This window comes from Drosophila subpulchrella, chromosome 2R (genome assembly GCF_014743375.2).
Source record: "Drosophila subpulchrella strain 33 F10 #4 breed RU33 chromosome 2R, RU_Dsub_v1.1 Primary Assembly, whole genome shotgun sequence".
NCBI classification, from domain to species: Eukaryota; Metazoa; Arthropoda; class Insecta; order Diptera; family Drosophilidae; genus Drosophila; species Drosophila subpulchrella.
Window position 1 is genome coordinate 3,245,991 of NC_050611.1, and position 53,644 is coordinate 3,299,634.

Consider the following 53,644-nt stretch of genomic DNA (forward strand, 5'->3'; position numbering starts at 1 on the left):
GGCCCCTTCTTTCTCCAGAAATCCCGAAGGGGAGGAGAAAGGGGAGTATTCCGAGGAGCAGTGGCAGGATGGAGTGGACCAGAGTGGACCGGAGTGGACTGGAGTGGACCGAGTGTACCTGAGTGGATGGGGTAGCAACGTCAATGAGTAGATCAATCAAAAACGCCGTCCGTCGAAGACGAGGCCAACATTAAATGCCAGACAATAATGACCAATCGGAAGAATCTTAAATGCATCATCACGTTTGCCTCAGTATCCGGTGTGTTTGTTGGGTTGTTGGGTCCCCCTTCGATAAGAAAAACAGAATTTCATTTCGCAAAGTTTCATGTTTGGCATTTCATTTAGTCTGACAGACAAACTTCTTTCGGTTAAATTTGGTAAATGACTAAAAAATGGGATTTGTAATTCCTATAATGGGATATTTTTCGAAAGATTATTAAGAACCTTATAATTTTACATGATCTAAATTAAACAGCTATTAAAATGTATTATAGGTATTATAACGAATACACCATCTTAAACTATTTTTAATTTTAAAACAAAAATAATGATATAGGTAGTTTTTAATCTCTATGGTCATAGCAAGGTATAGTCGGCTGTATTGGCCTGGATTTCCACCAAACTTGTCCATCATCAGTTCCCCTTTAGATGGCATCACTTTACGGCCAGAGCGAAGATTATTTGCTGGCCATAAATAGAGGTAATTGGTCATTGCAGCCATATTCCATAACGCAACAGACATTTGCGGTGCTCAATCAATATCGAACGCTTAATCCCCCGCTGGCCCCTCACTTGGAATGGGTTTGTTTGGCTAAATTTAATTAAAATTTCATTGCCGCCCCCTGAACCTTGCCTTGCGCCACCCCTCGTGAGGCCGGGGTGTCCATGAGCTCCTGATGCCATGACGATTAGATTTTATTAAAAAGCCAAATATGCACAATTATTATGCTACGCCAACCACTTGACAGTCCGCAAGCAGGAAATATATGCCAGGGGTGAAAGACTGAGGGCGGGGATGAGGCATCCGGCTCATCTAGGACATGCGCCCACCACCACCACAGTCGTCCTCCTCCTCATCATCATCCACATCATCCGACTATTAACAATGCCTCAGACGCAGTGCTCTCCGCTGTCTGCGGTGGTCCTTTTCCGTTTTCCCCCTGAAACCAACCCCACCCAACGACCGAAATTCTCTTATTTGCTTTTTAATAAAACAGGTGCTCGACCTTCAGCCAGTGGGTTGTGTGTGGGCTGTGTGTTGTGCGTGTGTCACTGCTATCTTTTATCATTTAATTTCGCATTCAAACGTTTCGCACCCTCGGCATCAAAAGGATGTGCAGCGAAAGGATCACGGGGACAGGACACAGAGTCCTGATTCCGCTCCTGCTGCCAAAAGTGCGTGCGGTCTTCACTTCACTCCACTCCACTCGACGTTTGGACGACCCTGCGTTGTCATTTTTCATTTCGCTCACAACCCCGCCCACCAGTCGCATAGCCGAAATTTGTATATGTCGAAAAGTCCAACATTCCTGTCGGAAAACAGAGCATGGGCGGGGGATGGAGATGGAGGTCCTGGACGGGGGGGGAAAAGCCAGGCAGCTTCATCCGGATCCGGCAATTAGGCCAAGCGTAAAGCGTGCTGAAACTATTGAAAAGGACAAGAGAGATATATAGAGTCAGCGCCCGGGCACTGTGAATATTGGGCGTTTCGGGGGAGTTACGGGGCTACGGGGCCTGTGCGTGTATGCCAAATCGTTTTGTGATTGCCGAAAGCTGTCTTCGGACTTTATTGGTTTTTTGGAACGAGATTTCATCAGCACTGCCAGAAAGTTGTGCGTCAAACAGATTGGGAGCAGGATTCCATTTGTCCTGCGACCAATTAATCATTTTAAGCCATCGCTGGGTCTATCGTGTACTTATCGAAATAATCGAAAGTGTAGCGATAAGATATCGTAATTTAAAAAAGAGGGCTTAAATATATTTTACAATTCAATAAGAATTGGTTTTTTAATAAAGTATATTGCGAATACCTTTAAAAACCCATAAAAACAACATTTAAATAACAGTTTTTTAGAATATTTTTATGTAACAGAGTTTCTTGTTCTTATATTTGTAAAGTGGGACTATCGTGTACTTATCGAAACAATCGATAAGTGATAAGATATCGAAATTTAATAAAGAGGGCTTAAATATATTTTACACTTTTTAAGGAATTGGTTTTTGCTTAAAGTAAATAGCGAATACCTATAAATACCAATAAAAACGAAATTTTAAAAAATGTTGTTTTAGAATATTTTGTGTATAACAGAATTGCTTTTTCTTATATTTATAAAAATGTATTTCTTTTGTAATTCATAATCTTATAAAAGTACCTGGCACAGTACAATACTTTTTAAAAAAATTCCTTTTATAATTTTTGAATAAACAATAAAAGAGATAATCCCCATTTGTCAGCTCTACTTTCTCGCAGTGCACACTCGCATTGAATATTGTTTGAGCATTTTTGGACAATCATTCCTATTATCAAAAGTCATTGACACCCTTTTATTTATTTTTACATTTATTGTTTTCCTCGCATCTCCCCCCGATGTCCTTGCGATAATCGCTTACATGCCACTTGTCCTTGTGCGAGGGGATGCTCAAGGAGGCTGGGCCGAGGGGGAAGGCAGGGCGAAGGACGAAGGACGATACAATGCCGTGAAATAAGGATTAATGGTGTACACGATTATTTGTGCCGGGTGACTGAGAGACAGACAGACGGTCGGTCGGTCGCTCGGTCGGAGGAACAAACATATTAAAAAATACAATACGAAAACTGTCGCGAGGGCTGCAAGGATACGCAAGGATATTCATGGGGTGGCGTAGGTCGAATTTAATAAAACTCTCCTGCTCAAGTGTTTATCCCGCGGATGCGGATGCGAGGGGATGCTGGTTGCGATTTCGCCACGCTTCTGGTTGGCTGGCCGAGTTCACTTGCCATCCTGTCGGCTTTCTTTTGCCGAGGGGTGCTTAGTGCTTAGTGCCACTGACAATTGTTTTCCCCCGCCCGGGCTTTCCCTTTTCTCGTATGATGAAGAATTTATTTGAAAATTAAGAAGACAAATTATTTAATTTCGACTTTATGAGCTTTTGCCGCCGCTCCCGTTGCTGCTGCTGCCCCCTTATTCGAGTGCTTTAATTTTAAATGCGAAACGGACGATATGGATTTCCAGGAAAAGGGTTCGCTGGCGGCCATTTTGAGCGCGGAAATGGTAAAGGCGCTTTGCATTTTATGCCCGACGCGGTAATAAACACGCAGCTAAGGCTTAGAATATAAAGTGGAGCGATGGGGGGCATCGGACTTGGCACGAGCACGCCACAAACTTAATTTCATTTAGTTTTATGTACATTTCATTAAGCAAAAAATGTCCAGGCATCGCGACGGCGACCAACATTCAAGTGTCCGGACTTTGGACTAGGTCCTGCACATAAACCCAACTATGGGGCTATATAGCCATAGCTATAGCGATGGCGATGGCGATGGCGATGGCTATGGCGACTTGGGGACAATCAAGATAAATAGCAAACGGAATTTTTATTGCCGAAAGGATACGACGAAGGGCGAAACAAAAGGCAGCCCAAAGAGTTGAAAGTGTTGACGTGACTGCTGTGTCCTGTGGCCCTTGTCCCCGATGTGGGCAGGACAGCCAGGATAGTCTCACAAACTCGAAAACTCACAACCTCGCAGTCTCAAACCGACAAACACACACGGCCACGGAAAATTGTCAGAATGTTTTGTATTTTCCAAATTTATTGCCGGTGGCCGCATTTTGTTGTCGCTGCGACCATAGATTATCTCATCGTTTAGGAGGGCCTAATATGCGCCCGAGGCAGTCGCAATATGATTTATCGCCGACCTACCGATATATGATCGTTCCGGGTTTGTTTACCTATCCCTTGCCCTTACCCTTACCTTTACCCTTACCTTATCCTTCCACCTTGACGCTTTCGGTAGCTCCAGCTGCGAGCCGAACATTTTTAATTACGCTTTTTACAAGAAAATTAAATGGCAACATGTCATCACTAATTAAATTGTTCTTCTCTTCGGTCTCCCAGTTCTTCATGGTTATCCTGCCAGCGTGAGTGTGCGAGTGTGTGGAAAACCATCCAGGAGTTGGGGAAAAGGGTTGTGCTAGATGACTGCGTTGATAATGCCAGGGAAATACATTTATCAAGCGGGGCGATAGTGCGGCCTAGGGCACGGGCTATTATGTTGTCCTCGGGCACAATATTTAAACTATATCTGTCACTGATCGGTCATTTCAATTAAACAAAATTATACCCCCATTAAATGTTGACGAAATCCATTCAAATTTTGAGGGAGCCTATCCCAGTTACTGCTTTTAGTAATTAATTGTAATTAAATACAACTATACTTTTTATTATGAACAAGATCTGGACAAAGATAAATTAAAGGTAGGGGAAATTTTGGTAATGGATTGAGTTATCTGAAATTCATAAATTTAGCACCCATCAGTCTTAAAAATTGTTTTGTTTGCTTCAAGATGAATGTTATGCTTAAATACACATTTAATCAATCTATTAAATTGTACATCCTGTATGTTACGGTATAGAATTTTAGGACTGTATCCAAAGCCAGATGAGCTAATTCATTACTTTGAAAAGCTGAAGATAACTGCAAATGGTTTTACAAATTTGTTTTTAGTATCAATTTTTTTTTTTAATATATGTGTAATAAGTGATAGAAATTTATAGCGCAGAGATATGGCTCACAATTTGTAATTGATTCATATTATTTGTTTAAATTTGAATTCTATTAAGCTGCACAGCCCAACAGTTTCTTTACTCGAATTTGGCTTATGCAAATTTTAATATTTAGTCGGTTTATTATTAAATAATCCTATTTCTATAATGGTTCAGATTATATAACTTATTGACCGTATTGACCAGATTTTTTCCAAGTTGCAACATAAAAACAGGCAAAAAAATGTATTATTAAAATGTTTTGGTTTCTATAAAAGTAAAAGAAAACTAATAAAATATCTCAATAAAGTTGTTTTTTAAAGTTTTTTTTAAATTATGTTTTAAATACAAATTTAAATTTAGCGGGCTAAAAACGTTTTCCCACACTAATTCCACTAAAACCATTTTCGGAACTGTTGCGTTATCGAACTAGCTCGATATGCTTTTTAGTCGTCGATATATTCCCAAGTTCTCCACCACGGTTTCAGAATATGATTATGTCTAACCTTCTTAGTCAAGTTTTCCTCCCCACCTGCATTGCCACCGTTATAAATAAAACAAAAGAGACTTATAAATACCCGTCACTCAGCTAAAGGAAGTGCGAGGGAGATAAAGACATGCATGTAGAAAATCGGAAGCTTCCCAGATTGCACACTTTAGTTGCTTTATAGAGAATGGTCCGATTTGAATTATTTTTGTCATGTAGATTGGTATTGATAATCAGAACGAAATCCCATTCACCAAATATTAAAAAATGTTTGAGCGTTAGAGTGGGCGCGACACCCTACTGAAATAAAAACACGAACCTTATTAATCTGCATGCCAAATCCCAACTTTGTAGCTTTTATGGTTTCCGATACCTTAGTGCTCTTATGGACGGAATGTCAGACAGACAAGCATGGCTAGTTCGACTCGGCTAGTAATCCTGTTTAAGAATATATGTACTCGTATGTACACATATTACCACTAATCTTCTTCACCGGAAGTTCGTAACACATTTAAACGTCCAGTTGTCCCACCAAGTTGATCAAGAGTGGAAAGGTTATATTCTTATCGGTCGATCAAGTAGACGCTCTCACCGAATACGGCAAAGATCACGCTCGCATCAAGAAGATGAAGATGTAGACAGCTCCTCTGTCCAGCCAATCTGTTAGAAAATCAATAACGCAAGGATAAAGTATTTTAGAGAAATTCCAATACGGAAATCAGGAAGAAAAAAGCACTACAATATTTCCAAAGATTTCAAGAGCTTATGAACAAAAAATGTTTCCTTTTCAAGAAATCAAATAACACAAAGTATTACCTAATAGGAAATTATATACAATGTAGAAAAATAATATTCGGCATTTTAAGTATTTCAAAAAAAGGCAATTGGGAAACCATGAAAATGATAATATGGGAACAAAATTAAAAGGTCTAGAAAAAGAAAGTATCGGTCATTTATGGTGAATATGAGACCTCCGCACCACTTAAAAACACGGCTATAAGGAAGCGAGCAAATCTGTGTTGCTGTACTAGTATACCCCCCCCCCCCCCCCCCCCCCCCCCCCCCATTCTTTCCATTAGGATACAGTTTTGGGCCAAATGACCTTTGGGAGAAATATTGATAGAAATAGAAGAAACATCCAACGAGGAAGTTGCCTTAAAAGAGGTAAAAAATTATTAACAAAAAAAATAATGCTATATACTCAGCAACTATATTAATTATTTCAAGTTTTTGTTTCTTTATTAAAAAAATGTTCCTTGTATTTTAAATAAAATATAATCTTGTAATGACAATTGCTTTAATTTCAACTGACTCACTGAACTTACTTACTTTATATAATCCTTTCTGGTGATACTTAAATTTTACAGAGTTGCCACGACTTTCCATTTAAAAAGGTAAAAACATGTTTTTCGAAAATTGTGAAAACATAGTTTGTATGGTGCAGTTGATAAACAGCTGACCAAATTTTAAAAATTTAGACATTCAACAGGGAATACCCTAAATATTGTACATGTTTTTTGATTCCAAAATGTGTTGACTAGTCACAGCTGTTTGATAATTCACCAGGTACCAATGAAATATATTGTTAAAATTTCAATAATTTAGAAATTTAACAATTTAGGGAATACCTAAAGTAATTCACAGGCCTTAGGAAATAAAAATAACGATATGAATGTTTGTCTTAAAACATCGATATATAAATATTTTCATACACTTCTCACATCTCTAGTCGATAACACCATACAAACATCGATTTTTGTTCCAGCTCTATTCGTGGAACCTTTGCGTGATTCGCTATACGAAATTACTCAAGTAAAGGTTAGTAAAACTAATATCAAAAGTAGGCTGTGCAACACTTTTTTGATAGCCCTAGAGGGGAAAGACAAAGCTTGCTGAGTTGCAGGTGGGTTTTCCGAATTTTAGCCTTAAAATTTTCCACGATGTGCAAGAGAAAACCGATTAGATTGTGTGTGTATAAGTGTGTGTCTGTGTGGACGTCCTCGTTTCTCCACGGCGAAAAAGTCAAGCTGTGAAATCAATAAAAGTGCGAAAGGCCAATGGATGCCTTCGTCACTCAGGCGAAGCAATCGTTTTCGAGAATAAGTAGCCAAAAAGAGCAAGAAGCAAATAGATTAATCAAATGAATCACTCCGAAAAAAACACAAAGAAAGTTTTGTCCGTATATAAGTGTGTGTAGGTACACATATTTATGCCACAAAATGGCGGCGGAACATCGGAAAATCTCAAATGCTGTTGACGTTGCGGCTGTTAAAGTTATCTGCAGTGACCCCCCATTCCCGTGGAAGGCAGCCCACCCCTGGAGTTGGGTTTTTCATTTTTATTCCATTTTCCCAGCTTCACTTTTGGCGTGTGCCTTCCAGATGCTCTCTGATCTCTCACACATACACTCTTGTGGCGTATATTAGTGTGGGTGCACTTTGTTCGCCTTGCTTTCGTCACTATCGGGGGGAAATTGAGTGCCTTTTAATGGGTTTTTTTGTTTTTAAAGATATTTGCTCTTGAAGCCCCCGAAAAAAATAAATACTTTTTGCAATGTGGGTGTGCCACTTGGCCAGTTAAATATGCAGACAGCGACAAACACTTGTGCACGAGAGCCGAACGCTCGAATTGAGGTCAAAATCATCCACAACTGGGTCTGAGCGGAAAAAGCCAGAGGGGGGTTGGGGGGTGGTTTCTCGGGTCGGGGTCGACGCCTCAGTGCAGCAGAGGGTGGGTTTTCGCATTGGGGCTGTTTAGTTTGGCTGTGCCACAACGGAAGAAGGCATTATTGCAGGTTTAGAAATGTATGTATCGCAAAGACAAAGACACCAGGCAGGGTAGTTCGAGAATTCATCGTCCTATTGCCAATCAATTAAGCCAAGCAAATTGAGCGAAATAAAAGTGACTCAACTAGCCAGCTCTTGCAACCCCTTGTCTCTGCGCCTCTGTTTACTTCCCGGGGTCAAGAGACTTTAATTCCATGGCGCAGAAGACCAGCATCGTGTGCGAGCAGGATGGGGCTAACCGACTGGAAAGAGTGGGGAGGGGGGGGGGGGGGGAGATGAGACTAAGAGATCCCCAAAGCTGAGGCCAGAAACCCCAACACAAAGAAAGGACACTGACACACAGATGCTGCTTCTAGTTCTTCTGGGCATGTGTGTGCGTCTGTTTGTTTGCGGGGAGAGAGTGCGCCAAACAAAGAAAGCGGGAACAAAGAACTGCAGGCCATAACAAATGAGTCAATCAAGCGAAAGTAACTTGGCAAAATAAATTGCTAGGCAACGTCTAAAAGCCAGTTGGCATTGATTAAACCTGTGATTAATTAGAATCTTTCCAGCACTTGCTGCTTAGATGGCAATGCCACAAGCACGCACACACACTCAAAAGGGGAGAATGCGGCAGTGCCGTTTCAAATGGCGGGAGAGAGTGGGGCAGAGAAGAGAGTCGAATAAACTTGAAGGTGCTCACCGAGGTTATTTCCATTAAATGCATATTTTCCAGTTTGACTGTCAGGTGCTGTTTTTGTTTTTGTTGTTGCTATCCGCTGTGAAATCGAGTGTAAACAAAAACAATCGTTGGAGATTTGCAATTTACGGCCGTTTAAATAATCCCACTCGCACATAGTGATCATCAGTTTTCCTTTGTATTTTTGTCACAATTGTACGTAATATAGTTGATTCGTCTGGTCCTAGATTCATTTTTCGTGTAACCTGTATATTTTAGTCTTTCCTATTACCTCTTTTATTTTATTAACTTGCCACGGTTCCGGCTTCTCCTGTTTCCACCTCCGGTTTCTCTACAGGATTCCATAAGCACAAGGCGATACCCAGTGTGACGTAACGAGAGACCAATCCCAGGTGTTACCACGCAGGACTTGTGACTTCTAACCAAAGGAGCTAGCCAGGAAGAATCCAAAAGATCGGACGGAGCAATATCATCTCGACCACCAACCGGATATCCAACCATCCAAAACCACTTGTCTCTGTGTGCGTACGCGTGTGTGTGTTACATTTGTGTGCGTTTCGTCGAGTGTCCCCAAGGATCAGCAGGATCAGAACCACCGACCAGACCAGGATCACAGGACCATAACCAGATCCAGATCCCCAGAAGACGGGGAAACCAACCAAGACGCCAAGAGGAGCCCACTCCGTGCCACCCACGCACGAACCCATTTCGCCCCCGAGTCGATCCAGAAAAGCATCCACCATTCCTCTATCAACGTACGACGCCGCTCCCCTTTTGCACTCTTACGACGACAGTCCGCAGCGTTGGTCCGGAGTCACCAACGGGCACCAGGCAGGCGTCATCATAGATCAGTTCCGGGGCGGTAAAGCGATCACCATTGAGGGAGGCACCAGCACCGGTGATACGACGAGCATCGGCGGCGGCAGCGATTTACGACTGGTAATAACGGCCAATCCCAGCGAGATCGAGCGCAATTACGAGCAGCCAACCAATCGCGGTGGTGGCGGAGGCGGCGGCGTTATCGGCGTCAGCTGCGGTGGCCAAACCCCACCGACACCCACGGTCGGCAAAACCCTGCTCAACACCAGTCCCAATCTCCTGCCGATCACCACAGCGACCGATACGTTCAACAACCTCAAGAACCTTGTGAAGATCGACAAGGGCTCCTCGCCATCTTCGGGATCGAATACGCAGGGAGGCGGCAGTTATCGCAAGGGCGGCTCCAACGGCTCAGGCTTCAAAGGCGCCGGCGGTAACGGAGGATCTCCGGCCATTAGCGGCAACAGCGAGGGCGGCAGGAACGGCAGCCGATCATCTGGTGGACCGACCGGACACTTTTCAACTGGCTATAGCAAGAATTCCGCCAAAATTCGCCAACACGATAGTGAGGTGAGCCCAAGACCTCGACGATCTTACCAGGGTGACTCGTCGTCGTCGCGTTACTATTCGAAAAATAGTGACATTTTGGGTCAAGGCTTAACCGGCAGCTCCGACAGCTACAACGGCGGCGGCTCCTCCGGCAGATACCAGCAGCAGGACCAGCAAGGCGGAGCGCATCGTGGTAGTCGCAACAACTATCACTCCAACTCCGATGGCAGCTACAATCGATCAATAAACTCAAACTCCCAGGGAGGAGGAGGAGGATCTGGGGCAGTCGGCTCTGGTAGCGGTGGCAGCAATTACCGCTCCGCCCGCAACTACGAGAACGGCAATGGGAGCAACGGCCCACAGCCACGTTACGGCAGCGGCAACGGGAACGGCAACAGCAGCAACTCCTCATCCGGCTACAACGGATCTTCAGCGAGCTCAACTAACAACAGCAAGTCGTCGTACGGGGCTTCGCGCGGTGGCAACGATGGAGGCGTGAGTGGCGGTTACAGCAGCAACTACCGCGACAGCTACGAGGACTCACCGTCGCACCAGCGCTACAACAACACCAACAGCCTAGAGCGGAACGGAGGAGGCGGATCGGGGGCAGGAGCGAGCGGAGGACCCCGCAGCTACGGCAGGTCGGAGGCGGATCGTTACGGAAGCGCACCGGCCAGTCGCACGCCCACTCTACGCAACGGCAATGCATCTGCCCAAAACTCTGGCTCTACTTCCAACTCTTCGAACATTTCTCTGAACTCCGGATCAGCGGCAGCAGCAGGAGGAGCAGCTCCGCATTCCCAACAGCAGCAGCAGCAGGACCGGCAGGAGCGATCCCAGGCTGGCAAGGCAATCACTCCGCCACCGATCACCGGACGCTGGATACCACCCTCGCTGCGTCCGCAGCATGGACTTACCCAAAGCGAAAAGAACGACGCTGTCTTCCGACGCGTGAGGGGTATTTTGAACAAGCTAACGCCCGAGAAATTCCAGGAGCTGAGCGATGAACTGCTGAAGCTGGACCTCAACTCAATTGTTATTCTGAACGGCGTGATATTGCTGATTTTCGACAAGGCCTTGGACGAGCCGAAGTACTCGTCTATGTACGCGCAGCTCTGCAAGCGACTGTCCGAGGAAGCCCCGTCATTCGATAAGGAACCGAACAACTCTTGCACCTTCCTGCGCCTCCTGATCGCCGTCTGTCGCGACAAGTTCAACAACCGATTGAAGCGCGACGAGAACGACAACCGACCACCGCCCGAAAATGAGGCCGACGAGGAGGAGCGCCGCCATCTGGCCAAACAGCGCATGCTCGGCAACGTCAAGTTCATCGGAGAGCTCAACAAGCTCGACATGCTGTCGAAGACCGTGCTGCATCAGTGCATCATGGAGCTATTGGACAAGAAGAAGAAGCGTACGGCCGGTGCGCAGGAAATGTGCGAGGACATGGAATGCCTGGCTCAGCTGCTCAAGACTTGCGGCAAGAATCTGGATTCAGAACAGGGCAAAGAGCTGATGAACCAGTACTTCGAGACGCTTGAACGTCGGTCAAAGTCATCTGAATATCCACCGCGGATACGCTTCATGCTAAAGGACGTCATCGAGCTGCGCCAGAACCATTGGGTGCCACGCAAGTTGGGCACCACCGAAGGCCCCGTCCCCATAAAGCAAATACGCTCGGACGACGACTCGATTATTCGCACCCCGTTCCCCAACCGCAACCGGGATATGCGCAACAACGATCGCGACTCGGATAGCTGGATGAATCGGTTCCATCTGAATATCCAGCCTGGCGGCTATAATGACATGTTTAGCGGACTGAGTGTCACGGGAGCTTCTCCGATTGTCTCGCCGTGAGTATAATTCATTGTCATGGGAGTCGAGTGGGGGGAAAAACAGGGTGGTCTTGTTTCGGTCCATTAAAAATATATTATCTCTTAATTTGGGAAGTAATAAGAGGCGTACCAACAATAGGGATTTAGTATTGATTTTCATTTAATTTTTTTTGTATGTTTTAGGTTTGCTACTAGCAATCGTGACCGAGATCGCGACAACCGCCAGTACAACAATCGTGGCGATCGCAACCGGGATCGCGACCAAGGAGGTAGCGGCGGAGCCAACTACGGCAATCGCTACAACAAGCACAACCAGAACGGAGGCGGCAGTGGCGGAGGAGGTTCCTCCAACAACCGAGATAGAGATGATTCGCGTAGGAACAACGATCGCGACAGGGACCGCAATGACGGACAGTATGGGGGTAATCAGCTGCTGGGTAGCAAGGAGTTGGCACCGAGGTTCAAACGCAACTTGATCACCACGAACCAGGATGCGGTGGAGAACTTGCAAATGCGCCCGGCAGCCAACTCCTTGCTTTTCCGAGCGGCCTCCCAGAACCAGAAGTTCCCGGCCACGTTGCCCATGTCCACACCGCCCAACAACAGCGGCAACAACAACCAAGGCAGCTCGCAGGGCAAGGATCAGGGTCAACTGTCGAACTCTCACTACCCAATGCTGGGCACGCCCACCTCCCATTTGTTGAACCCAGCGCGTCCCTCGTCGACACCATCAGCGGAATACGCCGAAAGCCGGAATCTGCTGGGAGCGCAGCACGAGAGAGGCCTGAAGGCCACCACTTCATCGCCAAACTTTGGATCGGGAGCGGAAAAGCTGGGCGAGCAGATCGAGGGCCAGGCGGCCAGGAAGGGCTCGCACGACGGCAAGGATCAGGCCAAGAACGGTGGTTCCGGGGAGAGACCAAGCACCCCGGTCGGCGGTAATGGCTCGGCCAAGCAGCAGAAGAAGGACAAGGGCCCCAACAAGGAGGAACTGTCCAAGAAGGCCGGCCAGTACTTCAAGGATAACTTCTACTATGAAGAGGAGGATGCAGATGATGAGGTTAAGGATGATATTGAGGTCAAGGCAGCAGAAACAGAGACTCCTGCAGCAGAAGATTCGGAGGCAAAAGAAGATGGCGCTACACCTGTGCCCACTCCAGATCGCTTTACCGCTCTTGTGGATGGATTCCTCGAGCTGAAGTTGCCAGAGAAGTCGCTTAAGGATGTGTGCCTCAATCTGCTGATGGATGTTTTGGATCGTGTAAACGATGTTTATCTGGAACGTGTCGTAAGACTCTTGCAGACATTGCGCAAGCAGTCCAATATCAAGTCGAACATTGTTGTCGAGGTTTTCAAGCAGCTGGTCAACAAGATGAATGAGCGGGAGGCGCTCAATCCCCGGATCGCGTCCCTCGTTGCAAGTGTCCTGGCCAAGACCGTATGCGAACCCGCTCTGCTGAAGCTGAGCGACATCGCCAACTTCACAGACAACGGACAACACTATCCGCTTTTCTTGCTCGTGCTGCAGCAGCTGGTCAAAGTCATCGGCAAGGATGCGCTGGAGGAGAAGTTCCGGGCGAGCAAGGTGGATCTGATAAACAGTCTGCCGGAATCGGATCGCAACAAGGAGCGACTGGCCGAGATACTCGAGGACCGCCAGCTATCTTTCCTCTATCCTTTGCTGAAGGTGCAGGCCGAGATGCTGAAGCAGTTGCAGAGTGACCCTAACCCCAACAACTTCTACAAGTGGGTCAAGGCCAACGTGGACAACAAGTACTACAAGGACCCCGGCTTCATCCAAGCCCTCATGACCGTGGTGGTCAAATACGTGACGAAGGAGACGACGCTGGCAGCCAACATTGACCCCAAGGAGCACCCGGAGAAGTCAGTGACGCAGAAGGAGCAGCAGCTGCTAGAGAACTACAGCCAGATGCTGCAGACCTTCCTGGGACAGAACGAGCTGCAGTTGATGGCCCTCTACGCCCTGCAAACGTTCTGCTACAATGAGAATTTCCCCAAGGGTAAGCACTTTTATTTCTCCATTAATCCCTGCGAGGTTACTCATATCGATTCTTTCATTAGGTATGCTGTGCCGTTGGTTCAAATATCTTTACGAATCTGAAATTATCGAGGAGGAGGCATTCGTCTTGTGGAAGGAGGAAATTTCCGACAAATATCCAGGCAAGGGATCTGCTTTGTTCCAAGTGAACGCCTGGTTGACTTGGCTGCAGGAGGCCGAATCTGAGGACGATGAGGATTAGGACGCACCAGTCCCGCATAACAACAACGCTATATGTTTATCACTTCCAATATTTATTCACAAATCGATAATGATTACATGATGAAAAAGAACAAAACTAACAAAAAAAAAATTCAAACAAGAAACAAGAAAAGAAAATACCAGCATGATGGAAGTTTAAAATCGCGGTTGCAAATCTTAGTCAAATTATAGTAGAAGAAACAAAAAAAAAACAATTTAATCAAAATTATTTGATATCCAACAAATTCAAAGAACTTTAACAACCCATTATCAATAAATAAAACGCAATAGACGGCAAACGTAAACGATATTTAATCCATACAACATAATCGCCAGCGAAATTAGTAAATTCCTATTGACCATTGACTTTCCAAGTCTAACTCATAACTAGCGAATTTCATCTACAATTTTTTTTTCTTACTTATAACAACCGGAACTGATCTTTAAATCGAATATCACTGATTTCAATTGTTTGCCTTTGTTTGGTACTCTCTCGCCGATTTCCCGATTGTGTATTTAATTAAGTAGGTCAAATCAAACGACAACGTAAACATTATATAAAAACAGCCCAATCGACGCGCGCAGAAGGGAGCGAAAAAAATCTGAATGTAATTGTGAACAAAATATCGTATATATGTATTTTAACTCAACAAACGTAAATATTAACAACTCGCCCACATTAAATAGAGCCTTAATAAATGCAACCAACACTGCGAACGGCGAAACCGAGGGAGTTTTAATTGGTCTTTAAGGGGGTATATTCAAATTTGGCGCCCGGGACTTTTGCAGCTGCCTATCGATTTTGTCTGTGATAATTGGGAAGCCCTGGTCATTTGGCAACAGTTGGCCAAATATGGAGCCAATTCCATCGGACAATAAATTAAGTATTACTGTCTAAAGTTTTCCCCATTGTTAGGAAGCTCCATAATTGTATTATAAATGTATCCATAACTTATTTAAAATCAAGCTCTCATTTGAATCTGGGGAATTCAAGATTGGTTTGAATAGAAATTTCACCATCTGGTAACACTGGTAAAATCTGCAATTTCATTGTTTTCCTTGTAAACTTATCTTGTTTATATCTGAAATTCCTCATAAATGGAGTCTGTAGCTGTCTTGGAAAACGGAGGAGCTGTGCCGGCGAAGGACTCCGGTCTTTTCACCTCACATTGCGTCCACTTGGAGGCGGGACCCTCGCAATTCACCGTGCGCGCCTTGAAGATGCAGGGCAGCACCCTGCTCATTGTGAATCCCAAGGAGTCTGAGGTCTTCGAGGAGCTAGCAGTGGCCATGCCCTCGCGTAATCCCGCCAGCAGCGAGGCCATCTCCTCCACCATCCTGGGCGGACATGGGCAGACCGATTCCTCGGTGCTGGCCGCCAAACTGAGCAAACGATACAGCCGGCAGTTCTATGTGAGCCTCAATCTCAAGCTGGACCGACTGGTGGGCCCTCTGTTCGAGAAGTCGCTAGTCACCTACATGCACGACCATCTGGAGCACTTCGCCTGAGTGGGTACTACATAGTGCGGTGTAAATTTAAACCTGCGGCTCATATTTATTTCTGGTTCACGTGCACACAGGCCGCCGATGACACGGCGCCGCGTGGGGGTCACCATCTACTACATCTATTTCGGGGACCGGCGGCTACCCCACGGACACAGCTCCCCGTACTGGCACTCGCACTCCACCAACATACTATCTGGGATCTCCGATTCCCGATCTCCGCTCAGACGTCATGTGGCGGCCGAGTGAGCGCGAACTTTAAACGTGTATCGCCGAATCGATTTTTGTACAATAAATTTATTGCCCTAAGTAAGTTTACAGGCGCTTCGTATGCTTTATCAATTGTGTCGCGATAGTGGTGCTCAATGTAAGGGAGGTCACCTGCTGTGGGAGTGATCGCGTGCCGCCCGCATGCTCTTCGAGCGGCCCCACCACCCAGTGCTTTGAAGGTCAGTGCGGCTGCACCGATCGCTTGATAGGGATAGGTGAATCGCATTAAATTCGAATATATATTGTGTTAGTCAAGCCTGTGTTCTGGTTTTCACTTTCGGCTGTGAAACCTTGGTTTACTTACACAACAGTTAATATCGGTCAAAATGAAAAATGTATACAGTCTTGCAGAGGGATTACTATCATATTATTATCATATTTATTTTTTCAAAAATCCCTATCCAAACGGTACCTAAATTTAATAAGGAAAGTGAAATCGATTTGCATTTGATGACTAAATTTAATTCCACTTCATCAAGATTACTTATTCACCTCACTTCTGAAATCATGCTCACTTTAGTATATGTTTAATCTTGGGCACAAGCCAAGATGATATAGGTTTTCTTAATTTATTAATGCAAACGAATAATTTCAATTACTATACGCACTTAATGGCAAGAAAACTTCAGAGTCATTGACCATAGATTGATGATTTGCAGAACTTTTTACCAAAATACCTTATAGTTCTTGCTCGTTCATTGTACACATATCTGTATCAATTTCTGGTGTACGCTTTCTAAATTGAATTGTGCCATTAAACCATTTTAAAGAGCTTTCTTAAATAAAAGGTTCGTTTTTATATGACGATCCAATAACTTTATCAATTATTTACAGATGAATTGTAGAATAATGCTGGTTAAAATAATATAGCAATTGTTATATATGTTAGGACTCAGTTATCCTTTTGGAAACTCAGTCCTTTAACTTGTTATAATAGTTTTAGATAAAAACGGTTGGGTAATCCCGAGCTAAAGGTTCGAGTCACTTCCTACTTGATAGTCTAAAATTTAATGATTACGATATCCAAAATATCTGCGACATTTCAACTCTGAGTACGCCATTTTATCATAACTCTTCAAGTTCATTTAAGTTCCCAACCAACAGATGTGGTTGGTCTAAGTTTGAAGGACTTCAATATACCTTATATCTATTGGCATTCTCAGACAGAAAGTTGGCTTCACTTCCTGCCCACCAATCGTAAATCAAACGGTTGATAAGACGTCTCAATTACCCCCGCCAAGAATGCCAGTCATATATAATGAGAAAGCCCCCAGCGGCGTTGTGTAATTGTTTATGGATCTTACCGCATGGATGTGCCATTGAAACTTTTCCGCTAAGCTTCAAAATAGAAACACACCAACAACAACCCACGAAAAAACGAAAAAATAAAAATTTGACTCTCATAATAACGCCCAGTCTAGACGAGATATTGTCAGGCGTATCAGCAGCAGTGGTAACAGAAACAATAGCATATCGCTCCTAAATAGCAACACCCATTGAACGGGTATAAAAATAGCGCCCCTGCCGGAAGGTCTGCGCTCCGGGGTCTGTGGGCTCCCACGAATGTCTGGAATGTTTTTTATTTTGTTTGCCTTTTCTGCGTTTGCTTCCCCCAGTTGCCCAATAACTTTTCCTTTTTGGCCATATCAGAGCTGTCTGGCGATAAGCGCCCTATAAATAATAGATCCGAGGCGGCCATCTGTAATAAACGGATTGGCGGGAGATGCCAGTGGTGGTGGTGGCTCCATGCCTCGGTGGCATGTCCCTCCGTTTGATGACTGGCTGGGTCGGCGGCGGTACGTGGTACATGGACTTTGGAAGTCTGTCGGTGGCGGCAACAAAGTAATTAGCCTTCCGCGGGGCTAGCATAGTCATATCAGTGCTCCCAGTGGGTTCCACCGCGGCGATAAGCGGTCTGGACTTCGAGTGGACCCTTCTTCTCCGCGGCGGCTACTGCAAATGTGCATCTTGGCGATAAAGCCTCGGTTCGACGCACGCCCACCGGTCAAGTTGGAACCCCTCGGAACGGATCGCATCGGAGATCCCGGGCAGGGCTTATCGGACCACCAGGCAACCTTTGCCAGCCATCCAGACCCCGCCGGTTATCGGTCGAGTGTTGTTAATTTGATAGAAATATTGAACATCACTTCGCCCGACGGACTGCACCCTGCGCATCCGGATCGATCCGGATCGCCATCGAGTGTCTGTCGTCGCCCGGTTGGGTTCCGATTTGTGTTTATTTACGCCGAGATTCGGACCACGGAAAATTAATAAGCGCACACGCTTGCTCCCCAACAAAAATTCGCAATGTTCGTTGATACTTAATTCCCTTTTAGCATGCTCGGCTTATCACTGCTCCGGAGGAGCTTCTGGACTCTTGGAATGTCCGAGGGGGGGAGCGAATCGAGGGGGCTCGGGAGGCGACGAGACAATGGGGGCTGGCTTATCGACAGCCGCTCGCGCCATACAAAGTTCACACTGGCAGCCAGAAAATCCGGATTTTTTTCTACTCATTCTCAAAGCGTCGAAAAACATAAAATTTATGTTGCGCCTGGGGTCCTTCATCGCCTGTCTGTGATTTTGGCTAGCGATACGGATTTCTGTAGAGTAACCAAGGCCGCGCTTTGGCAGATTCCGCTGAACTAACATCGCTGTGCGCGACTGTACTTCATTATACGACTGTACTCCCGATTATACCCCCTATCTATTTATAAATCATGATTCGGCATCTGTTCGGTGGACTGGGAACTACGAGCTGGGCAATGCCAATGAGTCCACATTCACGTCCACGTCCACCTGTCGCAGCGCTGATAGAGGGCAAGGGCTTATCAAAGTCCCTGGTGTCGTGTTGTCTTTACGTAAGCCCGGGACCCCACTCGTTGGCCCGTGCATTCGAGGGATTACGTGGGATCGGTGGGGTCGGTGGGAGCTGCAGCGCGAAGGTGGAGCGAAGGTTGCTCCGCCAGTGATTCACGGGACCAGACAGCGCCTCCGCCGCCTGATAACGCCGATAGCTAATAGCTGATAGCTGATAGCCACCACCCAGCAGAGCGCAACTTCGCTTCCCGTCGTGCCATTCGCGTCATGGCGCAGAAAATTTCGGCCCCAAAGATATGGGGCGGCGCATGTGGCCGTGTTTGTTGACTGGGCGTGAGATAACCGCCTTATCGCTGTCCCCCAGACACAGCGCCCACACACTGAGGTGAAAACGGCAGACCAACCCAAGAATGGAAGAATGGGTTAGGGATTGCACGTTTAGATATACTTGTGGGAAGTTTACTATCCCCGAAAAGTAATAAAATTATAAATGGAGAAGACCCACTTTTAAATTTAGCAAGGCGCTCATCCTTAGTGTAATTAGACAGTGATAAACATTTTATTTTGGGATTTTCTCTAGTGAGGTTACTATGTTTGCATAGGTAGATGGTATCTACTAGATGCATAGGTATATCTATTGGTAATTTCAAACCAATTGAAGACAGTAATCTCTTTCTTCACTTAAATGTACTATTATTTTTTCTTTTACTAAGATTTTGCTCTTTTTAAGAGGTATTTTGTTTTTTAACTATCTAGGTTGATATAATTGGTTGACCACTTTCAAAAAATGTTTTTAAGTTCTAAATCTCGGGATTCTTATCCTGAAAAAATCGATTGGCGGAAAAGAATTGCTTTGAGCTTTGTTTACATAGTAAAGCTATTTATGGAAATGATGCCATATGATCTTGTAGGAGTCTGCTTGTAGATTCTAGAAATGCAATCTTAAAGCGAGGATGTTATATAGTCTAGAAGTTCTCCCGGCTTCCCTGATCCTACAGTTTTCTTTGAGTGCATGGCCCCAGATGTTGACGTACCTGTTCGAGTGGAGGGGTGGTATTCGGAACGGGAGGGCGGAATGGCTCTCAGGGTGGGGTTGCAGGGAATTCGCTACGCGGTACGAAGTGCAAGTCAGGCAGACGGCACCGGGCGATAACGCTTGCCCCCCAAAGAGCGATCATCGGGCGCACACATGTACATGGTACATATGTTGGTTTGCTAGCTGGCTGGCTGGCTGGCTTTCCACTTGTGCGTTGATAAGCGGGCCCAGACCGTCCCCCAGGCACCCCACCCCGAAGCCACCATTCCGTCCAGCACGGAGTTTCACTCACGTAGTGTGTGCTTTTGCCCCAGATCCGCTGGCCCCAGTGGATTTTTTCCACCTCCCCCTCCCCCTCCGTCTGCTACGCACCTGCTCTTAGGCGCTCCAGCGTTTTGGTTCCGTCTGCCGTGCTCCTCCCCCCCTGCCGCCACGCCCCCGCCGGACCCGTCTGCAGCCTTCGACGGTGATAAGCGCTCCCTGTCCGTTCCGTCTGGGCGACCCCTTATCGCCGGCCGCGTTTCGCATATTACCCGAACGTCTGCAGGCGAGCGGCTCATTCGATCGGCAAGCGCGTTAGCGAGAGCTACTACTAATTTCTCGATCAGCACCCACCACACACCATGGATATAGTACAAAAGTCAATCTTCAACAGCGGCCCGGCCAGAGGGATTTACGAGCCGCCCGTCGGTTACTTCACGCCGTACAACACTCCGCCGTACATCGCTGGCTATACGGACTCAGGCAGCTGGCTGGCGGATCACCACCTTCAGCAGCCCCACCACCAGCAGATGCAGCACATCAGGTTCCCCACGCCGCCCATCACGCCGCCGCGTCCTGCCGCCGGATACGGATACAGCCAGCGCACCCAGTCCGTGATCATGAAGGCCCAGGGCCAGCAGGACGACCTCTGCAGGAGTCCCGTGGAGTTCCAGGAGGACAGCAAGTCCTGCAGCAGCGGCAGCGAGTGCGGAACCTCCAGCGATTTCGTGTGCAACTGGATCGATTGCGATAGGTAAGGATCGGTTTCAAAAAAGAACTACTCGGAGTGAAGTGAGCCAAATAGGTCATCAGTTTCGTAGTAGTTTTTATCAGGAAATACAGTACCAGTGAAAAAACTATAAGTTCTAAATTTACCAAGGAGATATGGCTTAAAAAATGTATTCCTTCATAAAATTTATTTAAATTTAAAGACTTGAGGAAATATAAGCTCAATTTTAATGGGTACAGTTTTTTTTTGGAAATGCCATCATCAATCATTTTTAACAGCTTATAGCATCTATAATTTAAATACAATATAATATACAAGCTCCCTTTTTCTATAAAACTGATTACGCATTCGGCAGAAAAATTCAGCAGCCTGCTATTTGTTAAACTGTTGGACTGACTGGACTCTCTGATAAACCAGTTGTATACACCCAAGAGCGATAATAATATGATATTAGGTCAAATTGATAGGAATAATATGAAATTTATGGTCAGGATAGATATGTGGTATTGGATAAAATATATATGATAAGGAATTCACCATTATCTTTCCTTACTAACCAAAAATATGCTTTGATAATTGCAGAGTTTTTGACACATTGGAGGCCCTGGCGCAGCACGTGACACAGCGACATGCGATCGCCTCCCTCACAGACGGACTCTACTACTGCCGCTGGCGGGGATGCCAGCGCAGCGAGCGGGGATTCAACGCCCGCTACAAGATGCTCGTCCACACCCGCACCCACACCAAGGAGAAGCCCCACCGCTGCCACCTGTGCGAGAAGTCCTTCTCGCGGGCGGAGAACCTCAAGATCCACATCAGGTCGCACTCCGGCGAGAAGCCGTACAAGTGCAGCTTCGAGGGCTGCCAGAAGGCCTACTCGAACTCCTCGGACCGCTTCAAGCACACCCGCACCCACTCGATGGAGAAGCCGTACATGTGCAAGGTGGCCGGCTGCCAGAAGCGCTACACGGACCCCTCCTCGCTGAGAAAGCACGTGAAGACCTTCAAGCACAGCATTCACCTGATCGCCAGCCAGCCCCTCAGCCTGCCCAGCGCTCCCTGCCTCCTGGAGGCCAGCAGCGAATCCGCCTTCACATGCCTTCCAGCCGTTGGTAGTGTGGAGTCCACCTGCTCCTCCTCCTCCGCCCGCTACTACGATGACTCCAACAACGAGCCCAGCGATTACTCGCTGAAGCCCAAGCCGGATGCGGAATTCTCTCCAAGCTATTGGCTTAATGAGAGACAGCATAGTTACCTCCACAGCGAGGACTTCTTCGTCAAGATGGACGTGGAGTCGCCGCTGGACCTGCGCATCCACAGAATTTGAACCGAACGACCGGTTCGCCCTCGTCTCTCTTCCCCCATCTAGTCATTGTGCTGTTCCCCAGCTCTTGTCACTACACCTAGATTACTGTTTAACCTGATTAAAGACTGTTGTATTTGAAGAGCTCTAGTTTGGCATGGGCATTGCATGGGGTTATCAATGGAGCAGAACCTTGGGAGAGTGGGAAATTTTGCTTTTTATAGTGGTTTTGGAAATTTAGACTTTTCTGATGATTAATTTTAAATACGCACATTGCTTTTCCCTTGTTTTTTCCTAGAAATCTATTGCTCTTCAATGTGTATCTGATCTCAATCATTCATTATGTTATAAGTCCAGACAATCCTATATAGGGAACCATTTTTCAAACTCGGCATATAAGAAAAAAGTCTTTTAAAGCAGATAAAAGCTCTAGGGGCCAACTAAAATCTATAGTGTTTCTAATGAAATTATAAGTAACCAGTTTATAATAATTTTAATGAAGAGTACTGGATCAGAAAGACATAAGTACTATTTTATAAGCAATATTATTTCCCTTAAAAACATAGCTCAAAGTTCGGTTGCACCTGTCCTAAACAGGATTTTAAGATAAGATATTAGTTTTAACCACGATGCACATTTAAGGTTGGTTCTCTGAGTCGTCCTACAAAAATGTCGATTTAAATATTTGGTCCTCATTTCACAAATGCCAATGCTGAGTTGGAAAAGTCGTACGCATATAGGGAATAGAAACACTGAGTCATATAAATACCTATATACTAATACTCGTATTGTTGACTAATCGCGACCTTAAATACTAATCGCATTTATCAAGCAATCAAGTAGCTTTCAAAAGTGAAAAGATCAAAGTGTTGGAGAAACCCCAGTACAAAATTTGTCTGTCACAAAACTATCGACCAACTGAAAAGAACCACGTGACCATAATCTCCTTTGATAACGGTTTACACACCTGGTCGTATCTTGTTTCGGGGAAAATCCCTATTTCGAATGGCTAGGCCCACAGACTGCTGGATATTTGAAAATATTTATTGTTAAATGCGAATCTAGACGAGTTTTTCACAACTGTTAATAACAGATTTAATCTTTTTTGCGGCTTATAGGAATGTTAGTTGATCTAGATAACCTCTCGTTTTTATACAAACAACAAGAACAAACAAAATAAATAGCAAAAGTATTTCACATTTGAAATAGATAAATACACTTTGAAAGCGGTATCGGGGTGTTCACTATATATACGCATATATACTGGCAACATACTACACAGTAGAAACAATTACTCAAATTAATATTATTGTTGCAGTCGCGTCGTTTAAGGAAACAAATACGCTGTAGTCCGCCCAGCGGGATGTGCCTCGTGGTAGGCGTCCAGCTTGCACCATGTCCAGTCACCATTAGCCGTATCATTACGCTCTAAAAAATCTTACAACTCGTACAATGTATTGTCGGCAAATCGGGCACTCGTTCAGCACTTTTCCACAGCTTGTGCAGGTGGCCATGTGCCCGCACTCCAGGAAAACGCACTCAATCGGCGCGTCCATACAAATCTTACAGAGCTCGTCCGTAGGCAGTTTCTCAACGGCTGCATAAATATTTTGAGTATTAGTGAGGTGACTCTACAGGATAAAGTTCAAGGCTCACCTGGAGTCTCACGCATGGTTTTCCACAGCCTGCTGACGCGGTCGAGCAGCTCCTGCTTCTCACAACAGCCTTTGTAGTCGACACGGTGCAGCATGAGCACCTCCTTCAACTGCTTCACCGTCAAACTCTCCAAGTCTTTTCTGTAAGTCAAATGAGGCATTTAATTAATATTAGATTTATCCAAGCAATACATAACATACAAATCCTCAAAGTCTTCCAAATTGACGAAACGCGAGTCACAGCAAGTGGCCGGCTCAAAGTCCGACGGTGCCGGATACACGTGGATCCCCTCATCGTCGTCCCAGCGGATATCATCGTCCTGCGTGGGCGAGAACTCGATTGTCGGCGTGATGGGCATGTCCGGGGATCTTCCGCCAGCAGCCACGCTGATCGCGTCCACGCTGAGAGGAGACACCGCATGACTGTCGGCGTCGGAGACCTCCACTGACTTGGTGCGCTGCTCCAGGTACGTGAGGAACTCCTGCAGCTCCCGTTTGATGTCCTCTTCGGACATCTGCGAGTTCTCCAGATGGCGTCGCATTTTCTCCACATGGCGACGGATGTTCGTCTTGTTCTTACCGCAGCGGTGGCAGCTCTGGCGATGAGAGTGCGCATGCAGGCCGTGCTCCGGCTGTTCGCTAAGGGTCGAGAGCCCCAGGCTGAGACCAGTTCCTCCTGGCGCCACCGGGGACTCGTCATCGCTAGAATGGTAGCGACGATTCAAGTAACCATCAGAGCGTCGGCGGGTCACCTTCTTTGAGCGCTGCGGCACGGCGGGATGGAACGCTGGACTTGGGTTGGCCGGGCGCTGCTCTATGTTCAGCGTTTGAGTGCTCTCGCCCATCTGGCCTTCCTCGCCCTCCACCGCTGGTCTGCTGCGCAGCGTGACCTCCAAGATCTCCTCGGCGGCACTCGTGGTAGGCGTCTCCTCCACCGCCTCGATCCGGTTTACTTCAAGCACCTGCCACTGATCCAGGTGACTGCTGTTTGTGTCCGTGGTGGCCTTGCTCTCGTCAGAGATGCCACCGATGGCGCCCAGCTCCTCAAAGCTTGACTGCGAGGAGGCATCCGCTTTGGAGCTGCTCGAGCCCGGCTTGGAGCAGCCCGGACTAGCAGCTGTGGTGCCGGAAGGTCCAACGTCTCCACCCACCTGACCAGCGGGACTGGGCGCTGCGGGTACTTTGATCACCCGAGCACTGGTGTCGGTTTTGAGCGACAAGGACACGCGCTCACTGAACGTGGCCATAATCTCATCGTCTGAACACTCGCAGTCGGACTTGCTGTGCGCCTCCTCCTGCTCTTCTCTATCCTCCTCCTCCTCCTGCTGACGGGCCGCCTGGGCCTGGCTGCTACTTCTGGCATCGCGATTATTCGATGCCTGCGTGGAAGTTGAAGGACTGCTGCTGCTCTGGCTTCCCCCATTGGTGGTGGTGGCTGCCCCCTGATGCACATGGACGCGTTGTGGCCCGCCGTTGACGGCACTGGCGTAAGTGGGAATCTCGCGAGTGGAGACCCTCGGCTGCTCGAAGATGTGGGAGGGCGCCTCTGGCTGCCTGCTCTCCGGCGGCTTTGCAGCGACTTTGGAATCGAACGAGGCTAGCGAATCACTTATGTTGTCGCTCAGGTTGGAAAAGAAGTTTTGGCACGACTGTTTAAGGCTGTCGATGGGGTTGGCCTGGCCACGACCCGGGCTGTTGGAGGATGCATTCGAGCCACGGCCCCTGTCCACCTGGGCGACATGGGTGAGGACGAGGCCCACCAGCTCCTCTTTCTCTGTGGGTTAAAGCTAGGTTAAATGATGTGCCTTTATTGGAGGTTTCTCATCCAATTGCTTTTGACTTCTGTTGGAAGAGATTTCTGGTCGACCTCCAGATGTGTGACTCACCTAGGCAGCCTTCAGTGGAGATGTGCTTGGACTGCAGATAGAAAATCAGGTCCTTGGGCTTGAGCTTTAACAGATCTGTCTTTAGCAGAGGCCGCTGGGCGAAAACAGAGCACCGTTGGCAGCGCCTGGACGCAATGCAGTTGGCACAGTAGTAGCGTCTAATGGGACAGTAAGAAAACCCGGTGATTCCCCGAAATCTGGGATGTACTAATTTAGTTCGTTACTCACTTGCAATCGAAGCAAGCGCGCTTGCGACGAAAAACCGTGAATTCCACGCCGCAGCTTTCGCAGGGCATCGTGGCCGCTGGACAGTGGGGCAGCTGCTCCTATCGACCGTGTCCTTGCGCTGAATCCTTGCCCTTCCTGGCAACTGCTCCTCCCTTCCGCTGCTCACGCCCACTGTGCTGGCATTGCATTTGTTTTTCAATGTCAACGTCGTGAATCACTACGTGGCCACGCTGGGCCCACGGCATTTATCTCCGCCTGGCGGCGAATAGGTCAAGGGTGTCTGTGATCACTCAACACTTAATCATAGGCGGCCGGATGCGTACGCGATGATTTTTATAAATTTTTATCAGCCAAAAATAGCAATTCAAGGTACCAGGGCTGCGGTGATTTATATACGTATGTGCCACGGTTGCATCGAGCCAATGTTATCGGTCTGGGCTGCCGATACGGCTATCGATTAGCGTAATGAATGGCGCTTGATTTAAATGAAGCCGGCTTGAATCCATATAATTATTCCCAATTAAGCCTACCAGTTCACTTGAGTTCCTATAATTGAAATTTAAATTACCCCGTTACACAATTACTTACCTACCTATGTTCTTCTATTTAATTATTCTCCTGGGATCTCAAGGTAAATTCACCTCATTTGAATCCCTATAATTACCAATCAATCGAGCAATACAATTACTATTTTAGTTGCTTTTATTTAATTCACATCCACTACTTACAATTAAGTATGTAATTGTATGCATTTAAATAGTTAAGTGCCATAAAATGTTGCAATCTTGTTTAAAATAATACATCAATTAGTTGCTAAGTATTATACGGTCTGCCTTCTGCTCCGCCTTCAAGTCATTTATTTATATACACATGTGGTTTCCAATGATTGAGCTTTTCCGAAATTCTTGTCGATAAGTCTTTAATTACATAAACAAATGCGTCCGTTGTTGCTCCGGCCAGAATGTTGCCCAGTCTCAATAACAAGAGCTGGCTGATGATGGCAGTTGGAGTCCGTCTTCAAGCAGCGCCAGCACCGCATCGTTCGTTTTCAGTGGCCACGGGTGTTTAAGGTTTTTTGTTTTCACAGGGGTACTTAAGCAGCAGCAGGAGAGAGCGAGTCGTCAGTGAGGGTGAAAATGTACATTATTTAATTTCTATTGGCGAGTTGAACGTTGCTTGGCCCTGAAGAGACTGGAGGCTTGCACTATGACACGAGACCCGGATCCTCGGCCTTCACGTGGCTCTGCAGGGGATCGTCGTTGTTGTTGTCATCGTCGTGGATGCCCGACGACACCAGGGCCCGGTTCTTCTCGTAGTCCACGAAGTCGTCGAAGAGACTTGGCCACGCTTCGGTGTCGTCGTAATTTTGTATATCACATTGTTCCGTAAAGTTGAGGTACATGTTCCATGTATCCTTCGGTATGCGGCGTATATTCGGGTGCTTTTCGAGGAAGTGTATCCAGTTGGAGAAGAGATCAGGTGTTTGTACAGTGAACACTAGTTTCCACAGGTCGATGGCCATCTCGAGGGAGAGGACGCGCTGATCGGGCTCCAGGCCAAAGCTGAAATATGAGATGTAAGTTATATTCTGGTACGTAGCACAGTGAGATCATCCTACCGGAAGGTGAAGCGGTATAACTGCTTGAACATCTCGGCGTCCGCCTTGAGCATCTCGATCGTTTGCTCCAGTCGCACCCGAATGCTGGATATTGTGTCCGCCCGCATCTTGTGCAGACCCTCGATGAACTCCGCCTTGGTGAAGCGGCACATCTGCGAGGCATCCAGGCACCAGGCCAGGACGAGTATGGCGAACTCATCGGGCTGATAGTTGAGGTCATTGCACAGTCGCTCGATGCCGTCCGTCAGGATCATGTCCTCGTCGTCCGGATCTTTGTACACATCAAACAGTTGGTTCAGCGTCTGGTGCGACACCTCCATGGATTCCTTGACGGCTATTCGATTATACAAAAGCAAGTGAGCACTCTAAATGCAACGACCGCTGCGCTGACTCACCAGTTGTTATGATATCGCTCATGGTGGGCGCACTGCCATTAAGCAAACCTAAAGACTTAAAACTATTACGCTTAGTATCACAATTGTTTGCTTTTGCTGGCTTGAGTGGAGTTCGGCTGGAGAGCAGTTCATCGGTTTCTGGAGGGGCGAAAAGAGAGAGGGTTCTTAGACTTTGGATATCAAACTAACGACGGGGCCATTAACTGTGGAATACCCACCTAGGGCGCAGCGCTCGTTGGCATTGGGATTAGTGCCCACCGATTCGTAGCAATTTGCAAGGCTGGTGGTCGTCTGGCAGGCGTTGGAATTGGAATTGTGTGAATTGGGGGACGAGGCGTTCGTTGGCATCGATTGTTCGGCGGCAGACTGGAAGCATTTCAGGCAATTGCCCATAGTGGGTGCGTGCTGGGTGCACCAGGTCCTCCTCCGCCTGCTCCACCTGCAGTTGCTGGCTCCTTACCAGGAGCACTCGATGGCTTCCAGTTTCGATTTGGCCGAGTGGCTGGCTGCTAGCTGCTGGCTGCTGAAACTTGTGATTTGTCGGGGGCGTGGATGTGAGGTTTGGTCCTATGGCTCCTTGGGGATTTACTGACTATGCATTGGCACTGCGGTTCCCTCTACTGACTGGCATATGGTAGTGGCCCTAGCGATTCCGACTCCAAGTACGAGTACGATTCCGATTCTTTGTTGCCACTGCGATTGCTGTTGTTATTTTGGTGCCTCCTACGCAAACGCACACTCACGCGTATACACATACATGTGCAGGTTGCAACTGCAGCATTTACTGCCACCGAATCGCGCTCGTCTCTTCTACTGGCTGTTTTCATTCACATTTTCAGTTCACCCGTGCTGAGACGATTGTTTAACATTAATTTGGTGCAATTTTAAAATGTGATTTATCTCGCTTTTTCACTTGTTTTTTTCGGACCAGGGCTGCACTAATCAACCAGGGCTGCACTGTCCTCAAGTGGTTGTGTGCGATAATTTTTCAGCCTGGCAGTGCCCTATCGCTAGAGAGAGAGCCACAGTGGGCCTAAACAGTTTGACCATCACAGTTCGTTACATTTAAATAATCCCTAATTTAAATAATTAATAAATACGTTACTTTATTTTTTAAAAAATGAGAACATTAACTCTTCAATGCTTTGTTACGATTAAGATTAAGTTTATTAAAAACATTTTTTAAATTCCTGTTCTAAGCATGTCAATTATAATAAAAATAAATATGTACTTTGCCAATGCTACATCATTACCCATATATCAATCTCTCTTAGTTGGAGAAAATGACTACCGATCTCTTCCTCTCTCGCCCACTGTGCGTAATGTGAGCGCCGAAGTTTGAGCCAAGTTAACAATTTCATTCAACAACATGCAGTCGGAGCGGTAGAAAGTGCTTCCGGGTAACTGGTACATACGTGCATATTCTAGCGATCGCAAAAGAAAACTTTCGGTTCGGTTGGCTAAAAAGAAAAGTGTCAAGCAGCCCGGTGGGAAAATCCAAATCCTGCACTGGAAAAGCGGTCTTGAACCGGGACAGTAAGCTGCAAGTGAGTGTGTGTATCCGTGGTAAATGGTTGACTGCCTCGATTTTCGGTTGTTTTTGGGCAACTTAAAAACCAGCTAGCAAGGTTGACTGAACTTGGTAGTTGGTAGATATGTAAGCCAAACTCCGTCGTGTGCAGTACATGGGTAATGTCGTATGTGTGCGTGTGTGGGCCTGTGATTCTTCGGCCTCAGTTACACTTTTCTTTTTTGGATTATTAATTCACAACGTGTGAACGTTGGTAGGAGCGCTGGGAAAAGGGCAAAATGAAATCTGCTTAACGGCTAACTCGAGGCATCTTCGTGCCCAGTTCAATTGCCTAACCATGGTTAACACTTACAATAATGGAATGTGACAAAAAGTATAAAAAATGAACATAATTTGGTCATATATCAATCATATATCATATCACTCACCTAAAAGATAAAACATTCGATTCCGAAACAGATTGCCGGTCTCGGCGTTATAATCTATAATATTTTATATAAGGAACTATGCAGATGTCCCAGTTACTCAGGGAAAATACATAACTGTTTAAAAGTATCGTGTTAAACCTTAACTAACGTATTGCAGAATAAATTTTTTTAAATAAAAAGGTTGACTCTCAAAATTAAAAAATATGCATGCTTTGTTTATTCTTCGAAATCTAATAAGTCACAATCCCCGTTTTATACATTAGGTATACATCATTTCGGCCGAGACCGACAGCTTCTTGGGTATGTTGGCCATATTTTCGAGATAGCAGGACAACTCATCGACATTTACTTCGTCGGGGTTCTGGATCGGAGGTTGTGTTCCTTCATAATGGAGAATCTTCTCCAGTTTATCGCATTCGCCTATCATGTTTTTAAAGTCATATGCATTTGACAGAGGAACTGTTGGGATCTGACTAAGCTTTTCCTGAGATACCTCTTCAACATTTTTTAAGTCAATGGTTTTCCGAGAAGCTGAAAGATCTTCGCACTCGCTTATCAGGCCCTTAAAGTCGTACGCATTACCAGAAACCATATTCCTGCCCGAAATTTTCACCCAGTTGGGTTCATCCACATCTTTCTCGAGGATCACGTTTTTATGAACCCAATCTAATCCATCAGCACGAGTTCTTCCATACAGACAGTGAACGCGAGGTTTTCGGAGCAGAAACTTTTGTTTCATGGGTTGTTTCTTAACTCCTGTAAACTCCAATTGAGTGTTGGAACCCATAGATGAGTCCGTTATGGGACCATTGAACTTGACTCCTTCGATTGGATGGTCTTCTGACGTTTTCATCTTACTCAGCTCGAAGGACAACATCTCTAAAGGCATCTTTATTAGTTTCTTTTTTGCCAACAAGGAATGTGTGTCAATGTGTCTGATTTTGTAGGTTGGTTTATGTGACCTATATCTGATTATCTTAGATGTGGGATGGGAAAGAATAGGAAGTATTATGAAAAGCCTATTCATACGGTCTTGAATTCCTTTCAGATCGATTCCAGAATTTCTATCGCCAGTCTGATTGAAAGATAACACAGACGAGAATGTCTTCGGATCGGTTTCACAAGTGAGTACATGCAATTAATTTGGTTCTATCTTATCGCCCATGGAATGCACAAGACTAATTAACCCTTTGGATCTCTATTTCCAGGGCCGCCAAAGATGGGCTATTGGATGTGCTGGCTGCAGCCACGCGCAAGGACACGAATGCCAAGGATAGTGATTCAATGACGCCGGTCATGTGGGCAGCCTTCGAGGGTCGTCTGGATGCACTGCGTCTGCTATGCGGAAGGGGGTAGGTATCGGTTAAAGTTAACGAGTATATTGCCTTCGTCGGATAGTATGTAAAATGTTGAAGGAAGGGTTTTCGACGATCTAGTGACGTCCGATCGTCAGTCCGTATAAACGCTGAGAAGGTATAAAAGCTGGAGGCTGGGTTAGGAAAAAGAATGCAGATTTTAGAGATTCCAGCGCAGCTCTACGCCCACTCTTACGTCCGGAACCGTAAAAGATTGTGGCGCCCACATTTTTTAAGATTTAGTTCCCAATTAAATTATATTTTATTTGCTTTATTAATACCTATCCTTACGTCAAAAAATGTGTAAGTCGGAGCACTTAATAAAAAGTTGTTGGGGACCGTATATAGCAAGATTGATTCTTTTTGATTTATGTTCTATCCTTACTGATAATAATTTTCTTTTCTCTATTTCCATCAGTGGTGATCCCGACAAATGTGATCAGTTTGGGAATACAGCCCTGCATTTGGCCTCCGCCAAAGGTCATTTGCATTGCGTTGACTTTCTGGTCAAATTCGGAGTCAACATCTATGCCTTGGACATCGATAAACACAGTGCCAAGGATCTGGCGGCTATTAATGGCAGGGATGAGATTCTGCGCTATTTGGATGTGGCCTTTACCAACTTTGAAGCAACTGAAAAGTAAGCCTAGGGAATAGTTAATAACTATCAGTTATACTTACTCGTCCGCATGTTAAACTAAAAGTTAAGTTTAAGGTTTGAACTTTAAACGTGTTGAAAATCTAAGTTTAAAATCTACTTTAAGAAAAACGGCCCTTAGAGACTAAAAGAGCAACCGAAGACCAATTATTTTATTATTTATTATTGAATTCTTACCTTTTAGAAAAAAGTCTAAGGCGCTGAAGGAACTGGCCGAGAAGAACTGCGAGAAGCGTGTGCGGGAGTACATGAAGCGTCAGCAGCAGCAGCGGCAGGATCCCGACTACTCCGACCTCAGTCCGCCCAGTGGGGCTAGTAAGTCCGGAAACATGCTGTCCACACTCAAGCAGAAGATCTGGTCCAGCCAGGGCAATCTGAACAAGCCGCCAAGAGATCCGCCTCAGCAGCCGGGACCCACGAAGTTCAGCGATCTGGTGGGCAGTGGAAGCAGCAGCAGTGGAGGCTCCACAATAGCCAGTCGAGCGGGAACGGTCCAGAAGAGACCATCGCAACTGCAGAAGCAGCACAGCAGCACGTGTCCGCACTCAAAGATTTCCAGCGACTCGGACGGAGGCTTCAAGGTGCGCGAGCTGGAGCCCGATGGCAAGCGGACCATTACCTCGTTGACGGGACTACAGCGGGACTCGGAAGTGATGTATGTGGGCACCTTCAGTTCCAACGAGGAGAGCATCGGCAAGCGCGGCAAGATCACCGATGTTTTTGAGTGTATGGAGGCCGACGAGACGGATCACAATGACAACCGCAGTGGCTACAGTTCGGCCTTGGCGCGTTCCTTCTCCCAACCGGATATCCTGGGCGATGGTCAGCTAAGCCAGGAACTAAGCGAGGAAGTGACTCTCCAGAGACCCGTAGGACTGTTCGACAGACCCACCATGCTGGGCAGCATAGCCTTCCGACGTTCCGTGACTGCTGCTTTGAGTCAGCTGCAACTGCACACGGACACTAGTTCCACATCCACGATGCGGAATGCGGGCAGCAATCCCCCAAAGCCAAGAAATGGCGGTGGAAAGGGTCGTCTGTATCTGAACCTGTCGGATGATACGGATTCCGAGGGTGGTGGTCATGATATATACAGCGACGATGACGACGACGATCGGGAGGCCGCCGGTAGTGCCTTGCAAAGATTTTTGGCCGTTTGGGCCCTGGAAGAATACCTACCAGTGTAAGTATCTTAAGTAAATTTCTGATTAACAAGATTGTTTCTCGTGCTAAACTCATACTAATTTTTTTTTCCATGACAGGTTCCAGAAGCAAGAGATCGACCTGGAAACACTGATGCTGCTCACGGAGTCGGACCTCAAGTCCCTGGGTCTGCCGCTGGGCCCATTCCGGAAGCTCACCTTCGCCATCCAGGAGAGACGCAACGCTCTGGCCAATCCCGGTCCCCTCGTAGACAGTCGGCTGTAGTTCTTAGCCTATTTATTATATTTTTCGTAATACTTTAACAAGTTATATTAGCCTAATGTATATACTAAGTTAAAGCCTAATGATTATCACTCCAGTTAACTGAGTTAGCCCGCCACCTGTTGCATCAGGTAGAGATTGGCGTAGATCTTATTCAGGGCCATCAACTCGTCGTGGGTGCCGTGTTCCACCACCACGCCGCGTTTAAACACGCAGATCAGATCCGCATTCCGCACGGTGGTCAGACGATGGGCTATCGTCAGACAGGTGCGGCCGGATCGCGCCTCATCCAGCGCCTGCTGCACCACCTTCTCGCTCTCCAGATCCAGGGCGGAGGTTGCCTCGTCGAGGATGAGGATCTTGGGGTTCCTGATCAGCGCTCGAGCGATGGCGATGCGCTGCTTCTGGCCCCCAGAGAGCTGCGAGGACTTGCCCAGCCGAGTGTCGTATCCTTGGGGCAGGGCACTTATAAAGTTGTGGATATTGGACTTCTTGGCCGCCTCGATAATCTCCTGCATGGACACGTCGTCGCGGAAGTTGTTGCCGTAAGCAATGTTCTCAGCAATGGTGCGATCGAAGAGCACGGGTTCCTGGGAAACCAGGCCCAGCTTGGAGCGCAGTGTGTCCAGCGGGAAGTCTGTGCTGGGCACTCCGGACAGGTTTACGGATCCTGAAACGGGATCGTAGTAGCGGAGCAGCAGTTGCACACAGGTGGACTTTCCGGAGCCAGACGGACCCACCAGAGCCACAGTCGTCGACTTTTTGATGGTGAGATTTAGGCCATGCAGGATGGGGGTGCCCTTCCTCGTGGGATACTCGAAGCCCACGTTGTCGTAGACAATGTCGCCCTCGGATTTCTGAAGAAGCAAGAGGGTAGAGACATATGTAAGAGTATCCAATGGTAGAACTCAATAAAATGTAGACTCACCTCGACTGTGTTGTATGGACTCTGCGGCGGATTTAGCTGTGTAGAGGTGCGCTGGAAGAGATCCATTAGGCGGCCAGCGGATAGAATAGCATCATTTACATTTGGGGCATAGGCCAAGGCCTGTCCCAACATCCAGGAGCCAAAAATAAGCGCCTCGGCCACCTTGATGATATCCGCGTAGTCTATTCGGCCCTCTGCCACCAGAATGCCACCATAATACAGGGAGATGCCGTAGGCTAGGTAAGGAGCCGCCTGTCCTAGAGCAAAAACCAGACCGCGGAAGCGAACCTTGCGCTTACAGGCGACGTCTACACGATCGATCTGCTGGACGTACTGCTCCAGGACCTGACGTTCCAGGCAAAGACCATTCACCGTTCGGATATTGGCAATAGCTTCGACGGCTACCTGGGAAGCCTCCTCGATGGATGCCTTAGCTTCCTGGGCGCTCTTCATGATGAAGCGACCCTCCAGGTAGATGGACAGGCAGAGCAATGGGAGGGTAACCAAGGTAAGGAGCGTCTGCTGCCAGGAGAAGACGAAACCGATGACCATGCCGACCACAAGAGTGGACACGGCCTGAAGCATGGTACCCACACGAGCTCCAGTTGCCTGGAAAAAACGGAAACAAATTGTAAGAAATAATAGATATGGCTTTTTATAGATCCCGCTAGTTACGTAAAATTCCCCCTTAAGGTGTCTGAAAGTATGCTACAATGTATCATAAATTCTAAAGACAGACTTTTACACACTTTGATTGATATAATTTTCTGAGGTTTGTAACTTACCCCCTGGACATTGGAGCAATCGCTAGCCAGTCGGGAGCACAGGGCTCCCACCGAGTTCCGCTCGTCATCGAAGTACGCAATATCCTGACCCACAATCGTTCCAAAGGCCCGTTTGCGCAGGCGCGTTGTCATCTTCACGCCGGCCGTTGTGAACATGTAGGTCTGCAGCATGTTGCCCAATCCGGCCATCAAGCCAATGCCAACAAAGATTACAGAGATTTTCAGGACCTCGGATCGCACCACATCATCGTCACCGTTCGACATGATACCAAAGAAGTCACCAAAGAAGAGACCCCAAAGCGGAAAGTTTGCGCCATGCATCACGGAGGCGATACCGCCCACAACGAGAAATCGCCATTCTGCGGAGTTTAGTTTTATCAGCTGTATGAAGGACACCTTGGGCACTACTTCATTCTTCTTCTTCTTGCCATGACGCTGCGAACGACCTGTAGAAGGAATGAGTTCCATTGTGTTATTAAATGGGTTGCCATAGAACATGTTAAAAGGTGTATTTGAAAAAATCGTGTATAACTTCTGAAATTTTTAATAAATATTTAAGTAAAAACAAGGGAGAACGCTATAGTCGAGTACCTCGACTATCAGATACCCGTTACTCAGCTTAAGCGACCAAAGGGAAATGGAGATATGCAAGCAGCAAAGCGAGATTTAAATGCGCCACCTACCGGCGGAAGACAGATTTAAGCGTTGTGTGCGTTAGGGTAGGCGTGACAAATTCATTGTTCAATAGAATAAGTTAGCCGCGCACTTTGCTCTCTCTGAGCGCCGGCAGTGCTTTTCTCTTTGCCGCTAAGTTCGGCCGGCAACTATTTACATACACACACATACACGCGTAAAAACATTTCGCACTGTCTGGCTCTGACGTCATAGCTTTTTTTCTTGGGAGGTTTGTGGGCGTTAGAGTGGGCGTAGAAAAATTTTTTTTGGGTCAATCGATAGGTATGGACAAGACTAATACATTTCAGTTAAAATTTTCTATCTAACATCAAAACTGTAGGAGCCACAGTTTTGGGCGGTTTGTGGGCGTTAGAGTGGGCGTGGCACTCTACTGAAACAAACTTGCGCTGCGTAAGAAGCTCAGGAATCTGCTCGCCAAATCTCAATAGCCTAGCTCTCACAGTTTCCGAGATCTCAGCGTTCATCCGGACAGACGGACAGACGGACAGACGGACAGACGGACATGGCTAGATCGACTCGGCTACTGATCCTGATCAAGAATATATATACTTTATGGAGTCGGAAACGCTTCCTTCTGCCTGTTACATACTTTCCGACGAATCTAGTATACCCTTTTACTCTACGAGTAACGGGTATAACAAGGGAGAACGCTATAGTCGAGTACCTCGACTATCAGATATCCGTTACTCAGCTAAAGGGACCAAAGGGAAACGGAGATATGCAAGCAGCAAAGCGAGATTACAATGCGCCACCTACCGGCGGTTTACAGATTTAAGCGTGATGGGCGTTAGAGTGGGCGTGGCAACATTTTTTTTGGATCAATCGATAGGTATTGACGAGACCAATACATTTCAGTTAAAATTTTTTATCTAGCATAAAAGTTGTGGGTGCCACAGGCTTGTGCGGTTTGTGGGCGTTAGAGTGGGCGTGGCATATTCGCATAACAAACTTGCGCTGCGTACAAGGCTACGGAATCTAAATAAGAAATCCCATTACTCTATCTTTGATAGTTTCCGAGATATCCGCGTTCATACTAACGATTTTTTGAAGTTTGTGGGCGGTTTGTGGGCGTTTAAGTGGGCGTGGCAAATTTTTTTTTGGGTCAATCGATAGGTATTGATGAGAACAATTCATTTCAGTTTAAATTTTTACTCTAGCATCAAAACTGTAGGAGCCACAGTTTTGGGCGGTTTGTGGGCGTTAGAGTGGGCGTGGCACTCTACTGAAACAAACTTGCGCTGCGTAAGAAGCTCAGGAATCTGCACGCCAAATCTCAATAGCCTAGCTTTTATAGTTTCCAAGATCTCAGCGTTCATCCGGACAGACAGACAGACGGACAGACGGACAGACTGACATGGCTAGATCGACTCGGCTAGTGATCCTGATCAAGAATATATATACTTTATGGGGTCGGAAACGCTTCCTTCTGCCTGTTACATACTTTCCGACGAATCTAGTATACCCTTTTACTCTACGAGTAACGGGTATAATAAGTAAAGCTTTTCATTATGCGCTTAAATTACTATGATTGTTTTATAAATACACATCGTCCTTATAAACATGTTTAAACAGTGTTTACAATACTGATCACATTATTATGGATCTTAAAGAATTATAGACACTTGTATTATATGTTTAAATAACATTTAATTATGATAAAGAAAGTTTAATTTAATTTTTTCACAATGGAATGGAAACAATTCGCAATTGTAATTTTGGTACTGATCAGTGGTCGCCGGCAAAAGCATTGTGTGTAGCCCATGGGACCAATTTTCTCTACCACCACTTTTATGCTATACTTTTTGAGGCATAAATAAGTCTAGATTCTAAAGTGCTTAAAAACAAATCAGCTTTACCATCAAGCTAAGAACATTGGTTTTATATCTGACTTCTGGTACTTACGCTTGCGTCGCGTGCTGGCTCTGAAACCGATGTCCCTGGAGCTGCCCGAAGTGTGCAGCTCGGGCTCCCCGTCCTCCTCCTCATCCTCCTCGTCGTCATCGGTCTCCTCGTCGGACAGGTTCTGCGACTTCTTCAGAGGTCGACCGACCACCGCTCCCTCATCCGCCTCGGTGGCCTCCTTGCGCTGGGTGATGTTTACCAGTTCACAGTAGAGGCCCCTTCGTTCCATTAGCTCCTCGTGGGTGCCCTGCTCCGCGACCACGCCGTCCTTGAGGAAGACGATCTTGTCGGCGTTGGTGATGGTGGACAGGCGATGGGCCACCACCAGAGTGGTGGGTCCCTGGCTGGCCAGCTCCAGGGCACTCTGCACCCGCTTCTCGGAGGTGGGATCCAGTGCGGAGGTGGCCTCGTCCAGGAGCAGCACTTGCGGCTGTCGCACCAGTGCCCGGGCAATGGCTATCCGCTGCTTCTGGCCACCTGAGATCTGGGCCCCCTTCTCGCCCACCTGGGTGTCGTAGCCCTTGGGCAGACGACTGATGAAGTCGTGGCAGTTGGCCGCTCGCGCCGCCTTCTCGATGTCCGCCTGAGTGGCCGATGGTCTTCCGTATCGGATGTTCTCGCCAATGGTGGTCGCGAAGAGAACCGGTTCCTGGCCCACCACTCCGATCTGCGATCGAAGCCAGCCCACATTCAGTGTGCGCAGATCCCGTCCGTCCAGTTTGACGCTGCCCGCCTCGGGGTCGTAGAACCGCTGCACCAGCTGGATGAGGGTGCTCTTGCCGCACCCAGAAGCTCCCACGAAGGCCACCGTCTGACCCGGAAGCACGTCGACGGTGAGACCCTTGAGGATCTCCACATCTGGCCGGGCGGGGTAGCGGAAGCGGATGCCCTCGAATCGAATGTGTCCGGTGGTGCTTTCCAGCCTGCTTCCCTTCTCGTCCATGGGATCGACCTGCGACGGGCGATCGATGATGTTGAACAGGGTCTGTCCAGCTGCCGCGGCCACGGCTATGGCTTCCACATGGAGAGAGGCGAAGCCCAGATTCTGGGCACCCACGATCACATTGAAAAGGATGATAACCAAAACGGCAGGGGTGTAGACACGATCGGGGAGATCACGCTCATCCAGGATGAGGGTCACTCCATACCAGAGGGCCAGGGCATTGCAGAGGTAAGTGATCACCCAAGAGAGTGAGTTTCCCAAGCCTGAGTAGAGACCCTTCTTGCGTCCAGTGTTCTCTGCTGGAATAAGTAGCTTTCCAAAGCGAGCTTTCTCCTTCTCCTGACCACTAAAGGCGAACACGGTGCGAATCCCACTGAAGACCTCCTCTGCCACGTTGGCCGCATCGGAGTAGGACTTCAGTTCCTTCTTCGCCAGAGATCCCTGGAGACGAGCCACCACACTAGACGCTGCGATGATGAAGGGTACACAAGTGAGCACGACCAGGGTGAGCTTCCAGCCGTAGACGAAGGCGGAGACTATTCCAATCACAAAGGTCATGGTCAGGAAGGTCACAATCACCACCTTCTCGCCAATGCCCTCTTTAAGCTTGTCCAGGTCTCTGAAAAGACCGAGTAAATTTTTAAAAATCGAAATTGTAAATGAAACAAGAGGGATTTAACTTCGGCAAGCATTATACATTTTACATTTTTAAGGATTGTTACTTGCTTTAGTTATATTTTAAAAAAACGAGTTACTTAAAATGAACACCGAACTTTTTACACACATATTACATATATCACGAGTTTTATGAGGATTGGGATTTTCAGAACAAAATTTTTGTAGCATGCTTTTTGATTACCACAATTTTTTTTAATGTTTCATCAGAGAGAAATGTATCTCCCGCTGTGGGCGTTAGAGTGGGCGTGGCACATTGCTGAAACAAACTTGCGCTGCGTAAGAAGCTCAGGAATATGTCAAATCTCAGTAGCCTAGCTCTTATAGTTTCCGAGATCTCAGCGTTCATCCGGACAGACAGGCAGACGGACATGGCTAGATCGACTCGGCTAGTGATCCTGATCAAGAATATATATACTTTATGGGGTCGGAAACGCTTCCTTCTGCCTGTTACATACTTTCTGACGAATCTAGTATACCCTTTTACTCTACAAGTAACGGGTATAATAATACTCGTAGGAGTATAATTGTCCTCGACAATCAAATACCCATTACTCAGCTAAGGGGTGTGCGAGGGAGCTGGAGACATGCAAGCAGGAAAGCGACTGTTCCCAAGATTGCACACTCGGCTACCGCGCCACCTAACGTAAATTTTTTTAACTTGTTAATAGATGGTTATAGTCGATGCCATCGACTATCAAATACCCATTACTCAGCTAAAGAGAGTGCGAAAGCGATGGAGACATTGCTTGCTTGTACCTAGCGCCACGTCCAGGGGAGCTTCCTAGCGCCATCTAGCCCATAACACCAATTAGCCCATAGCGCCCCTAGCGGCTTGGTGGTGTATTAGTGAAAATAGCTTATTTGCTGCATGTGGTATGCAATCTCGATTGAATTTGCAAAATATTGACTTATACTTGGTTATAACTTTTCAATGGTTTGATTTCAATAATTTTTAGGCATGTAGGCTGGTATTGATAATAAGAACAAAACCTCATTTAAGTCATTAAAAAATATTAGGAAATGTGGGTGCTAGGCCGTCGGGTCGAAACGCTTCCGTCTACTGTAACCGGTAATTTCCGAGGAACATAGTACACCCTGTTACTGTACGGGTAACAGGTAAAAAAATCGGCGGTGAAACCAAACCAAGTGAAAAACTTAAAGGATTGCATACCAAGAAAAAAGTGCAACAGGCTTGGGAGAAAGAGAGGTGAAAGTGTAAATGAGAAAATTTAGAAAATTTGAGCTGTTGGGTCTGTGAGGGTATATGGGCCATTTAGATTTCTTCACGTCGAATGCCACCTCATTTGATAAAGTCCGATGCTTCGTTCAAAAGTTATGTCAAAAACAAGATGTGGGTGTCTTTTCAATTGACAACAATTTAGGAAGTGGATAGATTAGTTCATCAGTTTTTTACCTCGTTAAGAGGTGCTTTTGTTTGATATATGTCTCTTCTATCTGTTACATTCCTTCCGACTAATCTAATATACCCTTTTACTCTGCGAGTAACAGGTATAAAAGCACCGAAGCTACATATTTTTTATCACATTTTTAGTTTTAATTATTATTTTGATCTTTTCTATGCGAGCTATAGGATTTAGTTGATATATATACTACTAGATATTACCTCCAATAGGTTTCATCCCGATAACTTTAAAACTGAGGATCTAGTTCGCGTAGAAATGGACTCAAGAAAGACGGTAATTGTTATATCGGCTCGAAAACGTCGACTTAACTGCGTTGCAAACTTCTGACTGAAATCATTATACCCTGTGCAGGTGTTTAAAAATGTTAGTTATAAAAAAACTAAAATCGTAAATGTATCTCTCACCCAAATCAAATGGCATGGAATAATTAATTATTTTAACTAACCCCAAGTTCCTTCCCAAAAAATTGGCTCTTGATTTCAGTTGTGTAATCACAAACTTATCCCATCATTATAAAGCATGTTGATCATAATAAATCAGAATGCTAATGCGATTGGGTAAATCTATAGTTCGCTAATAAATATTCAAGTGATATTGTTTTTTATTAGTATAATATTATCACGATTATTTGGATCAAGTAACACCTGAAAGTTCAAAGTATCTGTGGGAAACTCACTCTGTCATTTTGCTGGCGAAGTTGGAGCCCGAGCTGGTGTCGTACCAGGCGATGTCCTGGCGCAGCATGGCCTCCAGGAAGAGCTTTCGGATGCGATCAATCTGGTTGAGGGCAATCCTATTGGCCAGGTCGATGGCGATTGTGATGAGCAGGAACATGGCAACGGATCCCACAAGACTGCCAATTCCGAAGGCTGTGGCGTCATCGACGATGGCCTGTTTGTTCTCCTCGTCACTGGCATTTGTTCTGAAGGAAGCAGATATTATAAAACCATCCTGGATGTCCACTGTATTTTAGGAACTCACAATTGCTTGCCGCCACCAAACATTGTGAGTGCAAAGGTGGGCGAGGATGTGCCCACGCCCACTGTGCGGTCCACGAGCAGGGATGTAAATTCTGCGTAGATGATCAAGAAGAAGGGAATAAAAACGGAGGCACCAGTGGCCACCAGCAGACTGAATACAAACAGGCAGCGCTCACATGCAGTTGAGTATCTGAACTATGTAACCGAGACAGGGAAGGATATAGAACATCCTTACATTGAAGCAGGTATAATCACTACTCACCAGGTCAAAGTAACTGTACTTTTTGGTTGTGCCTTCACTAAGGACTGATCCTTCCTTTGCCTGGAAGTCAAAAGCCTGTGGTAGCTTTGAGTCATCCTTTTTCGCCATTGTGTATGTGTACAGTAAAGTATCTATATAATCGTTATAGCAACACTAATAAAAAATAGAAAAGTAAAAATAATATTTATTTTAAATAATTCACGTCGATAAAAACAAAATATCATAACAAAATTCGAATTTTAAAATCGTTATATATAATATATTTATGTACAGTAAATAAAAACCGCAATAGATTAAAAACATAGCAAAAAGTATTTAAATTAAATATGATATCCTTAGACTTATTACGCTTTTTTATCAGTGACTAAAGCATAAAAACAATGTATGCAATGTGATATCTTTGGACAGAATTGGGGCTTATAATTTAGATGCTGTCAGTTAAAACAGTTAACAACACAGCTTTATCTACCAAATCAGCTATAAAAGCTAGACTATTATCCTAAGTTATAATCCAAGCAACGGAGTTCAGCCCACTAATGGCAAAAATATTATCTTAGGTAAGTTTTTAAAGAGATTGTCAATAAAATTTATTTATTTAATTATATAAAGCTGACTTAAAGTTAAAACTATAAGCTAATTGGTAAATAAAGCACTTGCGACTAAGGTGCTCAGCGCTTCTGGGGTATCAAAAAAGTTTAATTTTTTCTCATGGCTAACAGTGGTAGGGATTTCGGTGGGTTATCTGAGTGGAAGGTTTGTGTTTTATGTTGGAGAAATAAAGATAATTTGTTTTTGGTTTTTATGGAAGAGGGGTAATAAGAGTAAGTAGGATTTTAATGCGGAGAGGGAGTTAATAGTTCTGTATTAACTGCTTGAACTATTGTTGCCAAGTTGTAAAATAATGTTCTTTGCAAATTTTTCAGTCTATTTCGCTTGGGTATTTGAATTTTCTTTTGGAGATTTCGGAAAGTTTGCTGAGGGGTTGTCGTACCACCATGGGTGTATTAGTATTTTGTGTTAGCCAGTTAGGGTTTTTTCCTATTTATTGGTTGGTGTTGCCCTAAAAGCACCAAGTGCAGATGTAATGGCTGAGTTTCTGTTTGTTTTTATCGGTATGTGAGACCTAGGATTCTTGTGTTATCTGTTTCGTGGATAAGGAGCCGGCTTCTATTATAGGTTCGGAGATGTATTTGCGACAAATGTGATGCCATGAATAAACACACCACTCGTTAATTTGATTGAATAAATACGTGAGGTTTGTAGGGTTTTTCTTATATTATGTTCAACGAATCAATAAGTCTGCGTTGGCTGAGAATTTTAATTACTTTTTGAGGGAGATTATTTTTGTGAGTAAGTTGTAGGCAATTGGGAAAAGGATAATTGAGAGGGTGAAGTTATTGGATAGGTTTATGCCGTTTTAAACTTTAATTTTCCTGTTTTCCATGAAGTTGATCAATTTGAGACTATTTTGTCGAAAGCTTTGGAGAGGGATAAAGTTGCTAGGTGGTCTATGTATAATAGACTATCTGGAAAAGATTCTCCCCGATTTTAAATCCGAATTGGTTCCTGTTAATGAAATTGTTGGTTTAAGCAAACCACCACAGCATTTTTTTTATTATTTTGACTAATACTTTAAACAGGCATGGGAATTTTAGTAAGCGTCCGTCGAGAGTCCTAGAAAATTAGATTCCGATTGATTTATAGCTATTTTTTCACAACTTTGGATTTTCAATAAATTTTTCTTTTCATAATTCCAGAAAAGTTTAGGAATCACCACTCATTAAAGTTTCTCAATAACTCATTTGAAGTTCACTTGCCGTATAACACTTACTTAGCACGTGCCGATTTTTCGGGGACTTTTAAATTACTGATAGAACTCGCGATCGGTTAAAAAATCTATATCGCTTCTTAAAGTCTCACGTCTGAAGCCGACGAGTGCGCGATCTGAACTGATCATCCATCCACTCGACTGGTTGCGACGAAAGCTCGGTTCCAGAATCTCGGGTCTCGGGTCGGTCATAAGCCCCATCGTATAACTAATCGGGATTCCCATGGCAACCACTCGGCCACCGAACGGACAATGCTGGTTTCAGGCCCTATTCTATAACAACCCAAAAAAACTTTGTACATTCTCTAGCTAATGCAGATTGGACAGATTTAGTAGGTGCCATTGATTTGGCGTTACGCTTGGATGTTTTCTCGGCTCATAAGATTCTGGGACTAATCGAGAAAAAATCTGTATCTGTATCGCGTGCGAAAGTCGTGATTCATCTCGCCGATCTGGTGTGCCGTGAGATACCTGGATATAGAAGCGTGTTAGCGGCATTCTCACTTTCATACGTAAGAATTCAAACGATTGGGAATAGCTAAAAACTTTCCTTGGGTAAGCACAGTGCCAAGGATCTGGAGGCTATTAATGGTAAGGACGAGATCCTGCCCTTTTTGGATCAGGCCTTAACCAGCTTTGAGGACCAAAAGACCATCCTTAGTTCAACTATTTTATTGTCTCCATATACAATCCGATATTTAACTTTTCAGAAAAAGTCTAAGACCATGAAGGAGCTTTCCGAGAAGAGCTGCGAGAAACGTGTACGTAAGATCGACCTGGAAACACTGATGCTGCTCACGGAGTCGGATCTCAAGTTCCTTGGCTTGTCGCTAGGTCCATTCCACAAGGAGAGACGCAACGCCCTGGCAAACCCCGGACCCCTCGTAGACAGTCGGATGTAATTTTGGCTTATTCATTATATTTTTCGTAATACTTTAACACGTTCTATTAGCCTAATGTGTATACTAAATTAAAGCCTAATGATTATCACTCCAGCCCACTGAGTTAGCCCGCCACCTGTTGCATCAGGTAGAGATTGGCGTAGATCTTATTCAGGGCCATCAACTCGTCGTGGGTGCCGTGTTCCACCACCACGCCGCGTTTGAACACGCAGATCAGATCCGCGTTCCGCACAGTGGTCAGACGATGGGCTATCGTCAGACAGGTGCGGCCGGATCGCGCCTCATCCAGCGCCTGCTGCACCACCTTCTCGCTCTCCAGATCCAGGGCGGAGGTTGCCTCATCGAGGATGAGGATCTTGGGGTTCCTGACCAGCGCTCGAGCGATGGCGATGCGCTGCTTCTGGCCCCCAGAGAGCTGCGAGGTCTTGCCCAGCCGAGTGTCGTATCCTTGGGGCAGGGCACTTATAAAGTTGTGGATATTGGACTTCTTGGCCGCCTCGATAATCTCCTGCATGGACACATCGTCGCGGAAGTTGTTGCCGTAAGCTATGTTCTCGGCAATGGTGCGATCGAAGAGCACGGGTTCCTGGGAAACCAGGCCCAGCTTGGAGCGCAGTGTGTCCAGCGGAAAGTCCGTGCTGGGCACTCCGGACAGGTTTACGGATCCCGAAACAGGATCATAGTAGCGGAGCAGCAGTTGCACACAGGTGGACTTTCCGGAGCCAGACGGACCCACCAGAGCCACAGTCGTCGACTTTTTGATGGTGAGGTTTAGGCCCTGCAGGATGGGGGTGCCCTTCCTCGTGGGATACTCGAAGCCAACGTTCTCGTAGACAATGTCTCCCTCGGATTTCTGAAAAGGCAAGCGGATAAAGACATATTAGTATCAAACAATTGAAATCAGTAAAATGTAGACTCACCTCGACTGTGTTGTATGGACTCTGGGGAGGATTGGGCTGTGTAGAGGTGCGCTGGAAGAGATCCATCAGGCGCCCGGCGGATAGAATAGCATCATTTACATTTGGGGCATAGGCCAAGGCCTGTCCCAACATCCAGGAGCCAAAAATCAGCGCCTCGGCCACCTTGATGATGTCCTCGTAATCCATTCGGTCCTCTGCCACCAGAATGCCACCATAATACATGGAGATGCCGTAGGCCAGGAAAGGAGCCGCCTGTCCCAGAGCAAAAACCAGGCCACGGAAGCGAACCTTGCGCTTGCAGGCAACATCTACACGATCGATCTGCTTGACGTACTGCTCCAGGACCTGACGCTCCAGGCAAAGACCATTCACCGTTCGGATATTGGTAATAGCTTCGACGGCGACCTGAGAGGCCTCCTCGATGGATGCCTTAGCCTTCTGGGCGCTCTTCATGATGAAGCGACCCTCCAGGTAGACGGATAAGCAGACCAACGGGAGGGTGACCAGGGTGAGGAGCGTCTGTTGCCAGGAGAAAACGAATCCGACGACCATTCCGACCACGAGGGTGGCCACAGCCTGAAGCATAGTGCCCACTCGAGCTCCAGTGGCCTAAGAAATAAAAACAAATGGTTATAAAATTGTATGGCTAAAGAATTATATAGATTCTATTTTAATGAACTAGTTAATTTAAATCCCTTCTTTAGGTGTCTAAAAGTATGCTTTAATATATCTTAAATTCGAAATACAGATGTAGGTATCTCCAATCACGACTATTTTCTGCATTATACTTTTAGACACTTAGATTGATATGATTTTCTGAGCTTCGTGACTTACCCCCTGGACGTTGGAGCAATCGCTAGCCAGTCGAGAGCACAGGGCTCCCACCGAGTTCCGCTCGTCGTCGAAGTACGCAATGTCCTGACCCACAATCGTTCCAAAGGCCCGTTTGCGCAGGCGCGTTGTCATCTTCACGCCGGCCGTTGTGAACATGTAGGTCTGCAGCATGTTGCCCAATCCGGCCATCAAGCCAATGCCAACGAAGATCATAGAGATTTTTAGGACCTCGGATCGCACCACATCATCGTCACCGTTCGAAAGGATTCCAAAGAAGTCACCAAAGAATAGACCCCAAAGCGGGAAGGTGGCGCCATGCATCACGGAGGCGATGCCGCCTACAACGATGAACCGCCATTCCGGGGAGTTAAGTTTCATAAGCTGTGTGAAGGAAACCTTAGACACCACTTCCTTCTGCTTCTTCTTCTTGCTGCGACGCTGCGAACGACCTGTAAAAGGTATGAGTTCCATTGTGTTATTTAATGCGTTGCTACAGAACATGTTTTAAGGTATATTCCAAATATCGTAAATAACAATTACTAAAACCTTACTTAATGAGCTTACTTTATGATTTATTGTGATTGTATTTAAAGGGAAACGTGTAATAGTATCCTAAAGTTAAAGAATTGTTATCGCTATGGAAGCAATCATCAATTGTAATCTTCGTATAGAATAGTGGTCGTAAGCAGAGGCATCGTGTGTAGCCCATGGGATATACGATTTCTCTGCCATCGATTGCCCAATACACACACGGTATAGAACAAGAGAGAACGCTATAGTCGACGGCCTCGACTATCAGATACCCGTTACTCAGCTTACGGAAGTGCGAGGGAGATGGAGATATGCAAGCAGCAAAGCGATTTTTCAGAATATTTAGCACATCCCGCAAGAGCTCCAACAAGCTTCGATTCCTTTATTTGCTTATAACTTTTTAATAGATGATCCAATTTGGACAATATTTTAACATGGAGATAGATATTGATAATCAAAACAAAAACTTCATGTTCTGACGTGCGCGTATGGGCCTTATAGTGGGCGTAGCACCCTGCTGAAATAAGCTTGCGCTGTCTTAGAACCTCAAGAATCTGCATGCCTAATCCCAACTTTCTAGCCTTCATATTTTTCGAGATCTCAGCGTTGCTACGGAGAGACAGACAGACGGACAGACGAACAGACGGGTAGACCGACTCGGCTAGTGATCCTGATCAAGAATTTACATACTTTATAAGGTTGGAGTCGCTCTTTTCCACCTGTTACATACTTTTCGACGAATCTAGTATTCCCCTTTACTCTACGAGTAACGCGTATAATAAACCAAACACTTACACAAGCTAAGTTTCAACAAGTTATCTATTATTCTGCTCTTGCTGGCGACTACTGGTATAGATAAGCCTAGATTCTAAAGTGTTTGGAAACAAATCAGCTTTACCATCTAGCTAAGAACATTGATTTTGTATCTGACTTCTGGTACTTACGCTTGCGTCGCGTGCTGGCTCTGAACCCGCTGTCCCTGGAGCTGCCCGAAGTGTGCAGCTCGGGCTCCTCGTCCTCCTCCTCTTCCTCCTCGTCGTCATCGGTCTCCTCGTCGGACAGGTTCTGCGACTTCTGCAGAGGTCGCCCAACCACCGCTCCCTCATCCGCCTCGGTGGCCTCCTTGCGCTTGGTGATGTTTACCAATTCGCAGTAGAGGCCCCTTCGTTCCATCAGCTCCTCGTGGGTGCCCTGCTCCGCGACCACGCCGTCCTTGAGGAAGACGATCTTGTCGGCGTTGGTGATGGTGGACAGGCGATGGGCCACCACCAGAGTGGTGGGTCCCTGGCTGGCCAGCTCCAGGGCACTCTGCACCCGCTTCTCGGAGGTGGGATCCAGTGCGGAGGTGGCCTCGTCCAGGAGCAGCACTTGCGGCTGTCGCACCAGTGCCCGGGCAATGGCTATCCGCTGCTTCTGGCCACCTGAGATCTGGGCCCCCTTCTCGCCCACCTGGGTGTCGTAGCCCTTGGGCAGACGACTGATGAAGTCGTGGCAGTTGGCCGCTCGCGCCGCCTTCTCGATGTCCGCCTGAGTGGCCGATGGTCTTCCGTATCGGATGTTCTCGCCAATGGTGGTCGCGAAGAGAACCGGTTCCTGGCCCACCACTCCGATCTGCGATCGCAGCCAGCCCACATTCAGTGTGCGCAGATCCCGTCCGTCCAGTTTGACGCTGCCTGCCTCGGGGTCGTAGAACCGCTGCACCAGCTGGATGAGGGTGCTCTTGCCGCACCCAGAAGCTCCCACGAAGGCCACCGTCTGACCCGGAAGCACGTCGACGGTGAGACCCTTGAGGATCTCCACATCTGGCCGGGCGGGGTAGCGGAAGCGGATGCCCTCGAATCGAATGTGTCCGGTGGTGCTTTCCGGCCTGCTTCCCTTCTCGTCCATGGGATCCACCTGCGACGGGCGATCGATGATGTTGAACAGTGTCTGTCCAGCTGCTGTGGCAACGGCTATGGCTTCCACATGGGGAGATGCGAATCCCAGATTTTGGGCCCCCATGATCACAGCGAAAAGGACGATAACCAAAACGGCAGGGGTGTAAACGCGATCAGGAAGGTCACGCTCATCCAGGATGAGGGTAACTCCATACCAAATGGCCAGGGCCATACATAGGTAGATGATCAGCCAGGACAGGGCGTTTCCCAAGCCTGAGTAGAGACCCTTCTTGCGTCCAGTGTTCTCTGCCGGAATGAGTAGCTTGCCAAAGCGAGCATTCTCCTTCTCCTGACCACTGAAGGCGAACACGGTGCGAATCCCACTGAAGACTTCCTCTGCCACGTTGGCCGCATCGGAGTAGGACTTCAGTTCCTTCTCTGCCAGAGATCCCTGGAGTCGAGCCACCACACTGGTGGCTGCGATGATGAAGGGCACACAACTGAGGACGACCAGGGTGAGCTTCCAGCCGTAGACGAAGGCGGAGACTATTCCAATCACGAAGGTCATGATCAGGAAGATCACAATCACCACCTTCTCGCCAATGCCCTCCTTGAGTTTGTCCAGGTCTCTGAAATGAGAAAAAAGGGACCATTTTTTTAAAATCCAAAATATCATGAAGAAATGTATAGTTATAATGAAAACGCAAATGTATCTATCACTCAAATCAAATAGCATGGAGTAATTAATTATAGTAACACAATCTCGAGTGCCTTACCAAAAAAATGCTTACGATTGTAGTTGTGTAATCACAAACTAGCCCCATCATTAAAAAGCATGTTGATTATAATAAATGAGAATGCTAATGTGATTGGGTAATCGTAATATGAATAAATGAATATTTAAGTGATATGGCTTCTGATTATAATAATATTATTACGATTATTTGGATCAAGTAACACCTGGAAGTTCAAAGTATCTGTGGGAAACTCACTCTGTCATTTTGCTGGCGAAGTTGGAGCCCGAACTGGTGTCGTACCAGGCGATGTCCTGGCGCAGCATGGCCTCCAGGAAGAGCTTTCGGATGCGATCAATCTGGTTGAGGGCAATCCTATTGGCCAGGTCGATGGCGATTGTGATGAGCAGGAACATGGCAACGGATCCCACGAGACTACCAATTCCAAAGGCTGTGGCATCATCGATGATGGCCTGTTTGTTCTCCTCGTCACTGGCATTTGTTCTGAAGGAAACAGATATTATAAAACCATCCTGTATGTCCACTGTATTTTAGGAACTTACAATTGCTTGCCGCCACCAAACATTGTGAGTGCAAAGGTGGGCGAGGAAGTGCCCACGCCCACTGTGCGGTCCACGAGCAGGGATGTGAATTCTCCATAGATGATCATGAAGTAGGGAATAAAAACGGATGCACCGGTGGCCACCAGCAGACTGAATACGAACAGGCAGCGCTCACAGGTAGTTGAGTATCTGAACTGTGTAACCGAGACAGGGAAGGATATAGAACATCCTTACATTGAGCAGGTATAATCACTACTCACCAGGTCAAAGTAACTGTACTTTTTGGTTGTGGCTTCACTAAGGACCGATCCTTCCTTTGCCTGGAAGTCACCAGCCTGTGGCAACTGTGAGTCCTCCTTTTTCGCCATTGTGTATGTTTATAGTAAAGTATCTCTATAATCGCTGTAGTAATTAAGAATAAGAACAAAGTGAACAATCAGTAAACACGCTTTCCGCTGGCCTGATATCTTTGGTTTGAATTGGGGTCTATAATTAAGAGTCTATCAATTAAAACATTTGACCACAAGAACAAATGGGTGTGAATCAGCTATAAAAGTCAGACTACTGTTACGAAAATATTATCTCAGGAAAGGTACTAAAAAGATTGTCAAATCAATTGTCAGTAAAAATAAACAGTGCTTTTAGATTTAGATTTAATTATAATCAATTATTCACATTATTGGTTTTTATTATAATTTTCTTTTCACAATTCCAGATAGGTCCGTTTTGCTTGCACTGTTAGATTAAATTCTAGCACTTAATTAAATGGAAATGAAGATACATTCATCTTTGGAATACGTAATTAGTAAACCATTAAAAATATTATTCCAAATAGATGTTGCACCATTTATCACGCTTAAGTGTGTGATAATGAATGTATCTCTACGTATTACATATAATATTGCAAAAGTTATTAAACGCGGTGCAAAGGGCTGATTAATCAGCAAGAACAATTTTCCCGAGTCAATTTAAGGAAATTAGTTCGATTGCGCGAATAAAAAAAGCATCCATAAATTAATAAATTAGCCGCAATTGGAAAGCGAGATATTTTCTTGTTTATTGCGATTGTCAATTGTGAACGGCTAGCACCAAATACCCAAGGAAGTGGGTAATGCCCGCATCTCAGCTGCACTTAGACAGTCTTCGATTCAATCTGATTCACTTGTTGAGAAAGTAGCACTCATTAAAGTCTCTCAATAACTCAATTAAAGTTCACTTGCTGTGCGACACTTACTTGGCACGTGCCGATCTTTCGGGAACTCTTAAATTACTGATAGAACACGCGATCGGTTAAAGAATCTATATCGCTTCTTGGCCTTTCAGCACTGGGAAGTGCAGAGACGTCTGAAGCCGACGAGTGCGCGATCTGAACTGGACAACCGTCCACTCGACTGGTTGCGACGACAGCTCGGTCCCAGAATCTCGGGCCTCGGGGCGGCCATAAACCCGATCGTATAACTAATCGGGATTCCCCTGGCAACCGCTTGCCACTCGGCCACCGAACGGTCAATACTGGTTCCTGGCCCTATCCTGTAGTAACCCAAATAGAGCTCTATACCTGCGCTAGCTAATGCAGATTAGGCAGATTAGATAGGTGCCATTGATTCGGCGTAACGCTCCGACGTTATAGTCAACTAACCGGTTAGTTGCATCTTTAGATGCAGAGGAGTCGTCGGACTTAAGGCCCAAACTAAACAGGCTGAGCGTAATCCATTTGCGCGCATGGTTTTCCCCTCATGAGAGGTTTTTTACGCAGAATTCGTAAGATCGGGGGACTAACCGAGAAGAAATCTGTATCTGTATCGCGTGCGAAAGCCGTGATTCATCTCGCCGCTCAGGTGTGCCGTGAATTACCTGGATGTCAAAGCGTGGTAGCGGTATTCTCACGTTTCCAAGCGACTTCCCCAATCCAAATATATTTAATCGGCTTGTTTATGCGCAAGATTTCACCACTTCTGTAAGTCAATACAATTGGTCAAAACTGAAAACTTTCCGAAGGAACCCTTTTTCAATCTAATCGTCACTTGTAAGTACTCTTATTGCCCATGGCCACAATCAAATAAATTATATGTGCTTATATCAAATAACAAACACATCCAATGATGTGTTTTTTGCAACTCAGATAAGTCGAATTGTGGCCAATTTAGACAAGGTTTTTCGAATAGATAATTGCGGCATGGTCTGGTGTTTTCGACCACTTGCCATCTGCTGGTGAAATAATTGTGCTGTCACTTGAAATCAACACCATAAAAATGTTCTCTTGGTTACGGACCTAGTTCAATTCGGCTATGTTATCTCTAGCTAACCGAATTGTTATTCTAAAAACTCGTGCATATTTATAGACGTGGGAAGTGAATGGGACAAACTCATATATCAATTTAAAGCGAAAGTGTTTCTTAATACACTCACTTGCAAACTGCTTACTTACGGGTTTAATAATGTTAATCTGACTTTTGGCTTTGTTTTTTTCAAACCATTAATATTTAATGCGTTCCAATTATTCATATCAGCAATGCATTTTGTCTGGCAAGATCTGTTTTTCTTTTTCTTAACGTTTTGGAACTGATAGGACCTTTTAAATTTAAGTGAAAATGGTTATTTTAAAGTATTTAGGTTCCAAAAACACTTAAACCTTATAATAATTAATGTGTATGAGTTCAGGTGTTAATTATGTGGTCATTTTAAATTATTCTACCAAAACTGGCTATAAAAGTAATTTATTTCTTAGCCTAATAAAAATATTTTCTGCATAGAACGCTCTTAAAAATTTTATAAGCTGCCTAATAAAAATCAAAAAAATCTTAGTGAACCTTCCTCTTCTGCCAGTGTACTTTCAGAAAACAAATCATGACGTCGTCGGTTAAATTTACTCTTACCTGCTCTCTCATTTTCTCCCTTCTCTTTCGTCTCGTGTTGGCGTCGAAAAAAACCAGAATCGTTTTAAAGAAATCTTGTGTTGACCAATAACGGGTAGTTGTGGGAAATGCCTGTTTGGTCTAATCATAAACCGCATATGGGTTCAAGGAAGTTTCAAACCTATGTAGTTCTTGGCTGGAAATACAGCGTTTTTAACTCCGCTCATTAAACTACCTTTTATATTATACGTGATACAATTTTATTTTACCTTGCGCTTCCGTACCCGTAAATCGGTTAGTCAACATCTACTAATTGTAATTTAGCGGGTAAAGCGGAAGAAATCTGGGCTTTATGGTTTTGCATATAGGATTTGGACACATTCGACTATGTGAATAGTTCGTAAGTGTTTTTGGCTCAACCTAGTTGGTTTATTACGACCTAAAAGAGTCTTTACAAAGCTGACATAAAACGGCTCAAGAGTACCAAAAGTACCAACAGTAGTGCGGCGATAGTGGTTGATTCTAAATATATAATAATTGTTAACCTCTTCAAACATCTCGTAGATTTTATTAAAAATTTATAAAGTATCTTTTTATTCCCTTCACTCGTAGAATAAAGGGTATACTATATTCTTCGAAAAGTATGTAACAGCTAGACGGAAGCGTTTCCGACCCCATGAAGAATATATATTCTTGACTAATATATTTAAATGAGATTTTGTTATTATTCTTAATACTGAAATTA

At 45.9% G+C, this 53,644-nt stretch overlaps 9 protein-coding genes across 12 annotated transcripts; 4 read left to right on the forward strand and 5 right to left on the reverse strand.

The window, feature by feature from the left end:
* Positions 1 to 9,319: 9,319 nt before the first annotated feature.
* LOC119552106 (eukaryotic translation initiation factor 4 gamma 2) lies at positions 9,320 to 14,842 on the forward strand (the record flags this gene model as incomplete). Its single annotated transcript, XM_037861891.1, has 3 exons — positions 9,320 to 11,916; positions 12,082 to 13,919; positions 13,981 to 14,842. Coding segments are annotated over 3 exons (4,614 nt in total), but the record flags the coding sequence as incomplete, so codon positions are not given.
* A 279-nt stretch (positions 14,843 to 15,121) lies between these two features.
* Positions 15,122 to 15,974, forward strand: LOC119552107. 2 transcript variants are annotated; one of them, XM_037861892.1, is made up of 2 exons: positions 15,122 to 15,671; positions 15,739 to 15,974. In XM_037861892.1, exon 1 carries the CDS (start codon positions 15,257 to 15,259, stop codon positions 15,665 to 15,667), a length of 411 nt encoding a protein of 136 aa, XP_037717820.1. In that variant the 5' UTR covers positions 15,122 to 15,256; the 3' UTR covers positions 15,668 to 15,671; positions 15,739 to 15,974. The 2 variants fall into 2 exon arrangements, with proteins under 2 accessions (XP_037717820.1, XP_037717821.1); XM_037861893.1 differs by having other exon boundaries at positions 15,124 to 15,667.
* A 4,359-nt stretch (positions 15,975 to 20,333) lies between these two features.
* On the forward strand, positions 20,334 to 22,220 carry LOC119551737 (zinc finger protein GLIS2 homolog). The gene is made up of 2 exons (XM_037861238.1): positions 20,334 to 20,799; positions 21,358 to 22,220. Exons 1-2 carry the CDS (start codon positions 20,408 to 20,410, stop codon positions 22,100 to 22,102), a joined length of 1,137 nt encoding a protein of 378 aa, XP_037717166.1. The 5' UTR covers positions 20,334 to 20,407; the 3' UTR covers positions 22,103 to 22,220.
* A 928-nt stretch (positions 22,221 to 23,148) lies between these two features.
* LOC119551061 lies at positions 23,149 to 26,246 on the reverse strand. The gene is made up of 5 exons (XM_037860184.1): positions 25,848 to 26,246; positions 25,620 to 25,777; positions 23,935 to 25,507; positions 23,735 to 23,874; positions 23,149 to 23,675 (listed from the first exon to the last, which is right to left on the reverse strand). Exons 1-5 carry the CDS (start codon positions 25,913 to 25,915, stop codon positions 23,500 to 23,502), a joined length of 2,115 nt encoding a protein of 704 aa, XP_037716112.1. The 5' UTR covers positions 25,916 to 26,246; the 3' UTR covers positions 23,149 to 23,499.
* A 285-nt stretch (positions 26,247 to 26,531) lies between these two features.
* On the reverse strand, positions 26,532 to 28,813 carry LOC119551557 (DCN1-like protein 3). Of its 2 annotated transcripts, XM_037860953.1 has the most exons (5): positions 28,618 to 28,813; positions 28,079 to 28,553; positions 27,861 to 27,998; positions 27,466 to 27,799; positions 26,532 to 27,409 (listed from the first exon to the last, which is right to left on the reverse strand). In XM_037860953.1, the coding sequence occupies exons 2-5, from the start codon at positions 28,251 to 28,253 to the stop codon at positions 27,052 to 27,054; spliced, it is 1,005 nt and encodes a 334-aa protein (XP_037716881.1). In that variant the 5' UTR covers positions 28,254 to 28,553; positions 28,618 to 28,813; the 3' UTR covers positions 26,532 to 27,051. The 2 variants fall into 2 exon arrangements, with proteins under 2 accessions (XP_037716881.1, XP_037716880.1); XM_037860952.1 differs by having other exon boundaries at positions 28,079 to 28,813.
* A 430-nt stretch (positions 28,814 to 29,243) lies between these two features.
* Positions 29,244 to 33,316, forward strand: LOC119549117 (Usher syndrome type-1G protein homolog). The gene is made up of 6 exons (XM_037856871.1): positions 29,244 to 29,407; positions 30,868 to 30,943; positions 31,028 to 31,171; positions 31,593 to 31,814; positions 32,017 to 33,015; positions 33,095 to 33,316. Exons 2-6 carry the CDS (start codon positions 30,921 to 30,923, stop codon positions 33,258 to 33,260), a joined length of 1,554 nt encoding a protein of 517 aa, XP_037712799.1. The 5' UTR covers positions 29,244 to 29,407; positions 30,868 to 30,920; the 3' UTR covers positions 33,261 to 33,316.
* Positions 30,030 to 30,825, reverse strand: LOC119549118. The gene has a single exon (XM_037856872.1). It carries the CDS (start codon positions 30,706 to 30,708, stop codon positions 30,079 to 30,081), a length of 630 nt encoding a protein of 209 aa, XP_037712800.1. The 5' UTR covers positions 30,709 to 30,825; the 3' UTR covers positions 30,030 to 30,078.
* LOC119549115 (multidrug resistance protein homolog 49) lies at positions 33,291 to 43,791 on the reverse strand. 2 transcript variants are annotated; one of them, XM_037856868.1, is made up of 8 exons: positions 43,687 to 43,791; positions 41,856 to 42,008; positions 41,595 to 41,788; positions 41,290 to 41,535; positions 37,569 to 39,130; positions 34,971 to 35,416; positions 34,186 to 34,794; positions 33,291 to 34,114 (listed from the first exon to the last, which is right to left on the reverse strand). In XM_037856868.1, exons 2-8 carry the CDS (start codon positions 41,961 to 41,963, stop codon positions 33,365 to 33,367), a joined length of 3,915 nt encoding a protein of 1,304 aa, XP_037712796.1. In that variant the 5' UTR covers positions 41,964 to 42,008; positions 43,687 to 43,791; the 3' UTR covers positions 33,291 to 33,364. The 2 variants fall into 2 exon arrangements, with proteins under 2 accessions (XP_037712796.1, XP_037712798.1); XM_037856870.1 differs by lacking the exons at positions 41,290 to 41,535; positions 41,595 to 41,788; positions 41,856 to 42,008; positions 43,687 to 43,791 and adding an exon at positions 40,814 to 40,828 and having other exon boundaries at positions 33,293 to 34,114.
* Positions 43,792 to 44,582: 791 nt separating this feature from the next.
* Positions 44,583 to 51,419, reverse strand: LOC119549114 (multidrug resistance protein homolog 49). Its single transcript, XM_037856867.1, has 8 exons — positions 51,279 to 51,419; positions 50,305 to 50,446; positions 50,045 to 50,238; positions 49,740 to 49,985; positions 47,815 to 49,376; positions 46,340 to 46,788; positions 45,506 to 46,114; positions 44,583 to 45,438 (listed from the first exon to the last, which is right to left on the reverse strand). The coding sequence occupies exons 2-8, from the start codon at positions 50,410 to 50,412 to the stop codon at positions 44,689 to 44,691; spliced, it is 3,918 nt and encodes a 1,305-aa protein (XP_037712795.1). The 5' UTR covers positions 50,413 to 50,446; positions 51,279 to 51,419; the 3' UTR covers positions 44,583 to 44,688.
* Between the last annotated feature and the right edge of the window lie 2,225 nt (positions 51,420 to 53,644).

Bases quoted from the DNA above. Each gene is read 5' to 3' on its own strand.
- LOC119549118 (XM_037856872.1), bottom strand. From the start codon at position 30,708: ATGCCTTTAGAGATGTTGTCCTTCGAGCTGAGTAAGATGAAAACGTCA.
- LOC119549114 (XM_037856867.1), bottom strand. From the start codon at position 50,412: ATGGCGAAAAAGGAGGACTCACAGTTGCCACAGGCTGGTGACTTCCAG. The intron at 49,377-49,739 runs GTGAGTTTCCCA...TTCTCATTTCAG, and splicing joins TTCGCCAGCAAAATGACAGA to AGACCTGGACAAACTCAAGG. The intron at 45,439-45,505 runs GTGAGTCTACAT...TTGCCTTTTCAG, and splicing joins GTCCATACAACACAGTCGAG to AAATCCGAGGGAGACATTGT.
- LOC119549117 (XM_037856871.1), top strand. From the start codon at position 30,921: ATGTCTTCGGATCGGTTTCACAA. The intron at 31,172-31,592 runs GTAGGTATCGGT...TATTTCCATCAG, and splicing joins CGTCTGCTATGCGGAAGGGG to TGGTGATCCCGACAAATGTG. The intron at 33,016-33,094 runs GTAAGTATCTTA...TTTCCATGACAG, and splicing joins CTGGAAGAATACCTACCAGT to GTTCCAGAAGCAAGAGATCG.
- LOC119551061 (XM_037860184.1), bottom strand. From the start codon at position 25,915: ATGCCCTGCGAAAGCTGCGGCGTGGAATTCACGGTTTTTCGTCGCAAG. The intron at 25,778-25,847 runs GTGAGTAACGAA...CTGTCCCATTAG, and splicing joins CGCGCTTGCTTCGATTGCAA to ACGCTACTACTGTGCCAACT. The intron at 25,508-25,619 runs GTGAGTCACACA...TTTAACCCACAG, and splicing joins CTCCACTGAAGGCTGCCTAG to AGAAAGAGGAGCTGGTGGGC.
- LOC119551557 (XM_037860953.1), bottom strand. From the start codon at position 28,253: ATGGGCAATTGCCTGAAATGCTTCCAGTCTGCCGCCGAACAATCGATG. The intron at 27,800-27,860 runs GTGAGTCAGCGC...ATAATCGAATAG, and splicing joins GAGCGATATCATAACAACTG to CCGTCAAGGAATCCATGGAG. The intron at 27,410-27,465 runs GTAGGATGATCT...CTCATATTTCAG, and splicing joins TTATACCGCTTCACCTTCCG to CTTTGGCCTGGAGCCCGATC.
- LOC119552107 (XM_037861892.1), top strand. From the start codon at position 15,257: ATGGAGTCTGTAGCTGTCTTGGAAAACGGAGGAGCTGTGCCGGCGAAG.
- LOC119549115 (XM_037856868.1), bottom strand. From the start codon at position 41,963: ATGGCGAAAAAGGATGACTCAAAGCTACCACAGGCTTTTGACTTCCAG. The intron at 41,536-41,594 runs GTGAGTTCCTAA...TGCTTCCTTCAG, and splicing joins TTTGGTGGCGGCAAGCAATT to AACAAATGCCAGTGACGAGG. The intron at 35,417-37,568 runs GTAAGTACCAGA...TTCCTTCTACAG, and splicing joins AGCCAGCACGCGACGCAAGC to GTCGTTCGCAGCGTCATGGC.
- LOC119551737 (XM_037861238.1), top strand. From the start codon at position 20,408: ATGGATATAGTACAAAAGTCAATCTTCAACAGCGGCCCGGCCAGAGGG. The intron at 20,800-21,357 runs GTAAGGATCGGT...TGATAATTGCAG, and splicing joins AACTGGATCGATTGCGATAG to AGTTTTTGACACATTGGAGG.